Below are 71,233 nucleotides of genomic sequence, written 5' to 3' on the forward strand. Positions count from 1 at the left end.
ACATTTGCAGCATGCTCGCTGCTTATACCTGTTTACACAAACAATCCGTAGATGCTTTCACGTTCCAGGCACATCTTAAGATTCTCTTTGATGTTGCTTATTGAGCCTGTGCAGAACCCATAGGTTTTCATATGCTGGAGTGCATGTAGGTGTATTAGACATGATGGCCGGCCAAGCGTACACCCTTCCTATTACCGTCTGTACAGCCTCTTCTCTGACCCTATCATCTGGGTGTCTTGAATTAACTTCCTTTGCATGAGGCACTCAGTCAAGTCTGGCCAACATAGCGTACACCACGGTACAGTGAGACGTGAAAGTTATACCAGTGCAGTGGCTATGAGATGAAGCGTCTAGCTAGTCTACCTTTTGAAGGTCGCAGGTCCTAACCTGTCGTAGAATCATGTTCTCTACTACGAAATCTTTGGTTTCTACTAGGAAATCTTTTTAAACGCTGAATATCACGCAATTATGATGCTTGTGGCGCATGCTCACAAGACTTTTCTGCTCATAAAACGTATCGTGGGTGTAAAACAAATTTTAAGCTACAATTTCGTCAACTAGAAAATAAGAACTTCCCGATTTTCGGAAGTTTTCCTTGCTAATATTTCAGAAGAGGAGATCTACTGTAGTGGTACGTACGTGGTACACGTGTGGGGACACCAAAGATTACCTTTCCTATTCTTGACGCAATTGTCTGAAATTGTAATGCACACATGTGCCTAGTAAAAAACAGTTGTCGCCACTACCCTTCGTCTTCGGCACTGTACATTCTGATTATCTTTTGGCGCTGCTAAGTTGTCTTCATTTCGAGAACACACACCGCGATTCCAGGTCGCCCATTTAAGCATTCTGAACTTGCCGTGGTGCAAACTGTTGATAGCAGATGCCGCCGCGCCGACATGCGTCGGAAGGTTCACAGAATTACGCTCGGACGGTGTCTTTTCTTGTGTGGAACGTAGCTTGTTCGAACGGGGCCAGTCGGCTGTGCGATGTCGTCTCACGTACGCTGAAACTGTACGCAGGTACCATCGGCGTACACCAAGCATAACCAAGCGGTCACAGGTCAACATTACTCGAGAGCGGCTATTTTGTCGCGGTCTGGAAAGGCTGGCTGGGTCCCCACGCAATACATAATCACAAGCAACTTTCTCACGTTTTCAGATAGTGCTTCCAACAATATGAACTCCGGTTTATCTACGTTGTCGGCCCGAGAAAATAGGAGCTTCGTCCCGCTTACGGATAGGCGACTCTATGTACGCCAATGTACGCGATACGGCAGCTGGCAGCAGCAGCAGCATCGCCGGCTGCTCCCGCAAGAACAAAAATTATTTGTTTAGAAAAGTTTTAGCAGTTCAATGGTGCGTTATTTTGTACTGCAAATAAAAAAAAATGTGTATTTCGGACTACACTACACAAAATAATGACAATTATAATGTTATGACGTCATTATGACGTCACGCGTGGCAGCAGCCGTTGTTAGGGGGGCGTGGCTGGTGCCACACGTGTGGCAGACGCGTGGCAGCAGACGCTGCCAAATTTAAATTACTAAGATTGGCTAGACGACGCGTGCTGTTACCCTGATTCAAAGGGGAGGCTTTCATTATCATCATCATCTTGTTTTGATTATCATCATCATCATTATTTTTTTAAACGCTGGCCGTTAACTGCGCGTGATTCAATCCGTTTCAATTTCTTTGCAAAATACGGGCCGGCGGTTTTGCTTGCTGTGTCTGTCATTCAGTGAAAAGTGCCGAGCGATAGACAGGCGCGTTCTCTGAAGCGTGTGAGCACTGTACCATGACCACTCCGGCCGACCGGAGCGAAATCACGACGCACGCAGTTCGCTCTAGCTGGTCCCGAACGCGCATGGCCGTGACGATGCTCGCTCACAAGTGGACCATCGACGACTTCGCCATGCGTCCAGAGGAGACGGGTCAGAGAATCAGGAGCCCTACGTTTTCCGGAACTGAGGGGGCGAAGGGGAAGTGGTGCCTTTTTGTATATCCAAAGGGATACTCGGAAAATTGGAAAGACTACGTGTCCGCCTTCTTAGCGATTGAGGATCGCGACTTCGAGGACTTCGTGGCGAAGGTCGACTTCGCGGTCCTCAACGCTGAGGGGCGGGTGGCGAGCCGGTTTTGTGGCTCTTTCCGCTACTCCAACACCTCTGGTGGTTGGGGATACGGTAACCTAATCGGAAGAGGCGTGGTACTCGACGCCGACAAGAATGTGCTGCTTCACGGCGCATTTAGGATCGTGTGCTCAGTGAGCGCCTTTGCGGGCACCGTCAATACCTCGGGCGTGAACGAAGCTGCCGCGGAAGATCTGCCGCAGCGCCAGCTGTCAAAAGACCTCGGCCGCCTGCTGAGCGGTGGGAGGTGCAGCGACGTCGTCCTCAGCGTCGGCGGCCGCGAGATGCGCGCCCACAAGAGCGTCCTGGCGGCGCGCTCCGTCGTCTTCGCGGCCATGTTCGAGCACGACATGGAGGAAAATAAGCGGGGCAGGGTGGACATAACGGACCTGGACCACGACGTCGTGTCCCAGATGCTGCAGTTCGTCTACACTGGCTCGGTGGACGACGTCGACGCAGCGGCCCCGGGTCTTCTCGCTGCCGGGGACAAGTACGCGCTGGGAGGCCTCAAGGCCATGTGCGAGAGGTCGCTGTGCGCACAGGTGACCGTCGCAAGTGCCGCGGAACTCCTCTTGCTCGCCGACCAGCACAGCGCGGACCTGCTGAAGGCGAGCTCCATGGACATGATTCTGACGCGCGCCCACGACGTCATGGCCACTCCGGGCTGGAAGACGCTCAGCCAACAAAGGCCCCACATCCTTGCCGAGGCCTTCGGGCGACTCGCCACCAGTCCGCCGCAACAAAGCCCTGCTCGTGAGTGTCGGGGGATGTGGGAATTTGTTGGCAGTGTCTGCATTTGCCTGGCTGGCCAGTGGCTCTTCTTTCATTTTAGGGACAGTCTTTTTAGTGGGTGGTGGTGAGTCTCTGCCTTGAGCATAGCTTTACGGGAAGTCATTGGTTTGTGTGTGTGTGTGTGTGTGTGTGTTTGTTTAAAGAAGCCAAGAAGACAAAATGCAAGTTGCTGTCATTAAACGGCATATTTTCCCGATAACAACTTTATCTCAACTTTACAAGAAACAATCAAAAGATAAAAAAATGCATATTCAACATGGGCGACTGGAGCCAGTTCAGCTATTTTTGTATGACGTCAGAAAATTTTGCTTGTGCCATTGGCGGCCGCCAAGTTAAGCCACTCCCAGGAAACATGACTGGGATAGTGTTGCGGGCCCTCTGGTTACATTTGATTGCATTACTTGAATGCTAATGTGCAGCTAACCCACTGATAGAAATGTTTTTATTGCCAGTTCATAATACATCACTCCTGCCTGTATTACATCTGAGTAGATCGAAATTTGACCCGCCGCACTGGTTCAGTGGATAAGGCGTGCTGCTGAGCACGAGGATGCGGGTTCGATTCCCAGCCGCGGCGGCTGCTTTTCTGATGAAAGCGAAAATCAAAAACGCCCGTGCATGCGAGATTTCGGCACACGTTAAAGATCCCCAGTTGGTCAAAATTAATCCGGAGCCGTCCACAGCAGTGCGCCTCATGGCCTGCGTTGTGTCAGTGCGTGAAACCCTAAAATCAATCAATTAGATCGAAATTTGAAAGTTTCTCAATATTTCTTGCATTTTCTCGGTTAAGAAAAGTCTCGTGGCAGGAACAAACTTGTACTTTGTCTTCAAGGCCCCGTTAAAAGAATTGCATGGTCACACACAAACACTTGCGTGTTTTGTGTAGCACTGCGAATTCAGATGAATTTTTGAAGGAGAGAGCAGCACTTGTCTTCCCGTACAGCACAGAGACATTCTAGTTCTAGGTATGTGCTATGTATTTCCTGGTTGGGAGTTTCTGAACTTCCAGGGACGGCATCCCATCCTGGCTAAGACGTCCCAAGTGATACGAAGAAAAAAAACACATCTCTGGGATGTTTCACCTCAAAAGCAGTGATATTTTTCTTTTTTGTACCTGAAGAAACATGTGATATGTGGAGCATAGTGGCCAAGTTGTCCTAGTGGACAAGAACATTCATTGGTTTATTGAAAGTTCGTTTTACTGCCCCCGAACAAACCGATCTTGCTAGTAGTTAAGATGTATACAAGAGATTTGTGTGTGTATATGTGCGTGCGTGAGCATGCGTGCGTTCGTTGTAGGCCGCTGAAAATTGTGATAGCAAAAAACAATTTCAATGCCAAATTGGTGGGAGTGGGAAGACCCCCATTATGTGAAAAATTTCCCTTCTGAAGGGGGTTCGCTAACATACCTCTGGTGTCGCTGCCATGGTGTAACCCAAGTGTGGCTGACACCCTTGCGGGCCAGAGCACGAAATTGTATTTTGTACGTGCTCTGAATGTAGACTGATGATACAATACATTGGCGGTCACACGCTTCACTTACCGGCCCATCAACCACAGCAGTGCGTTTCCTGCTGTGTAGTGCCCTCTAAAGATCCAATGGGATGTGGACCACACAGCGTTTGCTCTCGCTGCTTCCAAGCTCAACAGTAGCGAAAATGCAGGCGTGTAGTGCTTTAATGTTAGCATTACTCAACTAAGAGACAACAAACTGCACGTAATCATACCACGTTTGGGACGATACAGAACTGAGTCACTGGATCATCAAGACCCCTTTGAAGCAGGGGCAGAGAACACTTATCCTTAACTCACATTCTAATTACATGTAAGGGCCACTTGACCGAACACTATGCAAACTTTCGAGAGCTGTACAGATGCAAGGTGCCACCACATCAGTGATTCTTTTTATTACTGATGACCCCATCGTTCCTTTTAAGAGTGCTTGTAGATATTTATCAGAGAATAGGTTCTCTCCACACACAATCTAGCCTGGCCCTGTACACCAGCTCCATTATTTGTCGTTTATTCCATTTCTCTTCAAAATCAACTGTCCCACTTCAGTTATACTCCTCGCGCCACTTTTAACCGGTACTGGTAACTTTGATGGGCACTGTTTGCCCTCAGGTGGCCTTGTTCCAGGAAACCCAACCCACCACCATCTTATTCTTGGATCTGTGAACCAGTTTCTGTTTGTTCTCTTTGCTTTTGCTTTGCCACGGTGCTCGCTCGAAAGAGACACATGGACGGGAGATTTTACATGCTGGGAAGCGAGGCTTCCTTGGTTATTCTTTCAGTGGTCCTTGCCATCGAATGTTCCTGTTTTGTCAGCCTTAGCCAAAAATGTTCTACACCCCACTCCGTCCATGGAAAAAGAACCTACAATAAATCGAAGGGCGCCGTATACGTATGTCTGTGGGAGCTGGATTACACCTGATATAGTACAATCTACCGTAATCTTTCGCTAAAGTTCACTTTTTATGCACTTGTGACTTCCGACCCGTTTGTGGCGTTTCGTGATATTTGCTGTATTGGTAGAGCGCAAGTGCTTAGTTGAACTTTTACGGATTTGTTTACTTTTCGCGATATACCGACGCACTGCTTACAACTGTTGTAATATCATGTCATTTTAACTTGATCTGATGTTCCTCGACTCGCGCTTTCTTCTCTTCTCTTTGCATTGCGTGCACTGCATTTTGTCTCTTTGTATGTTATGTATTGTATGTGTGTTTTTTCTACATTACGGTACTTTTGCTATTTCGGTTTTGTTCTTGCCTCAGTTTGCAATTGCATGCTCCTCCCCCTCACTCTGTGCCCTACCGTGGGCCTGCAAGGTATCTTGAGTAAATAATAAATACATGTTCCTCGACGTGATAAGTTTATATAAGCTCGGGAGGAATGTTGCCATGTTGACACAAAGCACTGCCATGGACGTGTCGCAGTGAAAGTGGAAAACGTATGTTTAGTGCGGTTTGTGTTTAAAGAATTGACAACTTTGTGTGTGCGGAAGTGCCTGTCAGTTCCCCCTCGAGTCCTTCCTGAAATGCCAGCACCAAGAGAGTTTGTTTCCTCATTTGCTTGACCAATGTTTTGACTGTATGGTGAATGACAGGAAGGTTAAAGTAATTAAGCCACGAAAGGGACACGTCTGTGGCCACAGTTTCCAAGCTGTTTGCTGGTACACAGCTGGTTTTTATTAAGAACTGTACAGTATTGTGCGTAGTTAGTAACTGGAAACGCTGCTTTGAATGCACAGACACCATTTTGTGTGTGTGCCAAGCCCACGGCTTGGCAGCCCATTTACACGGCCTGCACATCGCATTCCTAATGACGGAACCCTAGTTTTCCCCAGGAGTTGTGACATGGTGTGCCTCGAACCCTGGTACCAGAATTTCGTGGTGCCTTAATTTTTTTACTTGTGTTCACAAATGATCTCCTTACCTGGGTATTTTGCTGTTCCAAAGAAAATCTATCTTTCTTGCCATTAAATTGAAAGACAGAAGCTCTGTGAAATGTCTACTTCGACTGTGCCGGTCTAGGTGATGTGATAGGCAGCTGAAACACCTCACAGGACCAGCACAACAAGACTGTTGTAGAAGGTTGTTTGTCAATTCGTGGATCAATGAGGACCGCTGTAAAGACACTAGCAAAACCGCTTTCAGTTTTCCTTTTTTTAAAGATCACCGAGCAGATTTTGGTGACCGATTGGGCTGTGCAGTGCTGAATTCACTGGTACAGCATGAAGGCATGCAGTGAAGAGCTGTTGCGACAACCACAGCAGCCTCCGAGCAGGAGGTCGCTTTTGAAGAAGTGCATCAATGCAGAACAGTTGAGTTTTATCAGGAAATTTTTTTACCCGGTAGTGCACTACAACTGATGATTGAAGCTCAATTTTCCGAATTTTCCGAATTTATCAACAAATCCAGATTGCCCTCCAGTTCCCCTGAGTGTAGTACTCACTGAACTTCAGGAAGGTCCCAATTTTACGAAACAATTGGTGGGTCCAAGTAATTTAGTTAAATTCAGGTTCAACTGCAATGTACGTATTGTAGTGATTTCTTTCAAACCCATTATGCTTGAACTGTTTAAGAAAGCTTAGGTTTAAAGTGGAGCCACCCTGAATTTTAGTTTTTTTTTCTAAGCATTGTCTGCGCTTTAATGTAGGAAAGAACGGCAAGAGTAGGACGGCCCACAGTTTCCCTCAGTGAAAGCATTGGGGACACAGATAAAGCAGAAGTGTTGGGCTAAACCGGTAGTTCTCAAGCTGGAATAAGCACCCCCTTTTGGGCTTGCGAAAGTGATGGACGGTAAACTACACTGATCCGTGCCACAATGCCAAGCGATTTGCGGTTTCAGCTAAAGTCGCCAACATACTGGTTCAATGTCTGAATTTGTGTCTGAATTTTAGGCCGCTGCACGTCATATTGTCAAGCAATTTGGTCGGGCAGCTTAACACATCTCCATGCTGGCTTTGTGAATCTCGCTTTTCTGCCTAGCTGGCTGTGCGAAAAGACAGCCTTGAAGTTCGTGCTATGTGGAGAAGTTAGATGTACAAGTAATGCAGCGAAGCCACCTTTTTGCACACCGAGCAAGGCTTGGCAAAAAGGGAAAAAAATGGGGGGAAGAGTTTTTGGGAGGTTGTGGTTTGAAGGCTTCAAAGTCCAGAGTTGAGAAAGATTTTGTGCTCCTCTCTGGCACTCACTCCTCCTTACTCTCCTTGAATCCACCACAAGCACAGTGGTGCAGTCATGGACGACTGAAACGTGAACGCGTAAATTATGAAGCAGAACACACAAATAGCGGGATTTCTTTCAATGCAAGTCAAAATAACATGCTGCCTAATTACAAAAACAAAGTTGGGAAATCTCTCTTTCCCAATATGCGTACCACGCGTCGTTAATGGACTTCCACGAGGAGTATTTTTCAATTTTTCGTGTTCTGGTTTGTATCTGCGTGTCCGCATTTAATTTGTCCCTGGGTGTACATGATGAGTGCGTTGCACTGGCACTGTTATGCAGTGGCCGTCTAAGTGCAATTTCGTCAGTGTCCGTGTGAGAATGTGTCGAGCCTGCACAACGTTTCTCTCTGCTGTGACTTTCCGCTTCTGCTGAAGGCGCGTCAACGCTACAGGCCAACTGTTCTGTGGCTGCATTGGAAAAGCTGCTGTGCAAGCACTGAACCTTTGTGCTTGGGCGGCTGTCTTCTGGACAAACTCTCCAACTATACGTGCAGACAAACGCGCGAGAATGAGAGAAACAAAAAAAGGAAATACGTACTCTTTGAAAGTGGATGACCAACAAAGCCTATTTGCACGCAGTGTAGAGGTACAAACCCCTCTCTATTTCGTTTCAGCATTCGTGGTGGTCACAGCTATAAAAAACATACTAATATGCACAGGCGTTTCTTCTGATCAACAAAAAAAACAAATGTACACAAACACCTCGCGCTCTAGAACGCCTCGCAAATCGTGTTTTGAACGATGTAATAGTAGCGAGCATATAGAGCTGCGTTCAAACACGTAGGCAGAGAGGCGACGAACAAGGCCAATTAATGGCACAATTTTCAAGGAGGTAGTGTCTCTCGAGCTACTTCAACCCGAAAATTTTGTGCTGTCTGTGTGTCTGACTGACCCACAATGCAACCACCCAGCCAAAAGTACAGAGAATCCTCAAATAAGGAGTTCATATATATGTATAAGCCAAACTGTTCACAAAATCGGCAAATGTGCATCATACGTACTTCCAACACTGCTGAGCAAAAGGAACGCACTGGGCATCTTTGAGGCAAGACATCAATATGTAAGTGGTTCTAGGCAGTGTTCCTCCAGTGAAAACAGGTGTGTGCATAAAATTTGCGATGGACCCGCCGCGGTGGCTCAGTGGCTATGGCGTTGCGCTGCTGAGCACGAGGTCGCGGGTTCGTTTCCCGGCCGCGGCGGTCGCTTTTCTGATGGAGGCGAAAAGCAAAAATGCCTGTGTGTTCGAGATTTCGGCGCACGTTAAAGATCCCCAGGTGGTCAAAATTAATCCGGAGCCCTCCACTACGGCGCGCCTCATCGGCTGCGTTGCGTCGGCGCGTTAAACCCTACAATCAATCAATCAATCAATCAAAATTTGCGATGGCAAGTAAAAAATGTGTTTAAAACAACATTTTACCCACAAACACAAAAAGCGCTCGTTCCCCACTCTAGACATTGTGGCGGCATCTGAGAAGTCCAACAGTAACAAAAGGTTTTCTAAGAGCATAACCTGAAGAAAATGACAAAATATTGGAAGTGTTCTTATGGAAGTGACCTTTGACTAACTGAAAGAGAAATTTGAAGTGACAGATGCGATTACTTTCAGAGACTGGTTGGAACCCGCTTTTAAGAGCAGCCAATTGAAGTGAATGATGTCACCAGTTAAGTTGCACTTCCAGCGGCGGTTTAGCAGTGCTGTCTGCCTTTTCAAGCCTGGCTACTTTTTCCTGGCAGGTAGCGTTGAGGACGACTAAAGCACCCCTTTTTATGTGGCATTTTTTCAACCTGGCTCTATAAGTTTGATTGGTTCTATGTGTTGGTACTTGGTGCAAGCGAGCTGAGGGAAAACTTTCAGTTAAAGGGAAATCCTGTCAAGCAAACAAATTACACCATCTTCTCACGTGGGATCAGCTACTCGCCGCTGGCGTTTCAAAGCGGCTTCTCGTTCTCGAAGCGAGGAATCTGCTGCTCGACGCTGCTGTTTACGTTCGGCGTCGCGAGTGCTCCTCTGTGCAGCCTTGTCTTCGGAAGTGCTCGAGGTTCTGACAGTGTGCTGGCTGGCTCTATAGTTGAAGGTGTGCCAGCCAGTTCGCTGACGGAATCGTTGGCGTCCATTTCCAGTCATCGGACGGCACAGTACCGAAGAAGCAACTGAGCGGAGCGCGAACCGGGTTTATTTGCAGAGCAGAGGGAGTGGAGAGGAGGAGCAGCGCGCATGCGCGTGATTGGACAGCTGGTGTGGAGAGGGGAGATGAGAAGGAGCAGCGCGCGCTAGCGCACACGTGGTGTGGAGAGGAGGAGGGGAGAGAGTGGTGTTATCACAGGTGGTGTGGAGAGGAGGAGAGGTGCGGACGCTGGACAACGGAGGGTCGACTAAGAGATGCTTTGCATCTAAAAATAAAAAGCACCGGCCACGTGGCTACGAGATGTTAGCAGCACCCCGAATGTCAGAGTCAGTTTTTAGCTGGCTTCGCTGCAATGTTGAGAGCGCTTGAATGTGGCAAGAGTGCTCTAAAAGTTTTAGACGAGCATTCTGCTACACTTTTCCACTCTGAGTGTTCTCCCAATTTCAAGGGACAGGACACACAAACCTCAGCATATGTGCCTGAGTGCGAGGAAATCCTATATCCTACATGTTTTCCTAGATTCACAGTTTTCAGCAGAGAAGCATGTAGGCGACTATAAACGCCACCAAAACTGTGCTTTTTCGAGAAAGGGCCTTCTTTCTCGTGCATCATAAACGGCGCATGTTCTACGAGCTAAAGCTTGGACCACGTTTTAGATTTCACGCAGGGAAAATCAAGAAGAGGAAACAACAGCAAAATCGCAAATCTTGTGGTAAGGATAACAAAATTAAGAATTTTTAAAATTACTCTTATTCTTGTGGGATGGCTTTAGGAGGAACTGCTGCAGTGTTTTCGTTTAACTGCTTCTTTCAAGCGCACAGTACGTGCTCAGAGGGAAAATAATTATAGCTGTGCGAATGTTCGAAACTCCTGAAACCGCGCGAATAGTGCATTGTATTTGATTCGGAGTGCAGTGCTATCGATAAAGAGTGAGTTTTGTGCGTCTTTTTTTTTTTTTAGTATTCGGAAAGCAGCACTGAGCACTGCCGCACCGCGACACGCCTGTAAGTTGGCTTTTTTTGCATGACATTACTGCGATGCAAGGAAGCTTAACACATAAACGGTGCGCAAACACTTCGTTAAAACAACGGTGGAGATAAGTTTAGCGCTAATTGTCCCTAAGTATCTAAACAAAAAAAAATCTTTTGTGAGTACAGTGGAAGTAGTCAAGAGTTACTGCCTGTCGGCTACGCTTCAAAGGAGAGGCTTGAGAACCGTCGAGCGAGAACGTGCCTGGTCAAAATTGTAAAATGACAGTCGTAATAAATAATCCGCAGTGCCGTCACTTCGCGTTCACACACAGCTATCGAAAAAGCTGCCCGGCTGAGCTTTCACGCCAAAATTGCCCAGAATGGACGCCATGCTGGCCTGCATCTGTGAAGGCGAGCTACGCAGGGGAACTTCACACGCTCCACACGCAACGCCGAAGCGCCCTTGAGCTGTGCCGACTATGACCGCTATGACCATCGCAAAGATAGGAGCATGTTCCTGTACATACACACGTGCACACCGAATGAATTACCAAAAAAGAAATGAGAAAACTCTACTGCCAGCGAGATTCTATTTACACCTTTACACCACTTGCACATTTTGATTGTCTTTTGAATGTACCGCCAGTACCCAAAAAGCAAGCCAACGAGTTGTTTCATTAAAAACAACAAAAATTAAATTTTGCGGCAAATTATTGCGTTTCAAATTAGTTTTGAAAACTATTTATGAAGGTTTGAACAGTTTTGATTAAGCTGACGCTTAAAACTGTTCCAATTTTTTTCCGTCGTACTTTGGCGTAGTTGTGAGACGGCAGCCCAAACATTGTGCGCAAGCGCAACAGCAGATAGAGTTCTATGACAACGGCGCCAACCCAGGCGCGAACCGCGGCGCGTGCCCTTTTGTTTGGAAACTTTCGCCGTGAGCCGGCCAAACACGTGCCTTTGCTCGTCTTTTTCTTCTTCCAAGCCCCAAGGAGGTATGTATCGACGCTGGCCGCCTCCACCGGCGCGCTGGCCGCCCAACTTTTGACTGCCCCAAAACCGCGAAGCTGTGCTAGTACTACTACGACCCATCGGTCGAGCTTTCTCAAATTTTCCGCTTTTTCTTCCCGATTGCCGCCAACGATTGGCCGGGGGGCAGCGTTCGCGCATTTTGCGGCTGTGACCGAGCTCCTAAGCGCAGTCGCGGTCCTTTTCTCGTGCTGGGTGAACTAGCCCGCGACCGCCAGTAACCTAATCGACAGCTGCACTAGCGATGCTCGAGGAAGTTACGGATGTTATGCCGGCAGCCGGCATTTCGCGTTTGCGGCATAGTTTTCACGCCTCAGAAACTTTAATAACGGCAGCGCAGGCGAAGTAATTGAGAGGGACTGTTTGTGCCGCTGCGTTAAGCGCCGAAAAATCGCCGCTTCTGTTTTGGGAGAGCGGCTTGTGGACGCGGAAGGAATGCCCTTGTTACGTTATATTTGGGGCCTTTTTTCTCTCTCTCTCTTCGGTGGCTGCTGTTTGCATCGCTACGCTATCACCCGAAAGCACTGCGGCCGTTTTTGCGCCTTGAAAGGTCAAGTTATGTACTTGGCGGGACATTTTCTTTAAAATTGTCGCAGTACGCGAAATTTTGTTTTTCTTTTCGTTTTTTTTGTTGTGATACTGCGGTCGCTTCGCGTTCGGTGAACGAGGCCCTTATTTGGGTTTCGTTTAGGTTGTGAAAAGCACAAAGAAGTATTTGTGCAATGAAAAGCGCAAATACTTGAGCTATTGGCATCCTACATTTTTTAAAAATTAGGTTTAGATAATAAAAAAAGACGTCTTGAAAAAGATGCAACAACACAGATACAAGTGAAACACTGGCTGTGGTGGTGATATCCTTTTATAGTAACACCCCCATTGTTATGCAGTCAGTGAGTAAATGTTTTGTGTGAATAGTTAATATGTTTTAACTAATTATGGTCATAACAGCACTACTGAACAATGTGGCAACTAGTGCCTATTATCCGTTATACCTAATGGAATCATTAAAAGGTTACCAGTAGTACTTCAGTTGTGCAGTTGGGGCGGTTAAGGTAACATTCTATTGGCAGCATATCCAAGCAGAGACCAGATCCAACTTTAGTTGCAAAACAAGTTTGAGCTGTAGTACATAGAAATAGTGGGTGATGGGGCAGACTAAGCCCCACTAGATATGATAGCTGACCGTCTGAGAAATTACCGGGCCACTAAATAAATAAAGTCCTCTCTCTCTCTCTCTCTCTCTCTCTCTCTCTCTCTCTCTCTCTCTCTCTCTCTCTCTCTCGCTCGCTCTCTCTACTGATGATGGTGCCACTACCGTGCATGTGTTTGACTGCCATGCCATTATGTGATATAAGGATTGATGTATTCCATGCAAAAGACAGATTCGAGTTCTTCCGCTTTTGAAAAAAAAAAAAAGGGTGTCCTGTAGAACCACCCCTTTTATGGCTTGCCTGCAGTACAGTGGGTTCAGAACTAGGCGAACCTAAAGAGCTTTAGCTTAGCTAAAGGATCTTGATTGAAGTAAATACGTTACGTCATTCCAGACATGTCTACCTCTAGCTGCTCATAGAGTCTCACTGTTCTTAACTGTTCACTAATTAAATCCCACTGGGACAGATGGCTGAGCCTTGAAGTTCTTACCGTTGTAAGGAAAAGCATATTCAAGATTTTTCAAGATTTATTCGTCAACAGCATGCAATACATTTTCGCATTCGTACTGAACCCAGAGCCGAAGGCTAGCGCGACGTCTGTCGTAACAGGTGAATACTATTCAATTGCGGCAAGTGGAGACGAATATGTCTTGTGCCAATAACAAAAATTACAAGAGTGCTATCACCAATTAATGATCGATTCACAAACTCATCCCTGAATTTAGGAATCAAATCACCTATACACAAATACTACATGCTCTGACTCTTGGGGTGCATGTCAGAGTTCAACGCTAGGTCACATCACTTGACCTGTAATGAGACTATGTTTGTTATGAAAATTGTGAATGAATGAATGAATTTAGTGTTAACATGGAAAGGAAAGACCACCAGCAGGCGTAGTTTGTCTCACCTAGGGGTGGACACCGTTTGTAGAGCCAGAAAAACAGTTTTCATTGATTGTATAAAATTGGTTTTATTTTTGACATCATTAGGAATGTTATTCTGAATTTGAGCAGCGTTAAAATCAACCAACCTTTCGCCATAACTATTGCAACGGACAGGTTAAGTTAAAAAGGTTATCCCTTGGTGGCAGTTTTACACTGCAGTAAAAGTTTCTTCCAGGTCGTGTGAGTTCGGGGTGTAATGCTCTTGTTTTGATGGACAACGTATTCAGTGTGCTTTACTGCCCTAGTTACTGCTGTTCACTGAGCAGCGAGCATTCCAGCTGCCCGGACTGCAAAAGCAGCTTCAAAAATTGTTTAATTCAGGCGTGCGTACAATGGCCCCTGACCGAGACGTGCATGTCTGGCAAAGTTCTGGCAAGGAATGTATAGGTATGCAGGAAGAGATAGCAGGTGTGTGTTTCGGACTGTACTCTCCTCTGGGTCTTTGGAAGTGGACTATTGCTCAGGAATTTGAGTAAACAGTCAAATAAGAGATTTCCCAAGTCCTACAGCGCGGCGCACCCACAAGTAAACGTCTAGCAAATTCACTTCAGTGTTCCTTTAACCGCACTTTCTAGTCATTCCTTTTGTCTAATTAGCGGTATTTTTTGCAAACCCTTGGTGTACCAAGATTTGTTGGGATCCGTACTGTTGCTTGCACAGAATGTCACTGTGTGTGAATAAATCCTTCATTGTTGGGGTGACCAGTGAACCAGTTTACTGGTTTACCACGGTAGTCCCTACTTTTTACGTCTGCAGTGCGAGAAGAACAACAACAAACTAGAGCAGGTTTTAAACAGGCCTGTCGTTGGATTTTAAACGTGTAAAGAAAACAAAAGAACACAGAATTAGTGCAACCAGCTACTCACATGCCACTCTTGGCAAGGTGTTCAAAGCAGGTCATTAGTTTAGGGAGAACCATTGCACTGGACATTGTGATGGCCTGCGTAGCCTGTGGGGTGCATTGCAACGTCCTGTCCAGAGTTATTTTGAAGGGCGTTGTGTTTGCCTTAAAAGAGCCATGAAATCAAAATACAAGTTCGGTTCATTAGAGGCACTTTCCACTTGTACGGTCTCGTCTTGATTATGGCTGTATTGTTTATGGTTCAGCTCGCCAATCTGTTCTCACCTCACTCGATCCAGTGCACAACTTGGGCCTCAGACTTGCGTCAGGTGCATATCGTACCTCCCCTGTTGATAGTCTTTACGTTGAGTGCAATGAGTGGCCTCTGCAGTACCGTCGAGCGTACCTAAGTGGAGTATATGCAGCCAAAATAGCATGCATAAATGACCATCCTTGTGCCAGAGAATTGTTTGAAAATAAGTACAAGAAGCTCTATGAGAACAAACCAAGAGTGGTCCGCCCTCTTGCCCTCCGTTTGGAGGAGCACATGACTCTGTACTCTTTCAAGATATGCCCGACAACTCTTCTGAGTTTCTCGGACGCTTTAGCCCCTTGGGACTATAGTGCTGTCAAATGTGACCTGTCGCTGTTAAAATACGACAAGAAAGCTTTTCCACACCAGCTTTTGCGCCAAGAATTTCTTGCACTTAAGGATAAATACAGTAGCTATTGCCACTACTTTACTGATGGTTCAAAAACTGCTGGTCACACCGGTTATGCTTTTGTAAACTCGTCGGCAGTTACTGTAGCTGAGAGGATAGTTGATGAGGGCAGTGTCTTCACTGCAGAGGTTTTTGGTATAACCTCAGCTACTGAAGACGTAATAGCAAATGGACTACAAAAAGTGGCAATTTTTACAGATTCCTTTAACGCCATACGTGCTTTGACCTCCCTTGTCCCTTCAAAGAATGCGGCTGTAGGTATGCTAAAAACTCGACTGTGCTGCCTCACATCGGCAGGGGTTAGTGTCGTCTTTTGTTGGGTACCAAGCCACATCGGCATTCCAGAAAATGAAACTGTCGATAGAGCAGCATACCATACTAAGCATTGTGCAATAACGAAGTCCAAGGTTGCTTACAAGGACCTTCGGAACACCATACGAAAGTCCATTACAATGTACTGGCAAACTGAATGGGACAGACAGACTGAAAATAAGTTACACCTAGTTAAGCCATACCTATCTGAATGGGAAAGTTGCTGTCACAGAAATCGTTTTTATGAGGTTATTTTATGCCGACTGCGAATAGGTCACACTGTGCTCACACACGGCTTCCTGGTCCAGAAAGAACAGAAACCCATGTGTGACCACTGTGGAGAACCTCTTACTGTACTTCATGTTTTCATAAGCTGCCCACACCTTGAAGCAGCACGCATCAGACATTTCAAAGCATTATACACCTTTTGCATCCCTTTACACCCTGCGCTTTTACTTAGTGATGAACCGTTGGTGGATTTTAGTAACGTTTTCCAATTTTTTGAGGACGCCGGCCTTCTACACCGGTTTTAGCTATGTGCCTCTTTGAGTCCTTTTAAAATGTTTTTAATCCTCACAACACCCTGAATAACATTGTTTAATCGTCGCTTAACTATTCTACCCTGCGTCTGGCGCATTATAACCGAAAGGTTGCTGTGCCAAAAAACCACAACTTACTTACTTAGAGGCACTTTCATTAAAAGAGCCATGAAATCAGAATACAAGTTTGGTTCATTAGAGGCACTTTCATTTCATTAGAGGCACTTTCGGTTCATTCCAGATAACAGTGGTGTCATTTTATCAAAAACTTGGAACAAATAGTGGACATATTAAGCAAAACAAATTATGCAGTGGCGACCTTCCAGCAACTGAGCAATTGTAGTAGAGGGGCCCCTATCTTGTTCTGTTTGACGTCATCACTGAAAGCTCGTCTGCAGTTAAATCGGGGACAACTGTTTTTTCTTTACTACTGGTCTGTACTACATCACTGTACTGTGAAATTTGAAAGTTTTTGAATATCTCGTGATTTTTTTTTTTTTTGCTTCAGTTAAAAAAACGTCTTTCGATGCGGAGCTGTGTGAGCTTCCCAGAGGCTAGGTTTTTTTTTTTTTTTTTTTTTTTTTCCAAACTGAATAGATGATAGGTGAAACTGAGTAAACACGTTTTTTCTGTGTTGTGTGCTCCTTTGCGAGTGCGTTTGAGCATTGCAAACCCTTTAGAAGTGCAGCCCTTTACTTGGTTGGCTCATATTGTCCTCATATTGGTGATGGTTGGCTAAAAAGAAAAGAGATTGTAACTACGACCAAGCTGTGCGCTTTGGTAAACCATGCCTGGCTTATGTACGCGGCAGCCTGAAAACAGTGTTCGCTTTCAGAAAGAGTTTGCAGTAATTGGGACTCTTGGGAGACGTAAACGGGCCGTGAAGGGGAAATGCAGCCTTTGTTCACTTTGAAGGAAGTAGCCTTCAGTGCCATTCCAGCCACAAATTATGTTTTTGAACCAAGGAAAGAAAAAAACAAGAAGTATTGAAAGAACTTTCAAATTGCGCGTGACAGCCGCGTAATACCAGCAGAAAAGACGTACGTTATGGGCCGGAAGTGGAAACATTTGTGTGTTAGCTGCACTACAATCACCCAATCATGGTTCTCGGCGGTGGTTTCAGTCAAGGGCTGCCAATCGCGAAAACAAGCTTCCCTGACGTCGTAGAGAAGTCATCGGAAAAGGGACGGGGGGTCGTCACTGCTCCGTCGGTTTTGCGTAATACTTTGGTTATTTGTGTGAAGTTTGCGATAAAATTTGTATCGTAGTTGTCAGCACAGATTGGCCTCTTTAACGTGCATTTTTCTTTTTTCTTTTTGCCTTGGAAGGGTCCTGTACCGTTAGCCTAAGGGCGCTTTCAAACTGGGATCATCTGTGGGTTGCGAAAGGCAGCTGTTCCACACAGAGTTTCACACTAATATACACTAGAGGGAAATCTGGCGCCACTGTCTAGGGGAGCCACGCTTCACCGAGCGTTCCGCCACGTACCGGCAGGCACATTCCACTTGTCCTTGGCATAGCTCATGAACTGGCTGAAATGTTGCCTCTGGCTGCAAAGACGCAACAATATTACTGCAGAAGAATAATCGAATTTGTGTTGTTAGTATAAAATTGAACCTCCAAAAAGGTTAATTTGTCAGTGATTATGTAGAAGCTTCAGGCACGATGAAGAAGAAGAAAAAAATGTTACCCTTTCTTCTTGACTTTGGCTTTCAGACGAAAAAGAAGCCATAGCTAAGCCAAGGAGGCGAGGAACGTCGCTAGCGGCAATGGCGGCCCGCGACTGCAGCGACAGATTTTCCTCTAGTATATATCGGTGTGAAACTCTATGCTGTTCCAGGCACAAATGTGGTGCTACTGGCAGTAAGCAGAAGTTTCGGTGCTTCCCGGGGACCGGAAAGGTACAGCAGGATGGTTTTACGACGCAGCTAGTTGATCCACAGGCAGGCTAGCGGGAAGTGGATGACTGAAGTGTTCTTGTGAAGGTGTGTGCGCGTGTTGGAAGTGCTCACCTGCTGGTCTGCGTTAAGGGGGCAGTTGTGTCTTTGGGGCTGAAAAACGGTCAAAAAATCCATTTTCGGAAACATGGCATTTTCAGCCTCCACGGCCATTTTTCTATCAGTCTGTAAATTTCCTCATCAAAAGGAACCGTATTTTGTTGTTATTATGTTATAATAGCATTTTAAAGTGCACTCTACAGCTCAGTTAGCGCAGAATTCGATGGTGAAACGGCACTTTTCTTGCAATGCAAAGCTAGCATTTCTTTCTCGGATATCTCGGCACGCAGAGCAGGTACAACTGTAACTCTTTTTGCTTCTGATACCGAAATGTGTGGAGAATACAATGTCGGAAACAAATTTTTCAAATGGAGACTTTGGAAAATTATTATTGCGTTCAATTGGCACCACCCGCGATCCATTTCTGGCACAGCGCGGGAGAAGCGAAGTTCACTGTGTTGTAAAACGACCAAAAATAGCTGAATCAAAAAAGTTCTTCCAACGTTGTATTCTTTAGTCATTTGTCTGCCTAGCCACGTGGTCATTGCCATTCTGTATGGAGTGGTTATTTTGTAACTGCGACCCAAATTAATGGCAATTAATCATCAGTTAACTCGAAATATAGTCAACTTGCAAAAAATCTAATGGCAGATGTGAAATCAGCACAAAGAACTCTACAATTCAGTGCAGTTGCATTAAAATTGGTTGGTAAATAAAAAAAATAGCTCTAAGACCAGTCTGCCCCCTCAATCTTCCCCTCCACTGAGGCATGCTTCCTAGCCCAGGCATAGCTTCACTGTGGAGAACTCTGGTTACAGCCACAGCGTTGCACAGTGGGGCTACACTGTCCCGTGTGGGTTGTTTGGGGTTTGAGCATGTCTTGCAGTGTGTTACGAGTTACAGAGGGTGTTTTGGAAGTTGTAAACAGTCTTTTAGCATTGTGCCCTTGCCTGTGATTCTTCGGAAAGCAGTAGCACGTCGTAAACGAGTTTTCTGTTGGGGTGACGGGTTGTCCAGGCAATGGGCCTTGCAATTTACGTTGTGAACGCTCTTTTAAGCGACAAATTCCTCTGCCTCTACGGAATGCATTGTGAAGTGCTACCATGGCACAGAGTCTGTCACTGCAGGCTTGTTAAATAAATTAAAAAAAAAAATGTCGGTACAGGGAATCGAAGCCTTTGCTTTCAAAGTGGACGTCTTAAAACCGCCCACCCAAATGTCCTTGCTTTCGGATGTACGGTCGCGTGTTCTTGTGTGGAGATCTTAGGCACTGTTATGAAGCCCGGGAGGGAAAAGAGTGGTTTGTACGCTTTTGTTGAACTGGAAGGGGGCAGTAAAAACGAAGACGCGGGCATTAGGTTTTGCAGATAGGTCTGCAAGGTTGTCGTCTTGCGTTGGGAAAATTTTCCTTGCCTACTATATTCACATATACGCACACAGCGTGCAAGCCCCTAGATGGGGGATTGGCCAAAAGTGCGTAGGCAAAGGATTTGCTAGGTATAGATTTAAAAAGTCATTTGGTGCCAGATGGAAACTGCCCACCCCACCCTTCCCCCCCTTTCGATTCCCACATACCAAGTGATGGCAAGTACCCAAGAGGGGCCAAGCTTACCGTATTTTCGCGCGTATAACCCGCACCAAAAATGCGAAAATTTCAGTGGCAAAGTAGGGGTTCGGATAATACCCGGGGTTTCTTGCTTTAGTGCAACTTCACGGCAATGCGCGTTGTGCCGTGAAGCTCCTATGCAGCACAACTGACTAAGCCTTCCATAACTCTAGCGAGAGCCTAAGTGAATTGTGACTTTCGCCTTGCAGTGAGTGTATTCTACTTACTAAATACGTTTTTTCTGTCTGCATAGTATCTGATGTGTTGCTTGAGCAGCAGCTTTGGTGCAGCCTTCCCTGTATCAAATGTGCGGGCAATACGCGAGGATTTTTTTCTTTTCCAACGAGCTGAAAGCGGGGGTGCGGGTTATACGCACGAAAATATGGTAGGTACCGTTTTAAAAAGGCCACGAAACCAAAACACAACTTTGTTCAATGTGAAAGGAGAGAAGCCTTGGTTTACTCGCTCGTCTTCATTTTAGCCACGAAAGACAATTTTCAACCGAGAAAGTTAAAAGGCAGGAGGGATGTAATATGGGCAGCACTAGAAAAAATCATCTTGCCTCCCCCCTCCGTCTAACGACGAAGACGATTGAACGGGACGCTTTCTCGTGGTGGATTCTCTGGGTGGCCCCTTTCACGCTGCAAAAGTTTGGGCTGCACTGGAGGTACGCACCACTTTCGTAGAACACCCGGAGCATCTCTCACTCTCGGCTGTGCACTCCATAGGCCTAACATTTGGGATTCGGGTGTACGGCGCAAAATGGTACCTCCTGCTTTGAAGTACTGGTACGCTATGAAGTACCGCCGTCTTCACAGCGTGAGGGACCCTTGTTCGATTCCAACTACGGCAGTTCGTGAAGACATCAGTGTCATCGTTATCGGGACGAGGCGTCTTTTTAAGGAATCAGTGCTTGTGTTTTGTCTCCATGCTGCCTATAACTGCTGCCTGCGTGGCCATTCGGTCAACCCTGGTGCCCTGCCAATGTTGAGGGGAGAGTAGTTGAGGCAGTGAATCGATTTTTACGCGTGTGCGGAAATGGGGTTGTGGGGTTGATACCTGCTTCCGCACTTTTGGCAGCCTCCCTGTTGTTGCAAGTTTCTGCTGCCGAGAGTAGTATGTACACTTGTGGGATCAGCATCGTGATTCGCTCACATGTGCCAGCTTGCTTCGAGTGGAAGCTTAAAGTTCCACAAAAAATCCCTTTCCAAGGCCCAGCTCCTCCCATTAGTACAAATAAATTTGTGACCTTTCAGGCGTACCTTCACATGCAACTGCCAGTTCAATTCGACCTTTTGCCCGCTACTCAGGAATGCGGACTAAGACTCTATGGGCTGAGAAACATGAACTTCAAGGTCCCCCAAGCTTTCACTCTGTAGGGATTGCCGTTTTTTAAGTGCATATCTGATGCAGTGTAGCTAAATCTGGCTTGCATGTGGTAGCTAAGCACTGCTAGTCTGAGAAAGCTGTTAAGTGAGCGGCGTTTCAGAATGGAGTCAGCTGGGAAAGCTGTGTGGCTGTAATGCCTGATGTTTCGCACTTTTACCGGCGTACGGAAATACTCTTAACAAAAGGCACTGGGGTTGGCATACCTCGGTATATCAAACTCCTTATATCACCCCCTAGAAAAATGATGCATGAGTGTATAGTTACCAAGGCTGTGTACAGCGCTCCGTTGGGATAAATGAGGTCTCGTGGGGTATTTATGAAAGCCGCAAGGGTCTTTGTATCTCGAAAAAATAAAAATAATTACACCATCTTCCCGTAGGAGAACCGTGAGTAGTATGCAAAAGCAGCCATGGGGTCGACTGAAGTTTCCATTAGTTTTCAGTTCGTCATTTCCATTGACATTCAGCTTCGTGTGCCTTTGTTGTATCAGTAGCTTCTGGACGTAGTTTGAATGAGTGAAGGACATAAGGCGCGTTCGTAGCACATGCTCCCGTCTCGGTTTGTAGCGCAGTGGGAAGAGCGCCACGTACCTCCCGTTGCGGCCAGAGAGTCGTGGGATCGGAACCGGGCGACACCTAACTATTTCTTTTTATAGTGGACTGCGCTGACGTCAGCCCAAACGCTGACGGGGCTGAAGAGACGCGCGTGTGCAGTAGAGTTCAGACGGCGGACAACGCGGGGGGACACAGCCCCGAGCATGAGATGCTTCGCATCTAAAATAAATAAAGAATGCTTTTATTGTCCCTGGGAAAAACCAGTGTAGAGCAGTGAAGCTGACCTTATGAGGTCCCAGTGTATTTCGGTGCTGCGCTGTGCTACTGAACTTAAGGCTGCGGTCTCAACACCAGCTGCAGCAAGTTCAGTCCCAACAGGTTTTGAGATGAAACCAAAAAGTGAGAACGCCCGCGTGTTGGGATTTCGGTGCACGTTGGAAATCCCCACGTGGCCGGAGTTAATCCGGAGCCCTCCACTGCGGGGTGCCTTATAGCCCACGTGTTGCTTTGGTGTGTGAAGCCGTCTTAGTCAATGGTCCTTTTTCCGGTAGTGATCTGCGCATGCGCGGGCTGCCGGTCCGCCATTCTTGGCAGGCGCCTCGGCCAAAATAAACAAAATGGCGCCCCTTAGTTCTCTGCTTAGGGAGAGCTATACCGTCTAGCGCTGCAGAGTTTCTTTTTTCTCTCTCTCTGTCTTTAGATACCTCGTGGTGGGTTCGTACGTGCGCACAATAATGGCTTTCTAAGAAAAGGGGCAAAGACGTTTGAGGCTGACCACGCTGCCAGCACATGGCTGCCAGTGAGGGGGTAACGAAAATGGAAAAAAAAGAAAAAAAAACAGAAAAGGGGCGCTTCGAACACTGCAGATTAGTGACGAGAACGTGCGCCTCTGCTGCTTCGTGACATTTATGTGAAAGGTAGGGGTGACGGGTGAGTGCGAGAGAGACTGCAGGGCCAGGATATTTCGTGCACGAGTTCTCCGAAAGCTTGACATTGTTGGGGGCGTGCCTTACTGCCATTTTTAGTTCGCCGTGGTGGCCGCCAGAGGGTCCGGTACTGAAAAAACGTCCATTTAAAAGTCAAAATTTGAAACACGTTTGTCCGACAGTCCTTGCTTGGGAGTTTCGGACATTTTTCGTTTTCTTTTTTTTTCTTCTTCTTCGTCTCTCCCACCCATTCCTGTGCTTTTGCAGCCGTCCCTGGCCTCTCCTGTCCTGGGGACAGCAAGGAGCGGGCGGCCGGATCTTCCTCTGTGCAGCTCTGAGGGCACCGGGTTCTTCGGGAGGAGCCGGGGGAGTCGACTGCCTGTACTTTTGTCTGCCCTGTAAGCTTGTCCTCTTTTATTCCAGCTTGCTACACCACTTGACTATCGTCAAATGTAATAACTGCTCTGTAAACCATCCTGTGATTAGTTCTCCTTCTATCTTCCTTTTTTTCTAACCTATCCTGTAAGGGGAGGCACTGGTCTTGAGGACATTTTTGTTATTTTATAACCTATGTGCTTGAGACTTGCACATTGAGTGTATCTTAACATGCTGAGCATAAATATGCAGTCAGTTTTCGTCCATGAGGTGTAAGGTCACAGTTGTGCAACATGTTTATGCCATTCCATTTCGGGGAATTTTTTAATAATCTGCCTATGAAATACTCGAGTACTTTTTGTCCCTGTGTGCTCTGGAAGGACCAGGGAGTGCAACTATGCCCCATCAGTAATTTTAACATTGTTTCTGCAAACATTGTAAACCTATCAAAGGTCATGTCATGAATTACCAATGTTTTTATAAAACAGACGGCGTGAAATCTTGTGCTAGCAAAAAGAAATTCTATATTTTTGTGGTTTTGTTGCAGTGTTCAGTTCATGAGCTTTCTAATGCAGCAAGAATGGTGCAAGTCTGACCAGTACATCCCAAGATATTGTACCCGACAGCTGACCTTGAGAAGAACTTCTTGCTGGGCTAGTGTTGGTGAATAGATGCCATGATTTGAAGCACAACAAACGCACACGGACGAACAACAGAGTAGACGAGACAGGCACTAACTTAGCGCCTGTCTCGTCTACTCTGTTGTTCATCCGTGTGCTTTTGTTGCACTTCAAATCATGGCAGCTGAAAAAAGTTGGTTCCGAGAAAACAAGGCACGAAGTTTGGAAACAGATAAAAATGATCATTTGAGTCACTTCAAAGGGCAAAAGCTTTGTAAATACTTTTGGTACAGCTATGAAATTTTCCAGGCCCATTCTTCGGTATTTGCAGACTGCAAATAAAATTAACACGCGAAATTTATTTTTTGGAAAATTTTTGCTCAAGACCACGTTTCAAGAAGCGGTCCGTGAATGCCTCCCTTAAACTGGTCCCCCCCCCAGCCCAGCGTTTTCCCCTTGCCAAACCTCTGTAGAGCCAGTGGGAAAAAGTGGCTTTGTTGCACGGCTCAAACGTTTACTTTCTCTGTGTATGAAGCTGACTTTTAGAGCAACACCTGAACTGTGTTCCAAAGTGAACACTCAAGTGGCAGGTGCAGAATAGCTGTTTGGGCGACTTCAAGACCACATTGCTGGGCAAATACGACACGAATCGACACATATCATCGGGTTGTCCTCTTCCATCATCATCATTATCATCAGCCCACTGCAGGGCAAAGGCTTCTCCCATGGATCTCCAATTACCCCGGTCCTGTGCTAACTGCGACCAATTTATCCCCGCATATTCTTGATCTGATCTGGCCACCTAACTCTCTGCCGCCCCCTGCCACGCTTGCCTTCTCTAGGGATCCACTCTAGGGATCTAGGGACCGGGTTGTCCCTACGCATGGCCAAAGCAGATCCCCAGCACACTTGCGTTTGAGAGCAACTGCTCCAAGGTGTAGGACTGTGGGTAGGCGATGTGCGAACAGTGCAGGTGTCTTTGTGAGCGGAGAGTTTGGCGACTTGGTCGCCGACTAGTGAACTCGCGCTTCTAGCAAACTTTCACACAGGATGAAAGAAAAGACGAAACGTGTGCTAGGCTTCAACTGGGTTCATGCTAGAAGGGAGCAAGAAAACGCGCACTTGTGTACACGATTCAAAAAACAAGCAACGGAACAAACAAACACTTTATTCCGGGGATATGAAAACGCCGCAGTCTTTGCACTCGGTCTTATCGCTGTTTACATTGAAGCACAAACAACGCCCGGTCGCAGTACAGGACGTGATCTTTACCGACACGTGTTCACACCACCAGTCACGCGTTGTCAAGGGACACCGCTTCTCTCACCAAAAAGTATACTTCTTTTGTTAAAAGTGTTGAAGATGGTGCACTGAAGCACCAATCATGTACAGATTCGAATCACGTACATGTATGCGGGTTTTTTTGTTCCCTTTTGGTATTAACCCAGTTGAAGCCTAGCGTGTCTTCAGTCTTTTCCTTCTTTGCGAGAAGTGTGAGTCTATTGGAGAGTGAGATGCCATTAGGGTTTAGGGATGGAGTGACGTGGAGGGTTGGGAAAGGGCAGTTTTGGGGAAAAGGGATCGGGGTGCAAGCTTGTTCTTGGGAGCCGTTGCGTGCATTGATTGGCAGGTTGGGGGTGGTCTTCATTTGGAGGGGTGGGGAGAGCTTTTGATGAGGCTGCCAACAGAGCCTTGAGAGCTGGGAACAGTTATGGAGTAGGTGGCAAAAGATGCTTCAGAGTGGAAAGAAGAAAGGAGATGTTAGGCTAGCGTGGCTTCACTTTTTTGTTTGACAGTTATAAGGTTTCACACGCACCAAGAAAAACTAGTTCGTGTAAAATCTCGACTAAGCTTCCCGACGTTGGTCAGAGCCCTCTCTCCAACTTCTCCCCAACTTGAAATTTCAGTGCACAATCCCCCCCTTCTTTCTCCGAAGCTGTCATTGCTTTGACAGTTGCGGGAGTTCAAGCGAATGAAATTTGCATTGGAAGGCTTTTTATAATCAAGCTGTTCACTCGCCTCTGTTGGTGTATTTCGCGCCATGTCGGTAGCAAGTTCTCTTCAAGAGGGCACTGTGCCAGTTTTGTGAGTTCTAGCCTGTTAAGTCACGTCAGCATAATCACGTTTCAACATCTCTGGGATCAATCCCCTGCCAGGTGTTAATGAAAAATAATGCAGTGTGCACCAGCTCTCTTGAAACTGAGCTCTCCCGTTTAGGTCCAGACCATTCATGTCTCAGTTTATACAGGTGATGGAGAGGAGGGTGGTTGGGTTGGGACGTTAAGTTACTCGGAAAGCAGGTTTGAAAAATTTTGTAGGCAGTGCTCTTTCGTTGTCTTTTTTTTTTACTTTTGACCTTAATGAAAAACAAATTGGGTAAGATAGAAACTATTGGTATTGATCTTGTGGTTTGCTGCTTTTTCAACAAATTACGAACAAGCGTGTGGTGATGGCCAGTGATTCACAAACTGCTGAGAAGTCTGCATTTGGGCGTGTGTGTTTCCTTTTTTTTTTTTTTTTTTTGTAGGTAACAAAGTTTAGTAATTTCGGAAACCCTGTCGTAGAAGGTTTTAAGCAAAAGAGAGGTTTAATATCTGAGGCACGCTTTATTTCTTGAGACCGCTCGATGTGGCAATGTTTTCTGGAATTGTTGACCGATATAAAAATGGGCAGCTGGATTTACCATAAAGAAATAAACTCTGTGTTTGATGCAATTAACAAAAGTGCGGGAAAAAAAACTAATAGTGTGCCTACACAATAGATGAACACTTTTCTCATTGGCTTTAATGGCAACTGGTCAGTGCAGAAGTAGCACTCTAGAGCCCAAACTGGGGTCGTTGGGACATTTGCTATATAGACCGCATTTTTTGTTCTTCAATCAGTTGGCAAGAGATGGACGTTGATTTCGAAGCTCCCAAAGCGTTTGTGTGCAGGTTTTCTGGTATGTACAAAGCTGGTACGCCAGAGTGGAAAGGGGCTGCGCATTTTGTGTGCTGCATGCAGCAGGTTATGAAAGAGGCTTCATGCATTATTTGCAAAGAAGGCTACGTTGCCTGACAGCGTTGCCTTCATTCATGTGCAGCCGAGGAAGGCAGTGCAGAGTCGATACGATATTTCCGCAAGCAGAAAAACTAAAAGCTGTGTCTACCCCTTAGTGGCTCCTGCACACGTTGACGTCGGCCGCAGTGCAGCTCTTGCAGTTTCGGGGGAACGGTTTGACCTGCGTTTGAGGGGCCGTGAACATGAAATACACAGGGTTCGCACAGGTCCTTGAAAACATTGAAAACCCTTCAATTTAAAAGTGCCTATTTCAAGGCCTGGAAAGTCCTGGAATTTTGAAATGGTCCTTGAAAACCCTTGATTTTTCTGGAGAGAATCAATGGCCCTGTCTTTTCACGAGAATTTGAAGAGCTTGTCGTGGATTTGAGGCATTAACAAAGGTAAAGAAACATTGTAACAGTCAAATTTCAGTGTACTGCGTGAAAGTGCAACAAGTTTGGTGAATTTTCATTATTACGAGGCAGCATTGCGAGCAGGCACTTCTCAATCCAATCCATGTCATGATTCAATTCAGCGAAAGCCGGCTTCTGTTCTCTATCTTGCATCTTCCATCTAGTCTCTGGACGCTCGCTCATATCATGTTTGCTGTGCCTCATACGCTTCATCTGCGTTTGGTCTCGCGTGCGAATGGTGGACGTGTACATAGTTTGTCCTGCCTTGCAGCAACACTCGCTGATTTAATTTCAGCTGATACTCTCGCTGACAAAGCAGGAGATGCAGGCAGGCTTAACTAAGTTTTGAAATCGGACAGCCTGAGCAAAACAGCAAGAAAAAAGAAAAACACCAATCATGAAACAAAAAAAGGTGGGGGAGCATTCATGAATCCGTTAGCACGTATCTAAATGTGCACTAATGTGCTTAGGTATTGTGCAAGAAAAAAAACTTTTGCATTGTGTTGAAAAAGTTATAAATAATCTCAGATAAAACATTAGATCGGGACCTTGAAAATGTGTTTTCTGGACCCTAAAAGTCCTTGAAAACCACTGCATTTTGGCTTTTGAAGCCTGTACGAACCCTGAATACAACTTTGTTAAATTTGAACGAACGAGCCTTTGGCAACTCACTTAGCTCCATTTTAGCCATTGGAGGCGTTAAACGGGGGGAAAAAAAAGCTCTGAGAAATACTGAAAAGATTTGAAATTTCGTGCCACCGTTTTGCGTGCTTTCCTTCATACATTTGCATTTTTTGTTTGGAGTTTGCATTAAAACTGGAACTGTCGTCGCTGGGACAAGGGAGTCTTTCTAGTCAACCAAACTTGCACTTTTTCTTCGCAGTCTCTTTAAAGCAGGGGTCGAGGTGCCACTCTTTTCATGAAAAGCCAAACAAGCGTGTCGCTTGTCTTTTGCGATGGAGTCACGTTCAGGGCACTCCGTGCGCACTGACAACTGGTCCAAGGCTGCATAAAACTTGGAAAAAGAAAAAGAAAAGAAAGGGAAAATGGTGGCAATTTTACCAGTGCCCGTAACGAGGTACCAAGGACTAGGCATTTCACGGTTATAGCGCGAAATGCAGCTGGGAGCAATGATCTATGTGCACTACGTTGCCGGCAGAGCTAGCTGGAAAGCACACATTATGCGGCGAAGTTGCCTGCAAATTGGGAGTTAAGGCACCGCTCATTCAGCAGAGCGTATTTTTGAAGCTGACAAAGCGATGTGGCGATTTATGTGCACTGCATGGGATGTGTCGTTTGTGTGGGGAGTTGGGCAGTCGTACCGTAGTTCTGTGCCACACTTTTCGCATATTCGCAGAACTTGGGCTTGCAGTGTTGCATTTCCAGTTGCATGTTTTGTGAGACAAGAAGAACTGAGGAAAGGAGGGGACGCTGGATGGCTGACTTCTAGCCAGCCCTAGAAAAGGCAGTGGCTGACTCGTACACTTTCGTACAGTGGTAACCGGACAGGAATGTGGCGCTAGTAGTGTCAGCGTCGACTCCAAGGCATCGCTTGCACTTTGATGGATAGTCGTGGGCCCAAATGGCGTATATGATCAAAACGTGGCTACGGCTGTGCATATTGGGTGTTCTTACCAGAAAATATTGACTGCGCAGTTCACTATTTCTAAATTGCTCCGTGCACAAAAAAATTCACTTCCCAAAAACTGGCATTGAAGAAACTAACTTAACAGCGCGTTTAGATAAAAAGCAGATGCAGAGTCGAGGAGGTTTGCAGAGTATGTTTGGCATTTGCAACTGAGTACAACAGGATGTGTACTTCTTTAAAAGAAACACTATTTGTGAAAGCTTCCGCGATTGTAGTTTTCGTTATTAAAAAAAAGTTTTGTGCTCCTTAGAAAGGAAGGAACCGATTACCTCTGGAGAAGTCATTCTAGCCGGAATTAGTGAAATTCATGAAGCTGTGTTCCTATCGACCACTGGTACTACTGTCTCGAGTTTGCACAAAAAGTGTGGCTGTTTCAAGCCGTTCGCAACCTTCATCGCAACGTATTTTTGAATGTTTCTTCCGAAACCCCGTGTAGGCAAAAGGGTTCACACAAGACCGGGACGAAAACATGGTACTTTTTGGGAAGCCATGGAGTGCCAATCCGAATCCACCATTATCCATCACGTCCATCACGGCAGGCTATCACAGCGCCAGATTCCTTTCTAGTTATTGTATGAAACTCTATGGGTTGGCATATATGGAGAGCCTTGCAAGACTGATTGTCGAATAGTGTTAGAAATTGTGTACAGTGACTCATTTATTTATTCATTTCTTTAGATACACAGTACTGCATGAAATGGAGGGGTTGCGTTGGAGGGAAAATACCGTATTTTCGCGTGTATAACCTGCACGAAAAATGCGAAAATTTTAGTGGTAAATTAGGGGCGCGGATTTATGCAGGGGCGGGTTATACGCGTGAAAACACGGTACTTGGTGCAGACGTGCAATCTCAACAAATAAAATAGTTGCAGCACGGACTTCTGTTTAAAAAAAAAGACGGAAAAAGGATGGCTAGCAATGCGGCATGCCAATTACGGCAGGAGAGGAATTTCCAGAAAAGGCGAAACAATTCCTTTCAGAGGCATATAAATGGCAATACAATTAAAAGAAAAAAGTGATGTCAACATGGATGCGAGTAGAATCCGTTGGCTGCAGGGTAGCAAGATCTAGCAGCCAGTATTTGTTCATGGAAAAAGGAAGAAAAAGTTTGAAAGCTTATCGTTGGTGAAATAACAGTGTTCAAGCTAATGCATGGGAAATGACAAGTTGAAACACGTTGGAGTGCGGCATGAATAGCGCATAGGACACCTGTAGGCAGTTTGGGGCGCATTACGCGAAGGGAGTGAAAAAGTGAATGCTAGCGGGCGGGGTGAGAACCACAAGATGTAACGTCTGGTCTTCCTGTCCAGAGTGGGAAAGCAGAACACTGAGCGCATTGCGGCAGGGTAGAACAAAGTACTAATTGGAGCTAACTGTGAACGCGGAGGCTGATGGTCTTGTAGCACAACTTGCCAGAACGAAGCTGTAGTGTGTCTTCTAGAAAAAGGCACACATTAGCTGTCCAACCATTAGGCCTGGAAACGTTTCCTCCCTTGCCACATGTTTTTGGGGCTTTCTTCTTGCAGTTCTAGTGGGGTGCATTCATGCATGAGGGGTGGAAATTTTTGGCTACGGAGGCCCGTGTTTTACTGTGCGTTCAAATTTTAGAGGTTTAGTGCACCAAAGCTGCATTTGGGCAGTGAGGCGCGCCGTCGTGGAGGGCTCCGGATTAATTTCGACCACCTGCTGGGTATTGGTATCTTTAATGTGTGCCAAAAATCTCGAACACGCAAAGGGCATTTCTGCTTTTCGCCTCCATCAGAAAAACGGCTGCAGCGGCCGGGAATCGAACCCGCAACGTACTTGGACTTGGCAGCGCAACGCCTAAGCCACTGAGCCACTGCCGTGTGTGGCCTTGTTCTCTAGGTAGACTGCGGCTGAGCTCCTTGTCTCTGTCAGTTCTTGTCAGGTTTCATGTCACAAGTAGTGTGCCAAGAACGTTCGACATGACAAAGCTTCGCTACACGCGCCCATTTGGGTTTCTCTTATCACGTGGGTGCAGCTGCATTGCTACCGTATTTATTCGAATATAAGGCGGGGTGTTTTTTTTCCCAAAACCTGTGGTCTCAAAGTCATACCCAGCCTTATATTCGAAACTTAGTATATATCTCTGACGTCTCCCTGTCTGTCTGTGTGTGTGTGTGTTGTGTGTCTGTGGGGGGCGTGTGTGTGTATATATAATTTTGCGATTTTATTTACTCTCCAAACTGCACCCTCGCCTCATAATCGTGACCGCCTTATAATCGAGTAAATGCGATACTTAGACGATTAGTCAGGGAACTGTGTTCTGATGCGGTTTTTCGTTCACATTTCGGAAGCAGCTTGTTCAGCAGTAGTAGCTTGCTGAGCTCCGATCACTGACGTAGGTTCATCGACAGGATCTTGGTGGCTAGCTGGTGTTTTCACATAATAGGAGGAATGTGTGAAAAGCAAGGGAGAGACGGAAAGGAGACACCACACGGCTGTGTATGGTGGCCTCTTTCCGTCTCTCCCTCGCTTTTTCGCACGTCTAAAGGCCTCAGCCTTAATTAAGGGGGCACATGGGTGTTTGGGACCGAAAAATTGCCCCCCAAAAAAAAGCATTTTTCAGGTACCACTTTTCTCTTGATTTGTGCAGTTTTTCCTCCGAAAATCCCATACGTGGAACAGTACCAGGTACTTCTAAATGCCGTAGAGGCCCCATTTCAACAAAAAAATAACAATTTCCCCATAATTCCCCACTTTTTCGCCACGAGTGGTACTTTGGTGATACGAAATTCTCGAGGGGTACATCCCAGCATGTGGGGCAGCTATGAAGATCATTTCTCTTGCACTGTGAAGCTGAATGCTTAACCCATGCAATATGGGAAGCAGGTTTTCCATTTTGTGTTTCAGTAGTTGTTTAATTAGCGTTATTTTTAATTGCTTACCAGGAGTAGTTCAAACCTAGAAGTCAGAATTGGTGTAAACTCGCATGTGATTACAAAACAAAAAAAAATACTGATTCCCATATTTCCTTCTACACAACTTCTACATAGCTTCCCACATTTCATTCTCCGCAACTATTCATGCCTTGCTGGTAATCTTTTGTTGAATAGTCTTTTTTTTTTTTCCTATTCTGAAGAGCAATCAAGTAAAACTTTTAATTAACTCAGAAACTAAATGCCTTTCATCAAAACTGATTAGATATTTGAAATCAGCTAAACAAACTCAACAACCTTGTAAAGTTTCATCAAGATTAGTTGAAAAACGTTTTTTTCAAAAGTTTTTCTTTTTTTTTTTTTAATACCAGTGTTCCCTCTCAGGCGCCCTAATCTGCGAAAAAGTGCTGTGGTTGCTGTCTTTGTCTGGTGAACAAAAAGGCTACTGCTACAAAGAGTAAACGAAAGAGATGTGATCCAACGGGATTCGAACCTAGGTCTCTCCACAGAAGCAGCCCAGAGCTCTAGCAACTGGGCTATCGCTGCACGTTGCCAGTGCAGGATAGATGGTGTTGTCGTCGTTGCTGTTCCCTTCTTGGTGGCGCATAGTGCACACTTTAGGGGATTGGCCAGCAGGGTTCGCACAGGTCCTTGAAAACCTTGAAAACCGCTGGATTTAGAAGTGTAAATTTCAAGGCCTGGAAAGTCCTAGAATTTTGAAAGGTTCCTTGAAAACCCTTGATTTTTTCAGGGAGAATCAATGGCCCGGTCTTTTCACAAGAATTTAAAGTGTTTGTCATGGATTTTAGGTGTTAACAAATGTAAAGAAACATTGTAACAATCAAGTTTCAGTGTATTGGGTGAAATTACAAGTTTGGTGGATTTTCATTATTACGAGGCAACATTGGGAGCAGGCACTTGTCAATCCAATCCATGTCAGGATACAATCCAGTAAAAGCCAGCTTCTGTTCTCTATCTTGCATCTAATCTAGTCTGTGGACGCTTGCTCATTGCATGGTTTCTGTGCCCCACACGCTCCATCTACGTTTGCTTTTACGTGCAAATGGTGGACAGGTACATAGTTCATCCTGCCTTGAAGCAACACTTGTTCGATTTAATTTCAGCTGATGCTCTTGCTGACAAAGCAGGAGATACAGGCAACATTAACTAAGTCTTGAAATCAAACAGCCTCAGCAAAACACCAAGAAAAAAGAAAAACCTCTATATACAAGCTATGCAATAAAAAATAAAGCTGGAGGAGCATTCATGAACCCGTAGCGCCTATCTAAATGTGCATTAATGTTCTTAGCTATTGTGCAATAAAAAACTTTTGCATTGTGTTGGAAAAGTTATAAATAATCCCAGATAAAACATTAGATGGGGACCTTGAAAATGTGTTTTCTGGTCCTTGAAAGTTCTTGAAAACCCGTGAATTTCTGCTTTTGAAGCCTGTACGAACCCTGTGAGTGTATTTTAACATTCTGAGCGAAATATGCAGTCAGTTTTCGTCTACGCGGTCAGAGGTGTGTAACATGTTATGGCTTTCCATTTCGGGCAATTTTCTCATTATCTACCTGTGAAACACTCAAGTACTTTTTGTCCCTGTGTGCTCTGCTCTAGGGGGACCAGGGAGTGCAACTACTATACCACTGCAGTGATTGTTTTTGCAATTGCTGTAAACTCATTAAATGCCAGGTCATCAACTACCAAAGTTTTCATAAAATGAACAGCATAGAAAATTGTGCCAGCAAAAAGAAATTCTATATTGTTGTGGTTTTATTGCACTGTTCTGTTCATGAGCTTTCTAATGCAGCAAAAAAAATGATGCAAATTGAACCAGTACATCCCGAGATATTGTACCCGACAGTTGACCTTGCGGGAAAAAAGTTGGTCCTGAGAAAACAAGGCACAAAGTTTGGAAGCATATGTGAAAATGGTCATTTAGGGGACTTCAAAGAGTGACAGCTGTGTAGAAGGTTAGTACACGGCTATAATATTTTGCAGGCACATTCTTTGAAGGCTCTACACTGCAAATAAAATTAATACTGAAAATGGATTTTTGGCAAATTTTTGATCCTGAATTTTCTTTTCGATCCTTCGACCCAACTGCCAGTTGTGTCTTTGGGGCTGAAAAACGGTCAAAAAATGCATTTTCGGAAACATGGCATTTTCAGCCTCCACGGCCATTTTTCTATCAGTCTGTAAATTTCCTCATCAAAAGGAACCGTATTTTGTTGTTATTATGTTATAATAGCATTTTAAAGTGCACTCTACAGCTCAGTTAGCGCAGAATTCGATGGTGAAACGGCACTTTTCTTGCAATGCAAAGCTAGCATTTCTTTCTCGGATATCTCGGCACGCAGAGCAGGTACAACTGTAACTCTTTTTGCTTCTGATACCGAAATGTGTGGAGAATACAATGTCGGAAACAAATTTTTCAAATGGAGACTTTGGAAAATTATTATTGCGTTCAATTGGCACCACCCGCGATCCATTTCTGGCACAGCGCGGGAGAAGCGAAGTTCACTGTGTTGTAAAACGACCAAAAATAGCTGAATCAAAAAAGTTCTTCCAACGTTGTATTCTTTAGTCATTTGACTGCCTAGCCACGTGGTGATTGCCATTCTGTATGGAGCGGTTATTTTGTAACTGTGACCCAAAATAATGGCAATTAATCATCAATTAGCTCAAATTGTAATCAACTTACAGAAAATCTCATGGCAGATTTGAAATCAGCACAAAAAGCTCTTTAATTCAGTGCAGTTTCGTTAAAATTGGTTGGTAAATAAAAAAAATAGCTCTAAGACCAGTGTCCCCCCTTAAGACGAAGAAAAGAAAGCAAGGGCGTTAGTGCGATGTGGCTGTATAGAAGGGGTGACCGAGTTTTACCAGGCTTTGGCCCTCAAAGCATGTAAGCAGACGTACGTGCCCTAAAGAGTTGTTATTCCATTGCTGGTGTGGTGGTCGCGTATCCTTGGCGCGTATGCGATTCCACTGATATCAACCCCTGCCCTGTTTCCTTGAGGTTGTAGCACTCAGCAGGAAGAGTGGGTTTGCGCGACGCTGACCTCACTTTGCCCCTCCAGGCCTGGGCAGGGACCCCTGTGGAGAGCAGAGCGAGTGCGCTGGACACGGGCCCTGCCGAAATGGAGTCCAGTGCTCCACCTTGCACGGACGTCGAGATGGCGCCATGGTCAGTGGACCAACCTTGTTCGCTTGCTTCTGGGGCTCACTGTCGTGGCTGGTTGTTCGTCGCGACTGCTTGGGTACCAGTTAGGTTTTCTTTAACTCTTAATGGTTAGGTCTCGAGCCTGCTTCTTGCCTACTTTAGCATTGAAGTGTCCCGTAACTATGGTATACTACGTCTTTCACATTATTCCACATCTTTATAGAAGCGTTCATCTAGCTAGTTGTGATAGTTGAATGTGGGCGCGTAGCCCTGTACCATTTTCAGTTTGTACCTCTTATTAGGCCTAATTACAAGACCGGCTACCCTTTCCTTAATGTTATAGTATTCGTCTACATTAATCGAGAATACCTCAGTAACCTGAGATTTGCTGATGACGTTGCCTTGCTAAGTAACTCGGGGGACGAATTGCAGAGCATGCTTACCGCACTGGACGAACAGAGTAGAACCGTGGGCCTGAAAATAATATGCAGAAAACCAAAGTAATGATCAATAATCTCGGGACAGCACAGCAGTTTGGGTTAGGTGGCGAGGCCGTTGAAGTGGTAAGTGAATATGTCTACTTAGGCCAAGTTGTGACCCCGGATCCCAACCATGACGCAGATATAATTAGAAGGATAAGAATGGGGTGGAGTGCATTCGGCAGGCATTCTCAGATAATGAATAGCAGCCTACCATTGTCCCCGAAAAATAAAGTGTGCAACAGCTGTATCTTATAACCGATACTCACCTATGGGGCAGAAACTTGGAGGCTGGCTAAGAGGGTTCAACTTAAATTGAGGATGACTCGGCGAGCAGCGGAACAGAAGACGATAGGTGTAACATTAAGGGACAAGAAGAGAGCAGAGTGGGTCAGGGAACAAACGCGTATTAAGGACATATTAGTAGAAAGTGAGAAGAAGAAATGGACGTGGGCAGGGCATGTAATGCGAAGGCAAGATAACCGCTGGTCATTAAGGGTAACAGAGTGGATCCCTAGAGAAGGCAAGCGTTGTAGGGGGCGGCAGAAAGTTAGATGGGCAGATGAGATCAAGAAGTTTGCTGGGATAAATTGGTCGCAGTTGGCACAGGACCGGGGTAATTGGAAATTAATGGGAGAGGACTTTGCCCTGCAGTGGGCGTAGACAGGCTGGCGATGATGATGAAGAATAGTGCAACAAGGGTCTGAGTGATTGATTGATTCGTCCATCTGTGCAGTGATTGATTGATTCGTCCATTGACCATCTGTGGCTTCTGTTCAAAAAAGAGGGAACGGCATGATAGGTGCCTGGCTGTGGGATGACCGACCGCATCTGCTTGGGTGCATTCTAGGGTTTACCTGCTGCTGTAGGCGTCAGCTGATGGGCCAATGTTGTGGGTGGTTGTTAGATGTTGCCGCGTCTGGGAAGAGTTGAAGCGACGGAGTGGGACGGTGGCTTTGGGGCTCCACTGTGTCTGAGGCGGCCTTGTCTGTTGAAATGTTGACGTTCAGAGTTTCGAGTTGTTTGTGTTGCTTGGTGCAGTGGTCCTTGATTGGGCGGGGGCGCAGCAGAGAGGTGTTGAAGCAACACGTCTTGGATATTCTGTCTGTCTTTCTTTTTTTCTTCCTGCCAAAGCCGAAATCGTGCGCTCCTTAAAGTCAGCTTGTTTGCACAACTCTGGGGCTGCGCTGGAAAGCCACGCGCGTGAAACGCATGCACGCAGCTGGTACGGGGTTGAGTTTGCCAGCGGGAACAGATTGCTGGGAGATCGCAGCATGCCCCGATGTCCTCTCTGGCCTTTCAATGCATTCTCGCCCCCTCAGTCTCGGCAGTGGAGAAAGGGGTCCCTGGCCTATCTGCAGCAGTGAGGCGGTGTTTCACTGAGAGTTCTTCAGCGTACACCATTTATGGACGAGCGTGGAACCTATGGGACAAAGACTGCACTTAGCCTAACATTTACCTAATAGCACAGAATTTTTTTTTTTCCAACCAATCTTGATGAAACTTATGGGCTTGTTCAGTTTTTCCAGCTGAATTCAAATATTCAGTTAGTTTTGGGGTAAGGCATTTAGTGCCCGAGATAATTAGAAATCTTTCTTGATTGTTCTTGAGAACAATGAAAAAAAACTAATCAATAAAAAATTACAAGCAAGGCCAGTATAGATACCAGAAGTTGTGTAGAAGGAAATGCGGGGAGCAGTTCTTTTGTTTTGTAATCACATACAAGTTTACATGAATTCGTACTTCTAGGTTTGAAGTAAGTTTGAAGTACTCCTTACCAATTAAAAAATAACACTAATTAACAACTACTGAAACACAGAATACAAAATCTGCTTCCCATATCGCAAGGTTTAATTAAACGTTCAGCTTCCTGCTGAAAGAAAAATTCTTTCTAGCTACACTACGCGCCTCTTGAGAAGTCCCTGAATGTCAAAAATATGCATTCCGAGAAAATGGCAAAAGACACAGCGGTGCTCCCGCTACTGTGGTCTGCCAGCCGTTCATACACGGGAAGCAAGGCCTCCTCACACATAGGGGGGGGGGGGGGGGGGCTGGTTGTGGTGGTGCTTGGGGGCTGGCACCCCCGTGGCCTTGGCAGCGTTCTGGCGGCACCACGAGTAAGGACCAGTGGGGCTGCTGTGGCTGGACACGGCATCGTTGGATGTCACGTGGCAGTACGTGGCCATCACAGCCCTGTACATGGCTGGCACGTCCCGTTTGTGGGACTTGATAGTCGAGCCGTAGTACGGGGGCAGTTCGTTGATCAGGTCACCGGTCAGCCGCCCCTACCCCTGAGCCTCGCAGAGCCAGCTGGCCTCCACTTTGGGAGGTTGCGCAGTTGCGGGCCCATCCTTTTTCGCACGTGGTTGGTGCGCTCCTCTTTGAGGAACTTAATGGGGGGACATGGCTCTTAAGACTATTTCTTTTAATTTTTCAATAAACGCTGTGAAACTTCTCAGTCTTGCTGCCTTTTTTTCTACTGCTTTCGAATGTGCCATTATTTTTTGAGTAAGTCAATCAGTTCCCGAGATAATTAGAGGTAATTAACCATCTTTGGAGGAACAATAGACACAACAGTGTTGGCCATAGGACTGTAATCTTTACATTTTCCAACACTATGAACCCTGGTGAGTGCAACAAGAGAATCGGTTGTTTGATGCACCGCTTGGAACTAGTTTTACAGCTCATTAGACTTCGGTGTTTGAAAAGGGCATTGCAGATGGTGCCTTGCCACTGCTGCCACCAAAGTTTAATAAGCTGTAAAAACTAGTTCCAAGCGGTGCATCAAACAACCGATTCTCTTGTTGCACTCACCAGGGTTCGTAGTGTTGGAAAATGTAAAGATTACAGTCCTATGGCCAACACTGTTGTGTCTATTGTTCCTCCAAAGATGGTTAATTACCTCTAATTATCTCGGGAACTGGTTGACTTACTCAAAAAATAATGGCACATTCGAAAGCAGTAGAAAAAAAGGCAGCAAGACTGACAAGTCTCACAGCGTTTATTGAAAAATTAAAAGAAATAGTCTTAAGAGCCATGTCCCCCCCCCCCCTTAATGAAACTATCTGAGAACACTGTGGTGTGCCTGGGCTTATAGGGCAGCCTCCACTCCCATCTCCCCAGCTTTTATGGGCACTGTTTCTGTGGCAGGGGGGCCTCGCTTTCCACTCTTCGTAGGAAGGGCCGCTCTCTTTGGGCGCCTGCTCGCAGCCGGCGCGAAATTAGGAGAGCACGACGTAATGGAGCACGAGCCCCACGAACAACTCGACCACTGGGCCGACTCCGATGTTTCCCGGGTTAATGTTGCCAAGGTCCAGCTCTGCGTACAGTTGCTAAACTGATCGTGTGCGTTCCGCGGTCACCTTCTGCGGTGCACGAACAGCTGCGGCCGTCAGCTTAGTCTTCGCGCAGCTCTGCCACGTTTGGTTGTGCCGGCCGTGCGAAGAAATTTTCATCGACGAAAACACGTCGTTGAATGCCGTTTGCTGCTTTCCAGTCGACTGCATGGCGCGCGCCCGACACATTGATGGGAAACTGCTTTGCTTCGCTCTCGCCGTCAACGCGCGGCGAGCTCTACCTTCCACATCGCACACGTCGTAGTCAGAGCCAGAGCAATATGGCGCCTGACTGCTCCAACAGCGGCGTGGAGCAGACAACAGACACTGCTTTCTTTTGGCCAATCGCATCGCGCTGTCTAGTCACATTGCGCTCGCTGGCAAATAGGAACGTGTAGTTTTGCTTTTTTTTTAGGAGGGGTAGGAGGGGGGGGGGGGGTGTTTTCTACTCTGCCACGGAGCGGGCAGGAACCGCAGTGGTGGGAAATTGAAGACCGAAATGTGCTCTTTCAAGTGAGATTGAGATCACTGCGATACCGCGCGTTGCGCAGCAGTGAGGAATTATAGAAAAATTGTTATTTTGGCGTCGGAATCTGGAAGAATCGGCCCTGTACGGTTTTTATAAGTAGCTGTTACTGCTCGAGTACCGACTTTTCGGAGGAAAAACTCGGCAAAGCAATGGAAAAAGACCTGTACACTTCAAAAATGATGCGTACGAAAACTGCATTTTTTGGCACTTTTTCGATCCCAAAGACCTGTGTGCCCCCTTAATGAAATATTGCTTGCTTTTTCAAATTAGGAACTGTTAAATTACCTAATGTGTACTCCTGTTTTCATGGTTGTCTTTTTGATGCCTTCCTTGGCCTTGTTTGCCTCCAGCATGGAGAGTGCCTGTGGGGAGTTTCGCAACTGGCGGGCATCGAGTAACTCTGATTCCACTCTGACGGCCTTGTGACAATGTGATGCCTTTTGTTTTCGCGCGCTGAGCCCCTTGTTACTTTACGTCGCTTAGCCCTTGACTGTGGATCCGAAGGAGTTGGTTGACTTGTGGAGGTTGCTTGGATCTTTGCACTTGGTTCATTGTGAGTGTGAGGCCAGTGTCCTCACACTAGGCAGTGTAGGCAGATGTGCTTCCCACAAGCATGCGCCCCATCAGCTGCGAACAACCCACCACACCGCGTGCAGGCAGATGAGCCCAAGGCTCTACTTCCCTCAGTGTTCATGCATAACCAGCGGGGCCCTGTGTGGGTACAAGCACACACGGCATCCACCCTTGTTTACGGAGGAACACCACTGAATGCGGAACACTTCACTGGACCACACAATCACAGGTCTGGTCTTCGAGGCCTCCGGATCAGTCTTCCAAAACCCAGGGACACTAACGGGCAAACTTAAGGCTGTGACTGGGGTGAAGCCAAGGCAGTCTGCGTGGGAGAAAGTAGCTCTCCCCGTCCTGCATTAGTGTCGCTACCGGATGGCTCGTCTTGAGATTCTGTGGCGGCAGAATCGACAGGACCCTCAGACATTGGGACGAGGTGTAGCCGATTACGTTGGATCAACTCCCTTCGGGCTCTCCACAATGTAAGACCAGGGACAGAGCTGGGGGTCGGAGCCGTCACTGGGGTGGGAGCAGTCGAAGGGCTATTTATGTCGCCCACCTAGGTGCTCGCCAAATTTGAGAGAGGGTGTTGTGGCAGAACCACATGTCTCCTGGAGTTTGAAGGCCAGGGCCTGCTTCCTTCCATTGACTTGGTCACCCAGGTTGAAGGACCGAGATGAGGGCCACTTTGGCTCGAGCTGCTGGCCTGTCTTGGGCACTCTGGTTTGAGAAGTGTGTGCAGGGCTCGCGCCGTTGACGCCGGGAGTGTACCTGTAGGCGAGCAGTGCCGAGCAAGGATCATCCGCCTTATGCGGCAGGTCCCTGACGGTCCGCACCATCCTCTCCAGTTTGCCGTTGGAATGTGGGAACCAGGGGCTGCTGGGGGCATGCTCGAATCCCTAAGCCTGTGCGAATGTAGAAAAAAAAGTCTTTGGGTGACACCTGTGGACTGTTCTTGCTGCGAGCCACCCTCGGGATGTCACGGCGTGCAAAGATGGTCTTAACAGCTGCAGTGACAGCCAGTGCTGTGGTGAAGCGCAGACGGACGACTTCAGCGAAACGTGACTGCTAGTTGACCAGCAAAACGTAGTGCTGACCCTTCGGGTGGAAACGGTCCAGTCCGACCTCCCGCCAGGGAAGACTTGGAGTCTGAGAACTCGTGTTTCAGCACGCTTGGCACAGTTAGAGACCAGAGTCTCGGATGTGGCTGTTGACCCCCGGCCACCACCGTACCGACTCTCGAGCAGTGGCTTTGAATCGGTCAATACCTTGGTGCCCATCGGGAATGAGATCAAGCATTGAACGCTGCCGAGTTGGCGGCACTGCAATACGGACTCCTTTCAGGAATAGCCCCTCGCAGACTCCCCGACACTGCCAGTGCTTCTTGACATGAAGCGGCAGCTTTTACTGCCTAGGCAGTCCTTGGTGCAGTAAGTAACTTGTTCACTTCGTCGTGCATCAGCGGTGGGTCACGGTCTGTGCTCCTTCTACGCGGCAGTGAAGTTACAAGCATGCATTTGCTTGCGGATGCGATGAGTTCCTCACACTTGAATGCAGAGAGACATTTCTTGTTGCATGGGGTTATAAGTGGCCAGAAGAATACTTCTCCGGTGTTAAACGCAACGACCCACCCGTGACCGTTGACAAACTCGATGAAAATGTCTTCCTGCTGCGTGCAGTGTGACCCACTGGTGACCCACGCTCGAGAACGCTCTGTGATATGCTGCCGTCTGAGGTTTGAAAAGGCAATCAATATGTATGCGTATGCATATTTATTGCACCGGACCATGATGAAATTTCGGGAAGAATTGGCGAGTGCATTGTTCGCCCCTCATTGCGAGAAAGTTGAGCTGAGAAAGTTGAAAGGGAATTTGTGGAAGTCCACATGATCGAAAACACTGAAAGTTTGGTATGCAGCAGTCCAAGCGACGCTGGGTGAAAGCGAAAAAAAGGGACCAGTTTTTGGGCACAATGCCCTCTGGAGCCGTTGATGTGTTTGTCGGGCTTTAATGCACAGATTAAGTAAGCTATGAAGCAAGCAAGCTTCAGGTGCTATATGCGTACACGTTTTAAACTACAGAGCATAGTTAATTTTCCCACTAAAGGTCGGATTTCTTCAAAACAATAGATATTTCTGTCACGGAAACTGAATTCCTGTGCTTTCTGGTGCCAGGCACTTTGGAATTCGGCTTAGGTATTTGCGAAAAACTCCCAAAATAGCTTTGCATCTTTGAAATAGCTTTGCATCTTTGCATCTTTGACCCACTTGGGAGATGGGCCGAATGGCTCGCGGGTGGGTCACTCCGCTCGTGAAACGAGACGTCAAGAAAGCATGCCGCAGCTAACGTGTTAAGTAGGCACACTGGTCTTAAAACAACTTCTTTTAATTTTCAAGTAAACTTTGTGAAACTTGTCAGTCTTGCTGCATTTTCCCTCACTGATTTCAAATAGGCCATTATTTTTTCAGCTGGCCTGTTAGTTCCCAAGATAATTAGTTTGCCTCTAATTCGCCTCTAATTCGCCTCTTAGTTCACCTCTAATTCGCCATTTTTGGAGGTACATTCGACAGAAGAGTGTTGGCCATAAAACTATAATCTTTATACTGTCCAATACTGTGAACCCTGGTGAATGCAATAATTGAAGCAGGTTTTTCGATGCATAGCTTAGAACTAATTTTACAGCTCATTGAACTTTGGTGTTTGAAATGGGCATTCGAAATGGTTCCTTGCCCTTGGTGCCACCAAAGTTTAATGAGCAGTAAAATTAGTTCCAAGTGATGCATCGAAAAACTGATTCTTTTATTGCTACTACCACGGTTCACAGTTTTGGAAAGTATAAAGATTACAGTTCTATGACGAACACTTTTTTGTCTATTGTACCTCCAAAAATAGCTAATTATCTCTACTAATTATGAAGGGAACTAATTGGCCAGCTGAAAAAAGAAGGCCATATTCGAAATCAGTGCGAAAAAAGCACCAAGACTGACAAGTTTCACAGAGTTTACTTGAAAATTAAAAGAAGTTTTTTTAGGACCAGTGGCCCCACTTAAGCAGACGGTTCCACTCACGACCAGTGGCCTGGGCATGGCAGAGCTTGTATTATTTCCATGTGGAGAACCTGGTACTGAAAACGTACGGGCTGTAGTTGAAAGCGCTGAATCCGCGAAGGCAGCAAGTCGACATCCATGGCCTCCATGAGCGCTAGCAGTGGCTGGTGATGTGTTTCAACGAAGACGCTTAGACAGAGGACCTTCTCTTCAAAACGGAGCACAGCCCGGCATGCGTCCACAGCCTGGCTGTCAGTCTCGCCGTATCGACTTTCCGTTGGTGCGGGTGACCGCGACGCAAAGGCAACTGGTCGACACTAACCAGACGGCCGCTGCTGTTGTAGCAGGACGGCCCCAAGGCCGGAGGAGCTGGCACCTGATGGTGTCATTTTATGCGTGGGCCACGCAAAGGTCAGAGCAGAGCTTCTCTCTGAGCTTGGCAAAGGCAGACGGGTGAACATGGCCCCAAGTTTGCTCAGACCCCTTTGTCAGCAAAGCTCGTATCAGCGCTGCAGTTTCTGGTGTCTGAGGCAGAAAGCATCTGACGTGGTTGAACCCGCCGCGTTCAACCACGTGGCTAAGGCTAAGGCGTTGCGCTGCTGAGCGCGATGTGACGAGTTCGTTTCCCGGCCGCCGCGGCTGCTTTTCTGATGGAGGCGAAAAGCAAAAACGGCCGTGTGCTCGAGATTTGGACGCACGTTAAGGATCCCCCCCCCCAGGTGGTCAAAATTAATCCGGAGCCTTCCACTACGGCGTGCCTCATCGCCTGCGTTGCGTCGGCACGTTAAACCCTACGATCAATCAGTCAAATCAATCTGACGTGGTTGACAGGGCCCACGAGGTGACGGACACCTGAGGGGTCTTGCGGCAGTAGCGTATCTTGTATGGCCACTCCTTTGGCTGGATAAGAAGGGGTAGCCTAAAGTCACACCGGGAAACTTGACACTGCTAGCTCCAAAGGTGCACCTGTTGCGGTTGGCCACGATCCCTGCGGTTCTTAGCCGAGTAATTACTTCGTGCAGGCAGCAGCTGTGGTCCCTGCGCACATTTTGCCGAAGACGAGAATATCGTCGATCACGTTCACCACACTTGGCCTTCCAGGACGTGGGTCGTCTGTCATTGGAAATACTCCAGGGCCGTCGCGATACCAAACGGAAGCCACTGGAAACAGTCACGACCAAACGGCGTTATGAACGTAGCCTGCGATTCGGGAAACAGCTTGGCCTGGTGGAGTTTCAACACGGTGCCTAACTTGGAGAAAACCGTGGCCTGTCCAAGAAGTCAAAGGCGTTGTTCGACTGTGGTCAACATTTGGCGTTTCCGCAGAATCGCTTTGTTGAGGCGGGTTAGATGCACGCAAAGCCTGTAGCCACCCGAAGCTTTTAGGACCACGGCCATCCCAGCCCAGCAGGGTGTCGGTGTCTCAACGTGCAGAACCGCACCGTCCCGTTCCAGCTTGTCCAGCAGCAGGTGTCTGGGTGTAACCTAATCAAAATGGTGTAGCGTCTGGTTTCAGGCGGGGAATGCGGGCATTGGGAAGAGCCCCAAGTCCTTGGAAAAGAGCCGGGTCAAGGCACAGCTGACCACGGAGTTCTGGAGCCTCTGAGACGGGGTCTGAAAACTTGCACACACCCTGTGCTCGAGTGGCCGGGCATCTGCTGCCAGGACATAAGGCTGTTGCTTGACAGACTTGCCATGCCCTGTCAGAGTAGCATTGTAGGTTCTCAGGGGTGGTAGGTCCCCTGGTAGGCCTGGTCTCCTCAGCTCACCCGCAAGACTTCGTGTTTGGGCAATGCCCCCCCCTACTTTGACAGTGTACAGCGTACAACTGGTTGAAGGTTTCCGTTTCTGCCTCCCACCAACTCTTAAACCCCGGGAGGATGATTGGTGAGGGTGCGTGGGTATTTTGAAGGGGCCCCACTGGTAAGCCGTAAACTGAAACTGAAGAAATGATGCCACATTTGAAATCAGTGGGAGAAAAAGCAGCGAGTCTGACAAGTTTCACAGCGTTTATTGAAAAATTAAAAGAAATAGTCTTAAGAGCCATGTCCCCCCATTAAGTTCCTCAAAGAGGAGCGCACCGACCCTGTGCGAAAAAGGATGGGCCCGCAACTGCGCAACCTCCCAAAAGTGGAGGCCAACTGGCTCTGCGAGGCTCAGGGGTAGGGGGCGGCTGACCGGCGACGTGATCAACGAACTGCCCTCGTACTACGGCTCGGCTATCGAGTCCCACAAAGGGGACGTGCCAGCCATGTACAGGGCTGTGATGGCGACGTACTGCCATGTGACATCCAACGATGCCGTGTCCAGCCACAGCCCCACTGGTCCTGACTCGTGGTGCCGCCAGAACGCTGCCAAGGCCACGGGGGAGCCAGCCACCAAGCACCACCACAACCAGTCCCCCCCCCCCCCCCCCCATGCATGTGACGAGGCCTTGCTTCCCACAGCGGGAGCACCGCTGTGTCTTTTGCCATTTTCTCGGAATGCATATTTTTGACATTCAGGGACTTCTCGAGAGGCATACACCTCGGCACGTAGTGTAGCTAGAAAGGTAATTTTTATTTCAGCAGGAAGCTGAACGTTTAATTAAACCATGCAATGCTCGTGTACACATGCTGCCACCAGCACTCGGTTGTGGTGAGATCTGCATGCATTCCTGCCACTGCGTCCAAGCCTGGCTGGCCCCAACTCCATTGTGTGTGTGTTGAAACAGGCACTCTTTGTAAGAACAACTTCGCTCTTGCCACTCCGCCGTGGCAGCAACACAGACTGTGATTCCACGCTTCCGTGACGGAGGGAGGCCCCCAAACGTTGACAGTACAGACGGCGAAAGAGCTTTGTTGCGTACGCAAAAGCCGAGCTCACGCGACTGGCGTCTGGCGAAAGCTGCGAGCGAGATGAGAGAGCTGGGTGGAAGTGGTGTCTACTTCACGCCAGGCTCTGCAAAGGCCGTCTGCCGTCGCTAAGATTTTGGCAGCTGCTGCTGATTTTTCTAATCTCAGCAGCAGTGACGACACTAGCAACGATGTGGGATCGTCAGATTTTGGCTCCGATGAAGCAGGTATTTGGGTACGACGACACGCTCCGTTTATGCCTTTGGATCCTGTACAACACCAGCAGAAGAGGATCGAGGAGAAAAGGAATTGCGTGATCTGCTGTGAAAAACAAAAGCGCAAAGCTGAACGAACGTCTTCCGCTCCACTTGCAACGTTCACCTTCAGTTTCTGCCGGATCGTGACTGCTTCGTTGAGTGGCACGGCTGTCAAGGCTGCTAAATTGGCGGGCCTTCGAAAATCCAAAACATAGTGTACAGGATTGATGTATATACTGAATGGTTGAATGGTAGCTAAGGAACATAGGAAGAACTTGTGTATTTCAGATTTCCTCAAATAATTTTCTGGCTTAGTACAATCTCCTATTTCTATTGTGTTTATACTGTTTGTGCAGCTATGGGCTACAATTTCGTGTATAACAATGCTAAATGTGCCACGTTGCTCAAAAGAAAAAAAAATGTTGCGGAAGCACACAAAATGGGTCATTTTTCTGTCGTAACGAAAGAGTTAAGAGAGGGCCATGAAGAGAACGTACCAGGGGTGATCCAGCTGCGCCATTTGCGCCATTTTGCTACAATTGTACTCTCCTGCACCCTGCTGTGCCCAGTGGTGTTTTACTTGCGCCAAATGCTCCGAACCGCTTGAACCCGCTCTTTCGGCCGATAGTTGTCCCCTCAAACCAGCTGAAGCAAGAGACGATCATTCTGCCGCTAACCAGCACGATGGTTCCTAGGTTGGAAACTTGGAAGAAGCGGTGCGCTCGATTATTCGGTTGCCCCAGCCGAGATCTGCTCATGGTGCAGCCATAGTGCAGCAATAGTGCAGCCACGGTGCCGCTTCGGAGCAGCATCGTGATTCGGCAAGTGATTCGGTGGTGATTCGGCGATTCGGCAAGTCGCCATGCATACACTCCGGTGGCGTGGACCGCAACTGAGTGGTTTCCCGCACTGCTGCAAACAATCATAATGGCATTACTTCATGTGTATCGCTTGTAGAAAACTAGCGATTGATGTTCGGCCACTCGTGACAAGATGCACAAACGAGAGTCTATACTTGCGCTTGCGGCGAATCGTTTTATTACTGTGCGGCCTTATATTTAGGGCTACTGCAGTGGAGTAGCGCTAGCCAAAACTGCATCAGCGTAAGTTTAAACAACTTGCCGTTTGGGATTTTCGCAGCGGGTTTCTCTTTGTTTTTGTCTTGTGCTCTTTTTTTTCGTTCCGTGTGACGGTATTGAAAATAAAGCCCCTTCATATTGCTTTTATCCACCGCTTGAGTGGCCGGGAATGTGGTGCTGATGTCGGCAATGAAAAGCGGCTCAGGTGGAATTTGGAAGAAAAGGGGATCTCATGGCGTGCGTAGCTGAAAAGGGCTGAAAACAATTTTTCATCAGGGCAGGCTTTATTAGCAGAAGGCAGCTCTGCCTTTAGCCACACCCTCTCCGAGCTGAATGAACTTAATAAAAAGGCAAGCAAGAAGCAATAGTATGGTGTGATGTGTGTAAAGTGCAATATTTTCTGTCTAAATATTGTCGAGCCGGACCCTCCGAGCTGGATGAACTGAACGAAACGGCAAGAAGCAACAAATCAGTGCAATATGTTTTAGATAGTGAAATAATTTTATTGTAAGTAAAATGGGCCCCCTTTTGGTATCAGTAAGTTTTTGTAATGATTGCTTGGTGTTTTTTTTTTTTAAGTTAAAGAAACGCTTGTCATCTGCTTCACTTGCAGCGGTGTCTAAAGGCTGTGGGGGCACACATTTTTGGTGCTTTAGTTACCAGCTTCAGAGTCTACAACTGTGGGGACATAATTAGCGTTGCCTGAATGGTTGCCAGCCTTCTTTATCTCCAGATAAATGAAGCTGCAACTTAAGTTTTGTGCTGCTCCCAAGCTGCTCCAAAATCAAGCTCTGATACAATAGGCCCTTTTCAGAAAAGTTGGCAACGTAGTAAATACGCGAGCTTTCATGATGACAACACTGACAACACTGAGGTCATTCGCAAACGTGGGCCATGATAAAGAAAACGCAGCTCCATCATAGCGCGGCTGCGCGGCGCTCTCTTAGAGCCATTCGTAGCACGTAGTCACCTCGGCGTTCAGTCTGATCGGGTAGGTTTCTGAGCGTTTGCTTGCTGTTTTGATTTTATGATTTTATCACCACATGCGGTTACGAGTTCTGCAGGAGTCATACCGACTCACTGCTGCGTCCCACTCTGCAAACGGCACGGATGCGGTCGTCGCTCAAACGCGGTATACCAGAGAGGTTGGTGTCCCACCCGGTGATAGGAAATACCAATCCCCGCAACGAAGACGCCATATCAGTACCCCAGTACTGCGAGTCCGTGAAGTCCGAGTTTAGGCGATGCGTGAGCGCGCTGATCCAAGCAGCCGGCACAATCGCTCCGTTTCCTTCATCATGGCCGCGCGCAATGTTGCTGGACTGGCCTTCCGCTTGTCCGCTATGTCTGATAGTATTTTGCAAAGGGTCTATAGTGCTCCAAAATAACATTTTTTCAGCTCCAAAAATTGCTCCAATAGTTCGAATGGCTGGATCACCCTGACGTACGAGTTTGGTTCACTGAAGGATTTTTTTGGTCCGAATATTACTTGGGGCAACTTTATTGCAACCTTGAAATAAATAACAAAGATATCAAAGGAAACATATGGAGGAGTTGCAACGACCTAGCCATTCCCCCTTCCCCGCCCCCCACTCCCATTTCTCTTCAACACCACAGAATTGTTTGGGCGATTGACGGCTGCCGACCTATCCCATCTCCAGGAAACATAACCAAGCAGTTGTAGTGCAGCCTCTCAAAATGCCTGGGCCACAGCTTCATGCTCCAGCTATAACTCGACCACCACCACCTAATGGACCAGGCGTCCATGATTGGGGGGGGCATCAGTCGTGTGAAAAATCATGTGCCCCTCTGCCTAACGACTGCCGGCAATGGTTGGACGCGAAGCTTTCTCATCAGGGATTCCTTGGTGGTCGGTCGTCTGAGTTTGGACTTTGTGCTGCTGAGCACGAGGTCGCAGGTTCGATTCCCGGCCGTGGCGGCCGCTTTTCTGATGGAGGCGAAAAGCAAAACGCCCGTGTGTGCGAGATTCCTGCACGTGTTAAAGATCCCCAAGTGGTCAAAATTAATCCGGAGCCCTCCACTATGGCGCTCCTCATCGCCTGCGTTCTCTCGGCGCGTTAAACCCTACCATCAATCAATCAGTTTGGACTTTGACTTGTGGACGGTTTGGACTTTGATTCGTTGAGCCTTGACTTTGGCTCACACGCTTTTGGCTTTGACCTTGACCCCTCGGGGTTTGGTTTTGCACGGAGGAAAGCTCGCTTTGAACTAGCGTCGTCATTAGACGGAGGGGTGCACGATTTTTTTTGCCTAATTTTGCACGTCCATGTACCCTTCTCCAAATCCAGACTGCTTCAACCGGGACAGAACGGCGCAATGGGATAGGTGTCTGCTTCATAACGCGAGGAACCCGGGTTCGATTCCGACCATGGAAAGTTTTTTTTTTTTTTTTTTTTTTGTTTCTTCACTTCACCCACAATTATCATCGTCGTCAGAGGAAGTTGGCTTTCCTGCTGGGCGTTTTGGGTGGACTACAGACATTTAATGGAGTTCTCTCTCTCTCTCTCTCTCTCTCTCATTCTGTTTGCATCACTTGAATGCTAGCATGGAGTTAAGAACTGATAAAAATGTTCTTGTACTTGCCCGTATAATGTCACGCTAGCCTGAAATTTACCTCCTCTGGTGGGCGCATTTCTGCTTCATTGCGTGATGGCCAAGTGCAGTTCGTGTCAAAAGAGCCCTGCCAGCTGCCGTCTTCGGAACTGGTGGTGTACCAGGGTGATCAATAGTTGCTTTTCATTTTGTTTAACTTTTACACAGTTCAGTAGCTGCGAATTTCTCATCATTTGCAGTTTTGGCTGATTCTGAAAGGGCATTCTTTGAGCCACTTCTGATTGATAGACGGGTTTGGTCGTCCTAAAAGTGGCTGGGATGCAGTGCCATCGGGGGTAATTGTTCACTGGTGATGATTCCAATAGCTGTGGTTGGGAAACAACTGTCTCGTTCGGCGGGGCGTACCATTGTATGCTCGAGGCTACCGCCTACCCTCTCCCATCGGCGCCTACATTTTCCTGCCACCTTTCCATTATTCCTCATGTTGGTGGCCTTCGGTGCAAACAATGTACGGCTCAAATGTAGATGTCTTTTAAACAGTCAGCAGGCTCTTAGTGAATGGCTACAAGTGTGTACTGCATTACGTAGTGTAGCCGTGATAATGCGAGTCTTTTTTTTTTTTTTTTTTTTTTTTTCGTACAGTGCAACGGAAAGCACAAAGCTGAAATGTTCAAACGTAGCAGGTTATTCAGTTGCAAGCATGGGGTGCTTTGATTTTATTTCAGGGTATCTTACTTCTCGTCACTTTGCAGATGGCCTTCTGAAATAGTGCGACAAAGCACTGCAACAAACATTTAGAGATAGAAAACGCAGAATGGTTCTGTGCATTGAAGGTGTGATTGCGCGTCTTCTACTCTTGCCCCATACGTAGTGGCTCGCACGGCCGGTATGAGAAGTAGGTTTGGATGTTCTTTGCGGCTGCTGTGACTTCACCTGAAAAAAAGCGAGGCCGTGTCTAGAGTGCCGTCCGACAGCATCATAAGCACTCCACTGTATCGACGTCCACCTGCGTTTTTGTGGCAAAATTGCCGCGTCTGGCACTACGTCGCTCTAGGTAACGTAAAGCTAGGCAACCTAACCTAAACATAACGTAAGATAACCTAACGCACACGAAGAAACAATTTGAAGCATCAAAAGTACTAACCTAAGGCATAAAAGTTATAGTTCAATTTAAGCTTAAAAAAAAAAAACAACTGATGCAAGAGCCGGTCTCGAACCACTGACCTTGGGATCAAGAAGCTAAGACGGATCCTCTACACTACAGCGACAGGCGCTTTGGCCGGTGCTAGCCTAGTGTTATATATTCGAATGTTGTCGGACGGCACTCTGGCCATTCTTGTGCTTTCAGAAAGTGTTGGAATTCCTGGATATTAGTGTGCCTCTACTTCCAGGAGGTCATGCCACTGCTAAGCATTTCTAGGAGCTTGTGAAAATATTATCTTATTTCTCAATACCCAATAAGCATTTTCTAGTCCAATTCAATTTCGTAATGCCACATCTGTGTCTCTTTCATCATGGTGGAACAGTTCGGTAAGCTGCCATGGGTAACCTGTTGGTGTGTATCTTTAGTAATCTTGTCCGGAAAAGAGTCAAGGGTGAGTTTTGTAGATTAACATCGCAGCTTCATCCCTTCAGTTCAGGGAAACTGTAGGGAAACAATAGTGTTGATGTGTCTTGCCACGTGGTGTTATTCCGGGCCCCGGTGCTCCTTGAATGCCAGCATTGTTCTCAAGAGCAGGCGAGTGAGGTTTATGGAACCGCTGTGTTCTATTGCAGTAGCGCTGAGAAGATGAAAGCAGCGCCATCAGCGGATACCAAGGAGGAGGAAGGCGGAATCGCTGCATCCCATCCAGATGGCAACGGCGAGCCCACTCCGCCTAGTCCGACGCCTGCTTGCAACGGAGTCCCCGAAGATGACTCCGTGCCCTCCGAAAAGTCCAGCAACTCTTTGCCCGATGTCGAAACTCCCAAGGACGGCGCTGCCTCAGCCAAGGGACCAGTGAAGATGGAAGAAGGTGAGGATGACGGAGCCAAGGAACCAGAAAATGAGGAAGAGGAAGATGAGAGTGGAGAAGACGGGGAGGATGGGGAGCCGAAGCCTGGCCTGCCCAAGTTCCTGCGGCAGCACATTAAGCTGGGCCAGTACCTGCCGGTGACCGCGCAGCAGGCGAGCGACTTCCGCATGCGAGAGTCCGAGGCCGTACTGGAGGCCCCGTCCTTGACCGTGCCCCTGCTCATGAAGGAGCCCAACCAGATCTTGGTCGAGGGCGGCCCGGCGCAGGAGAAGAAGGAGAAGAAGGCGTCGCTGCCGGTGCGCATGGGCGAGAGTTTTTCCGCGGGCTACTTTGAGAGCGCGGCCGGGCAGTTCCTGATCGGCCTGGGCCTGAGCCACGCCCTGGAGGTGGTCAACCGGGACCGGGTGCGGCTCAAGGACCGCGAGCGGAGGAAGGCCGGCGCCGCGCGCTCGGCCGAGATGACGGAGGAGCACCGCAAGGTGTCGGCCGCCTACAAGCAGGTGAAGAACGCCAACGCCCCGTTCACCTTCCGCCTCAAGTCCTGCAAGGTGTGCGACTTCAAGACCGAGTCGAGCCTCGTCCTGGAGGGCCACCTGCTGACGCCGCACTTCACCTCGCGGCGCGAGGTCCGCTGCGGCCTGTGCGCCTTTGTGACGCGCGACGCCAAGGCGTTCGTGTCGCACGTGACCACCGCCCACGGCCGGCAGCCCACTATCGAGCCCCCGCCGCAGTTCCACGAGTGCCCCTTCTGCACGTTCGAGACCAAGGTCAAGTCCAAGGCCGCCAACCACGTGAGCCGCTGCGAGAAGTACTTCAACAGCCGCATGAACCAGCTGCCCTCGCCCAGCTTCGACGCTCCGGGACACACCTCCAAGCCCATCACGCTCGAGGACATCCGGGACTACGAGAAGTTCTGCCAGGCGCTGGGCGCCGCGGCCCGGGCCAAGGACGTGCAGCAGAGCCGACCCGCCGCCACGTACCGGAACGGACCCGCCACGATGTTCGGGCCTCGGGGCATGCTACCGGCACAGCCGCGGTACCAGAAGCTGGCGCCATCGCTGAACCAGAACCATGACGTGTCGTCCAGCCCACAGCGGCCAGCGATCCAGGCGACCCTGGCATCCAGCAAGCTGCTGCAAGCCGTCAAGACCGGCTCAAAGCTGTTGCCGTCGCGCAACGGTGGCCCCCAGCTGACCATCACCGTGTCTCCGCGCCCTCCGGTCAGCAGTGCCCCCCCACGACAGCCGACGACGACGGCCCCCGCCATGCCCACTCTGCAACAAGGAGCGCGGCCGAGGGGGGCCCCCACGATCCTGGAGTCTGGCGGCGGGGGCGTCCCTTCCGCCGGGGGCGTCCCTTCTGCCGGGGGTGCGGGTGCGGGGGGGGGTGCCTTCGTAATCTGCGAGATCTGCGACGGCTACATCAAGGACCTGGAGCAGCTGCGCACGCACATGCAGTGGATCCACCAGGTGAAGATCCACCCCAAGATGCTGGCCTCGCGGCCCCCGCTCAACTGCCAGAAGTGCCAGTGGCGCTTCTTCACCGACCAGGGCCTCGAGCGGCACCTGCTCGGCTCCCACGGCCTGGTCACCTCCAACATGCAGGAGCTGGCCAACGCAGGACGCGACACTGGTCGGTGCACCGTTTGCGGCCGCATCTACGCCTCCAAGCTGGTTGCCCACATGAGCCAGGTGAGCAGTGGCTGCCATTGCCCTTGCATCCTGACGGGACTGCCCATGGTCACTCCTGGCAGAAAGTTGCACATGCTACTTGTGGACAGCGTGAGATGGAACGTCTTTCCTCCATCTCGTAAGAAGTGCTATGGGGGGTGTAAGGGGGAAGTGAAGCGTGGTCCAGCTCACCGTGAGTGGCATTGGCAGATGAGCAGATTAGAAGTAGATTATAACAAGTGCACTAGGACTGTTCCTAGCATTGTAAGGAGCACAGAGTTGCGATTCTGCCCCTAGATTCACACGAAAGATCAGGGAGTTCCTCAAGGTGCGCCACTGTGCCCCCACCTCTTCTTGCAGGTTCACCGGGTGGTGCTGAAGCCCGCGCACCTGTCCTACAAGTGCACCGTGTGCACCATGACCTTCAACCTGTACCGGCTCTTTGAGAGCCACGTGTACACGGTGCACGGTGGTGCCTCCAAGCGGCCCGCCCCGACCGACAACCAGGCCGCCAAGCGTCCCGCCGTGGCAGCCCCGCCCCCTGCGGCCAAGCCCAACGTCCTCTCCAAGACGATTACCCGGAAGCCCGAGGCCACCAGCGTGCCGGCCCCCAATCCAACGCCGAAGCCGGTGGCCAGTCCGGTGCCCGAGGAGAAAGCGAGCTCCGTGAAGAAGCCGGAGCTGGAGGTGCGCCGCTTGGGCGATTGGTGTGCGGCCTGCAAGGACTACGTCCCGGACCTGGCCGACCACGTCAAGGAGAAGCACATGCGGCGGTGCCGCGTGCGTGTGTGCCACATCGAGAAGTGCGATCGGTGCCTTAGCTCCTTCGACGGCATGATCGTGGTGGACGCGTCGGACTCCTCCTCCGATGAGGATGACGACGAGGAGGAGGGGGAGGACAGCTCTGAGGAGGAGGTTCGGAGGGAGGCCACGGGCGAGGCCAAGAAGGATGCGGCCGAGCCGGACTTGAGGAAGCCGGACGATTGACCCGATGGTGGTGGTACGCGTATGAACGGGTGAACTTGGTCGCACTCACTGCCCGTCTAGCTGAGGGTCGTTCACAGTGCTGGTAGCGCCAGGTGCAGCAGCAGCATCTCAGAAGAGACATGCGGGGTGTCGCTACATTACTGTGGACACTTGAGCTTCTTTTTTTTTTTCCTTTCGGAAATATCATGATGACTCTTTCAGTGAACTGCTTTCTCGCAACGAAATCGTGCACGAAGGGGGTGTTTTGTGGTGTGTTTTTATTTAAACACCAAGCTCGGCGAACCTGGCGTTTTTGAAATTAATGTAAGTTTTCGCCTATGGGTGCAGCTTGCAACGATGGGGCTGTTTGTCATCTTCGAAGAACATCCAGTGCCCCTTGTCCACACACAACGGAAGTGCTTTACGCCAAGTGGCCTGATGTGGAACGCATGATTTTTCACACCACTATTCCACGTCGCCCCACCAAGGCTGTTCTTATACATGAAAGCACGGTTTTATTAGGTCGCCAAATGGCGAGGTAAACGTTGTCACTGATCGTAGTGTGTTAAACAAAGCGAACCAGAAACATGCCCTTTGTGCACGTTTTCAGCACTAGCGAGTGAATGGCTGGTGTAAAATTGTTTGGTGAAATATCCACACTAGTTTATCAACACCCTGTAGTTGTGTTCCTTTTCAGTGTTTGCACCTGTCTACCGTTTTTTTAAATTGCATCAGCCTGTGTGTGTGGAAGCCCTCTCTCTCTCCTTCCAGCTCTCGTTTTCAGGTAAAAAGGGAAGTGTTTCAGGCCTTCTCACACCCATCTCCCCTCTTGGTTCACTGATGCACGAGGAACTTCATTTTAGTACTGGTTACTGATTTATAGGCTTTATATTTATTCTCGGGGCAGTAAGGAAAGAAATAAACTGCACAACCTCTCCCATGTGCATTTGCGATGACTTGTATATTTATTCTAATGAGTTTTGTATCTGTGCAGGCCCTTCTTTCTGTGTACCCATATACATTGTTTCTTTGTTTTGGAAGCGCACGGGATTTCCCAGCACAAAGACGGTTGGGGAAGGCTTGCATGGGTACTCCCAAAGGCTTCCAATTGGTGCCTTTATTGATCGGCCATGACGAGAGTATGTATAGTTCTGGCCGTAGCGCTAGCGATAAGCATGTACTAACTTATAGGTAATTAGTTGTAAGTTGTTTTGCGGTTAATAATTCTTTGCGTTCAATTCTGTTGTCGTGCCACTTCGCTAACATTGATGCTGTAGTCTGGAAGAGGCGGCCGTGTCAAAATTTGCGCTTTTGTTTGCTTGGTTGTCATTGCAGCTGATGGAGTTTCGACGTGAATAAACCTCAACTTGCTCCGTATTTAAGCGCAAACGTGCAACTTATTGAGAGTATTAGAGGAGTACTTACACCAAAGTTGGATTGCTAAAAACTGATATGGTTCGCTTCATAAAGTTGCCAACTTGCCTTACTACGATTATGGGTGTCAGACGTCGCTTGGAACCAGTTTTAAATGGATATTATTGCCGCAGTTTTGAGAAATCTGAAAACGCCTGGCTCAGCCACGCTGCGACTTGTACCGCTGATGGAGGGGTGTGACGTAGAAGCTTCCTGCCAGTTTAAGCGAGCGACATGTGTATTAGTCGGAACGAAACCAACAACAACACAAAGTAAACATTTTGGTGGGGTTGCAGCATCTTTTGTCCTGTTTCAACCCCGCCAACCGCAACTCTGGGCAGTTTCATACCAGCTGAACGCAGCGGAACTAATCTTTAATTGAGGTAGGGAAGAAGCGGCGTCGTGAAAGGTTGCCTTCTGCAGTGATGTGATAGCTGCGCCAATTGCGCCGAACTGCGCCGAGAGGCAAATGCTGCTACATCCTGCTACAAGGACTCTAATTTCAAGCAATCTGCGCCAATCTTGTGCCGAAGCTTTATTTCGCCGGGCTTCCTCGATGTGGCGTGCTAATCTTTACGCCACGAGCGTTGAAGGGGAGGGAATCTTGGGACTGTTTTCTGCTTTCGAAAACGCGCCGTGCATGCCACAGGGACGCTGACGCTGCCGCGGTAAAGCCCACCCGCACGCTGCGCGCGGCGCCACCGCCGGCGGCAACATGGCACGGGCTTTGTCTGTGAAGTGGTGTGGGGATCTCGAACGGCTGCCTCTAACAGCTCTCTAAAGTGCTGCTCAAGGCACGTATGAAGTTGCTTGTGCGGTAAAGGAGCTTCTAATGGAAGCAAAAACGATACTATAAACCATCATCCACGCCGCTAGTGACAGCGCCCATGCAATATCTACTGGGGTTGTAAGCCTAAACATCTGTCTGAGCCAGCTGGCTCTCTCTAGCGCTTCGATGAGGCGCGCGACTCCCCATTGGGGCAAGTCGGCAAGCTCCTCCCACTGTTGCGCGCATCGCGCGTCGTCGTCGATGCAGTTTGTCGTCGATGGGGGCGTGAAAATATCGTGCTCGCAACGCCGACGCGCACGAATCGCGTGTAAAAACGTGCCACGCGGTTTACGCTTTGGTATCTGCTTTGTAATAAAGCTTGGCGAGTTAGCACAGTACTGGGATAATTGGAGATTAATGGGAGAGGCCTTTGTCCTGCAGTGGGCTTAGATAGGCTGGTGATGATGATGATGATGAAAGCTTGGCAGGAGTTCACGCGACTAACTCCGAGGGGTCAAGATGGAGAGGGCATTGCAAGGGTAGCTAGCGGGAAAGGGAAAGGGGGCGAAAGTTTAAGATGACTTAATTTGGGACCGGCTGTAAGGCGGTTCATTGAACAGATTTTAGCTTCAAAGAAAGTGATCCTGCCTAACTCAACATGTCGTTCAGGAGGAACGCTACAGGAGCGCTTCAGAAAAGCATTTTATGATAGAACTTTCTTTGCAAAGCTACTCCTCGTGACGAATGTTGTCGACGTTTTCACTGATTTTTTTCGTCTTGGTTTCAAATAAGTTAGCCGTTGGTCCACCTACTCAATGATCATTATAGGTGACCCTCTTTCATAAGCTGGGTAGGCGCTTCATAAAGACAGAGTCTTAACGCTCAAAAAAGCGAAAGAGTTGCCGTTGTTGCAAGCCTAGTCCCCCGCAAATTAGAAAGCAAATGTAGAAGTCGGAGAGGACATGTAGCATGCGATTTCGTCTTGGGAACCTGGGGAGAGAGAATAAACGTTTATTTAAGTCAACAGGGGGGGGGGATTGTGCTGAAGCTTGAAGGAGGCGTCCTCAGACCAGGATGCCTTGAGTGCGGGCAGCATCGGCAGCCCTTTGAGCCAGCCGAGGCTGCTCGTCCAGGCTGGTGCTTGCCAAGGCGCTCTCCCAAAGCTCGACAGTGGAAAGTTGCAAACAGACCTTTAGGCTGGGCGCTAGAAGTTTTTACATAAAGTTCACTCAGTACATTCTGTCACGTGTCACTGTGTTCCGTTCATTATGGTTTTACGAAATGTTCTCTAGCCTACAGATTGGAATGCTACTGCGATAGTCATTTTTTAAACAAAACTAAAATTCTTTCATGATCTGTTGGCTCATGCAGTGAATGCATGTACACACTCGCACGAACTGTTTCGGTGCTTGTCTTGAGGCATTTCATGGTCACTGCTAAAAGACATCTATAAAAAATAATATCTATAATACAACATCTATAAAATAATAAAACATCTATAAAAAAATAATATAAATTAGTATTTGTGTTGCGCACCATCAATATAGCGGACAGCCTTGTGTTCATTTTCTTTCTATTTTATCATGGTTTTCGTGTGGGCGTCCAACGGAGTCGTAGGTAAAGAAATATTTGAAGCTGATGACCTAAATATTTTGCTTTGGTAGGTTTATCTTTCAAGATGGTGGATGAGTAAAAAAAAGGAATCGGCAACAGAATTAACTGCATAACAAAGAAAAACACCCGCTAAGTCACCCACTTTCTATCATGAGGCATTCGATCCGTTGAGTGCTCCCATCCCGGAAGATGGTCGGGGGACCGCACGATAATTGTGGTGGGCGAGAGGGGCTGCTTCTGTGCTAGCGAAAGAGTTGTGCTGAGTGCTTTGTGAACACTACTAAAAAAAAAATGTCAAAGACTGTGCGACAGAGGACAGGACGCCCGGTGTCGTATACAAGACTTTTGAGCTGAGTGCCCCTCCCCGTGCATTGGGCATAGGAAAAATCTAGTGGAATGAGTCGGGCAGCGCGACGACGACATCCAGCTGCAAAACCGTCACCCAGTACTGCGAAACATCAGACCGCAAAAGAAACTTCGGTGAAACATTCCGGAAACGTGACCAACTGGAGAAAAAGATGCAAAGAACATAAATCCTTCCCTCTGAACTCTCCCACTTGTGTACACGCGGGCACCGCACTTCACAACGAGGCGCTACAACGTGACCCCAGTCACCCCTGAAGCGGGAATGGAGCTGGTTGCCAAACGTCTTGTTCTTGGTTAATACTTTTGGTTGAAGAAGGTGATATTATTTCCTGAGCTACTGGGAAAAGGTTGATTCATCTAGGAGTCGTCTTGAGCTAGTCGACTCCACAACGACGTCAATAAAATCGTTGTCACCAACATATCGGGATGGCCGCGACTGAACGGTTGTGAACCAGCGTGTGGCGCAGATACACTCAAGCCCGTACGAATCTGTTATTTAACTCGTACTTGTTTATCGCTTCGTAACCTCCTTCGATTCGGATTTCATCCATTGGCTGGTGGCTGCTTCACTGGTAAGCCCGAACCTAACATTTTATACTGTTCATTTTCCCATGACGTCAATATCGGGTACCTTATTTTCAAATGTGTGATGTAGCAGTTTTTTACAACGTACGAAAGGAAACGGTGACATCATCGCGGACAAACATCCACACGACCAGCCGTGCACTGGCCGCGTAGACGACTCGTGTACGGCCAGTCGTCTCTTTCCCCGCTAAATGTCCACTTTCTATCTGGTTCCATTCTCAGTAACCAGATAACCATTGAAATAAAGAGACCCGACAATGTATTTATTTCAAACGTACTGATATGCTCTCCTAGAGAAATTTCCAGCATGCAGTTGCTGCCACAGAGGCTGCCTTTAGAGACAAACCGGAAGGCGCAGGCGGTTTTTCCGAATTTCTGGGGCGCTCAGTTTCTTTCACATTTTATACCACTTTTCCTGCACAATATTTGGAAATAGCTTTTTCTAAAGCCAGTCCGACTTTTGTTTATTTGCTGCGACAACATCGCTTTCTCCGCCAGCCTTCTTTCACCAGGCTCCGCCTGTGGTCTTTCAAGCTTCATTTGTGTGTCCCTAAACACACGAAAACTGATCTGTCTTGCATGTGTTGCCTTTCAGGAGCCCTACCATTGCTGGCAACCCTCCTCCAGGCCCGCGTGACGTCTGCACGATTTAGTCGGCACAGCGGGCTGCAAAGCTTTTCGAACGCCTCTGGCAACCGCCTTCGTGTCGTTACCTGACCAGGCCAGAGACCCTCTCACACCTCCAGTGCTCTTGCATGCATCCATTCACTTGGTATCGACTGCAAGATGTGGTACTCTCACGCTGCAGTGTACCAGCCTTCACTTTTCCCCTATCTCGCTCTGGTTTGGCGCATTACACCCCCTGTACTGCCGCAAGTAGCTCGTGGCCACTTCTTTCTCGGCTGCTAACGGTGTTTTTGTGCTCACGAGTGACACACTCCTTACTGTTAGGATTTTTATCGACGCCTAATTCACTGAAAAGGTCGGTGTTGTGTATCAAGATCTGCACCAGAGTCGTTGTCTGGGGTTCTCAAAACCAAGCTCGTGTAGCTATTATTGCCTAAATAACACACGGCTTCTTATCTTGCTGCTTACTTTTCTAATACTATATTGCCAGTTCTTTATAAATAACTACACATCAATTATCCTGTGGCTTCATTTCGCATCGCATGTTGCATATTATGCATGCTTGCATTGACATTGCGAAGCCCACGCATTCAGTATCTCTGGAAAGTTTTTTTTTTGCATTGGTATCTAAATGAAAGATACAAAATTTGTCGAGACCAATCGCCCTTGTCGCGCGACGAGAGCGACAGAAATCGCTTTTGGTAGCTCCAGTCGCAAGGGTGAATTAGCCTTAATGTGGTAACAATGGAAGGCATTAATATTATTAATAATAACAATAACACTAGTCTTGTTATTAACAATTGTTTTGTATATGTGAGGGGGTGACAAATATTCTGGTCCCCGGGTGCAAGTTAACCCAGCAACGCCACTGCTTCGTTCAGGTTGAATAATGGCGCACTACGGGCATATCTGGAAAGCCACATTTCCCTACCTTGTTCCAGTAACTAAGCCACGCAAGACTTTGACTTACATGGAAAGAAATCGTGCTATTTGTGTGTTCCGCTTCATAATTTATGCGTTCCCGTTTCACTTGTGCATGACTGCACCACTCGTATAACTTTGTCTCTGCGCGTGTGGTGGATTCAAGGAGAGTAAGGCGGAGTAAGTGGCGGAAAGGAGTGCAAAATCTTTCTCAACTCTGTGCTTCGAAGCCTGCAAGCCACAACCTCCCCAAGACTCTTCCCCCCATTTTTTCCCCCCCTTTTTGCCAAGCGTTGCTCGGTGTGCAAAAAGGTGGCTTCGCTGCATTACTTGTACATCTAACTTCTCCACATAGCACAAATTCTAAGGCTGGCTTTCTGCACATCTAAAGCGCCAGCTAGGCGGAAAAGCGAGGCCCACAAAAGCCAGCAGGGAGATGTGTGGGTACGTTTTAGCTGCCCAACCAAACTGCTTGACAATATGACGTGCAGTGGCCTAAAATTCAGACACAAAAGGTGGACCATGAACGAGCACGAGGCCGACTTAATAAGCTGAATGTGAAAATGGCTTGACATTGTGGCACGGATCAATGTAGTTTACCGTCCATCAAAAGGGGATTGCTTACTCCAGCTTGAGAACTATCGGTGTAGCCCAACACTTCCGCTTTATCCGCGTCCACAATGCTTTCACTGAGGGAAGCTGTGGGCCGTCCTACTCTTGCCGTTCTTTCCTACATTAAAGCGCAGACAATGCTTAGAAAAAAAAAACTAAAATTCAAGGCGGCTGCACTTTAAACCTAAGCTTTCTTAACCAGTTCAAGCATAACGGGTTTGAAAGAAATCACTACAATACGTACATTGCAGTTGAACCTAGTCAGCCAAATCTCTGGGACACAAATTGTTTCGTGAAATTGGGACCTTCCTGAAGTTCAGTGAGTACTACACTCAGGACCACTGGGGGGCAATCTGGATTTGTTGATAAATTCGGAAAATTCAGAAAATTGAGCTTCAATCATCAGTTGTAGTGCACTACCGGGTAAAAACATTTCCTGATAAAACTCAACTGTTCTGCATTGATGCACTTCTTCAAAAGCGACCTCCTGCTCGGAGGCTGCTGTGGTTGTCGCAACAGCTCTTCACTGCATGCCTTCATGCTGTACCAGTGAATTCAGCACTGCACAGCCCAACCGGTCACTAAAACCTGCTCGGTGATCTTTAAAAAAAGGAAAACTGAAAGCAGTTTTGCTAGTGTCTTTAAAGCGGTCCTCATTGATCCACGAATTGACAAACAACCTTCTACAACAGTCTTGTTGTGCTGGTCCTGTGAGGTGTTTCAGCTGCGTATCGCATCACCTAGACCGGCACAGTCGAAGTAGACATTTCACACAGCTTCTGCCTTTCAATTTAATGGCAAGAAAGATAGATTTTCTTTGGAACAGCAAAATACCCAGGTAAGGAGATCATTTGTGAACACAAGTAAAAAACTCAAGGCACCACGAAATTCAGGTACTAGGGTTCGAGGCACACCATGTCACAACTCCTGGGGAAAACTAAGGTTCCGTCATTAGGAATGCGATGTGCAGGCCATGGAAATGGGCTGCCAAGCCGCGGGCTTGGCACACACACAAAATGGTGTTTGTGCATTCAAAGCAGCGTTTCCAGTTACTAACTACGCACAATACTGTACAGTTCTTGATAAAAACCAGCTGTGTACCAGCAAACAGTTTGGAAACTGTGGCCACAGACGTGTCCCTTTCGTGGCTTAATTACTTTAACCTTCCTGTCATTCACCATACAGTCAAAACATTGGTCGAGCAAATGAGGAAACAAACTCTCTTGGTGCTGGCATTTCAGGAAGGACTTGGGGGAGAACTGACAGGCACCTCCGCACACACAAAGTTGTCAATTCTTCTAACACAAACCGCACTAAACATACGTTTTCCACTTTCACTGCGATACGTCCGTGGCAGTGCTCTGTGTCAACATGGCAACATTCCTCCTGAGCTTATATAAACTGATCACGTCGAGGAATATGTATTTATTATTTACTCCAGATACCTTTCAGGCCCCCGGTAGGGCACAGAGTGAGGGGGAGGAGCATGCTATTGCAAACTGAGGTAAGAACAAAACCGAAATAACAAAAGTACCGTAATGTAGAAAAAACACTTATACAATACATAACATACAAAGAGACAAAATGCAGTGCACACAATGCAAAGAGAAGAAGAGAAGAACGCACGAGTCGAGGAACATCAGATCAAGTTAACATAACATGATATTACAACAGTTGTAAGCCGTGCGTGGGTATATAACGAAAAGTAAACAAATCCGTAAAAGGTCAACTAAGCACTTGCGCTCTACAAATACAGGAAATATAACTAAACGCCACAAACAGGTGGGAAGTCACAAGTGCACAAAAAGTGAACTTCAGCGAAAGATTACGGTAGATTGTACTATACCAGGTGAAATCCAGCTGTCAGTCACAGACATACGTATACGGCGCCCTTTGATTTTTTGCAGGTTCTTTTTCCATGGACGGAGTGGGGTGTAGAACATTTTTGGCTAAGGCTGACAAAACAGGAACATTCGATGGCAAGGACCACTGAAAGAATAACCAAGGAAGCCTCGCTTCCCAGCATGTAAAATCTCCCGTCCATTTGTCTCTTTCGAGCGAGCACCGTGGCAAAGCAAAAGCAAAGAGAACAAACAGAAACTGGTTCACAGACCCAAGAATAAGATGGTGGTGGGTTGGGTTTCCTGGAACAAGGCCACCTGAGGGCAAACAGTGCCCATCAAAGTTACCAGTACCGGTTAAAAGTGGCGCGAGGAGTATAACTAAAGTGCGACAGTTGATTTTGAAGAGAAATGGAATAAAAGACAAATAATGGAGCTGGTGTACAGGGCCAGGCTAGATTGAGTGTGGAGAGAACCTATTCTCTGATAAATATCTACAAGCACTCTTAAAAGGAACGATGGGGTCATCAGTAATAAATAGAATCACTGATGTGGTGGCACCTTGCGTCTGTACAGCTCTCTGTACAGCTTGCGTAAGTGTTCTGTCAAGTGGTCCTTATGCGAGTTAAGGATAAGTGTTCTCTGCACCTGCTTCAAAGGGGTCTTGATGATCCAATGACTCAGTTCTGTATCGTCCCAAACGTGGTATGATTACGTGCAGTTTGTTGTCTCTTAGTTGAGTAATGCTAACATTAAAGCACTACACGCCTGCATTTTCGCTACTGTTGAGCTTGGAAGCAGCGAGAGCAAACGCTGTGTGGTCCACATCCCATTGGATCTTTAGAGGACACTACACAGCAGGAAACGCACTGCTGCGGTTGATGGGCCGATAAGTGAAGCGTGTGACTGCCAATGTATTGTACCATCAGTCTACATTCAGAGCATGTACAAAATACAATTTCGTGCTCTGGCCCGCAGGGGTGTCAGCCACACTTGAATTACACCATGGCAGCGACACCAGAGGTATGTTAGCAAACCCTCTTCAGAAGGGAAATTTTTCACATAATGGGGGTCTTCCCTCTTCCACCAATTTGGCATCGAAATTGTTTTTTGCTATCAGAATTTTCAGTGGCCTACAACGAACGCACGCACTCTCACGCACATACACACACACAAATCTCTAGCAAGATCTGTTTGTTCGGGGGCAGTAAACCGAACTTGCAGTAAACCAATGAATGTTCTTGTCCACTAGGACAACTTGGCCACTATGCTCCACATATCACATGTTTCTTCAGGTACAAAAAAGAAAAATATCACTGCTTTTGAGGTGAAACATCCCAGAAATGTGTTTTTTTTCTTCGTATCACTTGGGACGTCTTAGCCAGGATGGGATGCCGTCCCTGGAAGTTCAGAAACTCCCAACCAGGAAATACATAGCACACACCTAGAACTAGAATGTCTCTGTGCTGTACGGGAAGACAAGTGCTGCTCTCTCCTTCAAAAATCCATCTGAATTCGCAGTGCTACACAAAACAAGCAAGTGTTTGTGTGTGACCATGTACTTTGTTTAAAGGGGCCTTGCAGACAAAGTACAAGTTTGTTCCTGCCACGAGACTTTTTTAACCAAGAAAATGCAAGAAATATTGAGAAACTTTCAAATTTCGATCAAATCGATTTATTTTAAGGTTTAACGTGCCAACGCAATGCAGGCGATAAGGCGCACCATAGTGGAGGGCTCCAGATTAATTTTGACCTCCTGGGGATCTTTAAAGGGACCCTGCAACACTTACCATCGACTACTCGGAATGTATTTTGGGGTAAAGTGTATTGTCCCAGCAATCTCCTCCCGCAAGAATTATGAAAATCCGTTCACGATCACCGAAACTACGCGCAATGAAAAATCGCGCATAACTGTTCCCTCTCAACTCAACCGTGGACAACGCGACGAAGGCTGCGCGCTCTCTCCCGGAGAGGGGGGCGGCGCGCGGCGTTCTGTTCGGCGGCCTTCGACGTGTCACACACGGGGGAGTTTCGTCCTTTTCCCCACAACGTGGACGGGTCTATTTCCGGTCTGTTGCCACAAAAAAGCAGGCATGGGTGCCTGCTCGCAAGCAAGCGCTCAGGCTGGTAGGGCGTTTTTGGAGCAATAAATGTTTGTTGTCGAGTGGGCTCGTTGAAAGTGGAATATTTAGTTCGTCACTCAAACTCCGTGCGCACTCGAAACAAAAGAAACACCAAAAACATGCGGACAGGTTCAGACATAGAAGAGGTTCATACACAGCTCTGACGACGGCTGATCGTCACAGGAAATGCCAGAATTTAGCCGCGAAGTTGAGTAGTGACAGCCAATAGGACAGCCAGGACAGCCATGGCCCGATTGACGTTGCAGAGGCCATGCCAGGGGTGCATAATGGGGAGAACTGAAGAGAGAGCGGTTGGTTTTTCCGCGTCTTTCACGGCGATTTGCGCGCTTACCGCTTCACGTGCACGTGTAATATTTGCTTCGGGTGTTTCTGGAGGTCTAATCTAAACGTCGCGCAGGTTTACTTGCACTGCACTCAGAGTGTTGCAGGGTCCCTTTAACGTATGCCGAAATCTCGTACACACGGGCGTTTTTGCTTTTCGCCTGTCAGAAAAGCGGCCACCGCGGCCGGGAATCAAACCCGCGACCTCGTGCTCAGCAGCACAACGCCTTAGCCACTGGGCCAGCGCGGCGGGTCAAATTTCGATCTACTCAGATGTAATACACGCAGGAGTGATGTATTATGAACTGGCAATAAAAACATTTCTATCAGCGGGTTAGCTGTACATTAGCATTCAAGTAATGCAATCAAATGTAACCAGAGGGCCCGCAACACTATCCCAGTCATGTTGCCTGGGAGTGGCTTAACATGGCGGCCGCCAATGGCACAAGCAAAATTTTGTGACATCATACAAAAATGGCTGAAGTGGCTCCAGCCGCCGCTGTTGAATATGCATTTTTTTTCTTTTGATTGTTTCTATGAAAGTTGAGGTAAAGTTGTTATCGGGAAAATATGCCCTGTTTAATGACCGCAACTTGCATTTTGTCTTCTTGGCTTCTTTAAACAAACACACACACACACACACACACACACACACACACACACACACACACAAACCAATGACTTCCCGTGAAGCTATGCTCAAGGCAGAGACTTACCACCACCCACTAAAAATACTGTCCCTAAAATGAAAGAAGAGCCATTGGCCAGCCAGGCAAATGCAGACACTGCCAACAAATTCCCACGTCCCCTGACGCTCACGAGCAGGGCTTTGTTGCGGCGGACTGGTGGCGAGTCGCCCGAAGGCCTCGGCAAGGATGTGGGGCCTTTGTTCGCTGAGCGTCTTCCAGCCCGGAGTGGCCATGACGTCGTGGGCGCGCGTCAGAATCATGTCCATGGCGCTCGCCTTCAGCAGGTCCGCGCTGTGCTGGTCGGCGAGCAAGAGGAGTTCCGCGGCACTTGCGACGGTCACCTGTGCGCACAGCGACCTCTCGCACATGGCCTTGAGGCCTCCCAGCGCGTACTTGTCCCCGGCAGCGAGAAGACCCGGGGCCGCTGCGTCGACGTCGTCCACCGAGCCAGTGTAGACGAACTGCAGCATCTGGGACACGACGTCGTGGTCCAGGTCCGTTATGTCCACCCTGCCCCGCTTATTTTCCTCCATGTCGTGCTCGAACATGGCCGCGAAGACGACGGAGCGCGCCGCCAGGACGCTCTTGTGGGCACGCATCTCGCGGCCGCCGACGCTGAGGACGACGTCGCTGCACCTCCCACCGCTGAGCAGGCGACCGAGGTCTTTTGACAGCTGGCGCTGCGGCAGATCTTCCGGGGCAGCTTCGTTCGCGCCCGACGTATTGACGGTGCCCGCGAAGGCGCTCACTGAGCACACGATCCTGAATGCGCCTTGGAGCAGCACATTCTTGTCGGCGTCGAGTACCACGCCTCTTCCGATGAGTCTATAGTATCCCCAACTGCGAGAGGTGTTGGAGTAGCGGAAAGAGCCACACAACCGGCTCGCCACCCGCCCCTCAGCGTTGAGGACCGAGAACTCGACCTTCGCCACGAAGTCCTCGAAGTCGCGACATTCAATCGATAAGAAGGCGGACACGCAGTCTTTGCAATCTTCCGTATATCCCTTTGGATATACTACCAGGTACCACCTCCTCTTCGCCCCCTCAGTTTCGTAAAACGTAGAGCTCCTGATCATGTGGCCCGTCTCCTCTGGACGCATGGCGAAGTCGTCGATGGTCCACTTGTGAGCGAGCATCGTCACGGCCATGCGCGTTCGGGACCAGCTCGAGCGAACTGCGGGTGTCGTGATTTCGCTCGGGTCGGCCGGAGTGGTCATGGTACAGTGCTCACACGCTTCAGGGAACGCGCCTGTCTATCGCTCGGCACAACAGCGACAGACACAGCAAGAGAAACAGCCGGTCCGTATTTTGCAATGAATTTGAATCGGATTGAATTACGCGCAGTCAACGATCAGCGTTTAAAAAAGTGGTGATGACGATGACCATTGCGTAATGATGATGATGATGATCAAAGGTATCTTCTTTGAATCGGGGTAATGGCGTGCGCCATCTAGCCTATCTTAGTAGAAATTTAGTCCCTCAACTCCTTCCATGCTCAACTCGGATTTCTTTTTAATTCTGCCCCGCCGCTATCTCTGGCTGGGATGTTATTTTATCGACTTCCCTGCTTTTTTTCCACCAGCCTTCAATGCTTTACTGGTCACGAAACTGCTCCGTAACTCATCCGTAACTCAATGGGAGAGCTTCATATGCTGCGTTTGGCCGCCGCGCGGTGGCGCCCCCCTTTCACTGAGGTCACTCCTCGGGCGGCGTTGCGCTGGCTTGAACGGCGGAGCCGCGGCGAGTTGTGTTTGTTTTGTGCGGGGAAAAAAATGTAACGTGCATCTCGCGCTCTTGTGATGCGACTTAAGTAGTGCAACGACGATGCCTAACATGTGTTGCGTCCCGGGATGTCGTTCCTTGTACAACGATACCACAGAAAATGTTTCCTTGTTCTGTTGTAAAGAGAATTTGTTATAACCCACATATCAGGGCGCAGCGACTAGTGATAACAGCGCTGCCCTAAGAACAAAAAATTATCCAATCAGTCTGCATGTAACATGGTCATTATACACACACTGCACAGAATTTTTGGCGTGGTCAACAAGTCACTACAAATCAAATCACACAAACTTCACCAGTGTTCAGAAAAACAGCTCATAAACTAACTCAGCTCAGTACGGCACTAGAGAAAAGCCCAGGACGTTACTCCTGACCACTATAAAGCGCGTAGACCAACGCAAAAGGAAGGCTTCTTCCCCTAGAGCTTCCAACTCATGCTCCAAATGACTCATCAGAATCGACCGGACACGCCACAGCAGTGGGAACATTGCCCGCTGCGGCCGGGCTCGAAGACATGCAGCACCACGATTTTTCCACAGAACAAAAGCACCAGCGCACATCAGAAAGTTGACCAACACATCATTTGAACGAGTGTTCATTCGAAGTGTGAGTCCGAACATCCTGCTTAATACAGTCCAGAACGTTGCCGCTACACGACAGTGAAACAAGGCATGTTCTGATGTTTCAGTGTGGCCGCAGTGCGGACACCGTGCGGAACGCACAACGCCGAATCTCGCCAGACGGTCACACGTCGGGAGAACTTCCCAGCCACGTAACCATCCAAAATCCCGAACATCAGCCGGAAGTGCCGCCGAAGTCAGCTGATGCCACCGGACACCGCGTGACCTTCCTATCTGTTGGTTGTCTAATTGGGTTATTGCCAATTTTTCGCATACTTCACTTGCCGTACTTTCCCTAAAACTTAGGCTTGGCAAGGATGACTGGAGATTTCGCAATGTTTTTATAACGTACGAGTAAAATGGCGGCGGCTGCTCAGCTGAAGGACCGGCGATGTGTGTGTCATAAAATAATGACCGGGAAGTTCCCAGAAAGTACTGGAGCAGCGCCTTTCCTGGGTACTCGTCTGAGTCAACAAGGTCGATCACTGCCCGTACCGCCAGCACGCTGCTCATGGTTTGCAAACAAGGCAGACTAAAACCACCCATTGACTTGGGCAGCCTCAGCAGCGCTCGTGACACTGCTTCTGTTTTTCCCGCCCAGAAGAACGATCCAAACTTCGTTGCGAACTGTCGGGTGAAATGGCGCGGCGGTTTTGCTACGCGTGCTACATAAAAAAGCGCCGCCGAGACGGACGACTTAATTATGTAGCTTCGCTCTGCAAGGGAAAGCCTGAACTTTCCTGCAACTGCAAGACGTTGCTCCGCAGTCGCAAGGAGGCGCTTCCACGTACTACGCGCCACTTCACCCGAGGCATGAAAAACCACACCTAGTACTCGAACACCCGTCACCCATTCTACGTCGCCCGCCAAGCCAGACGCAAATGTGCCGAAGCGCACCGCCATACTTTTTCCCCTGTTCAGTCGAGCTCCAGACAGCTCACCGTACTCCTGAAATAGCCGCATAAACGCTCGGTAGCTGTCCTCGTCCCGAATGAACAGGGACACGTCGTCCGCATACGCGGACACTTTAACTTGGCCTATGCCTGGCAATGGAAAGCCGCGGATGGCAGTGCTTGCATCAACACGGCGCAGCAGTGGGTCGAGACAAATGACAAAAAGCAAAGGTGACAAAGGGCAGCCCTGCCTTATCCCACGGGTGACAGAGAACGGACTACTTAAAAGCCCGTTGACAAGCATTGGAACTCTGACGTCCGAGTACAACAGCTCGAGCATAGCGACAAAGTCCGGCGGAAAGCCGTATTGGCGCAAAACTCCCAGCAAGTATCGGTGCTCCACTCTGTCAAAAGCTTTCGCTTGATCGAGAGAGATGAAGCACCCAGAAGCGCTAATCTTTGTCGCGTAACTGAACAAATCGCGCGTCAATGCCAGGGACGAGAAAATTGTGCGACCTGGTACGCTGCACGTTTGCGCTTGGCTTATGATATCGGGCAAAACGGTACTGGTGCGCCTGGCCAAAATGGATGCTACAATCTTGTAGTCAGTGTTCAGTAGAGTAATTGGTCGATACGCCTGGGGCTGCGTTGGATCCCCGCCTGGTTTTGCGATCAAGATGACACGGCCTTCACACTCCGCGCTGAAGAAAGCCGTTCACCATGTCGAGGAGTGCACCCCGAATGGCCGGAAAAAACTTCTTGTAAAATCCAGCAGGGATACCGTCAGGCCCAGGCGCCGACGCACCGTTCAATCTTTTAACACACTGACTCAACTCGTCGGCATCCACAGGAGCACACAGCAACTCAACCAGGTGATCTGGCACGCATGGCAGCACCCCACAAAATGCGCTAAGCTTGTCCTCGAATTCCTCTGCATCCCAAGACACGCTCTCGGACGAGAAAAGGGTGTCAAAATGTCCCACGAATACCTCGGCTATGTCTTCAACCCTCGTGCTAACCGAACCATCGGCGAGTGTAACTTGTGGAACAGCGGCTAACCCAACCTCGTCAAGCGAGCCAGCTCGAATATGCCGGAGTACGGAGGGGTCCGATACAGGCCTGCCCAAGGTCTGCGCACGGCTCGCCGCTTGTGATGACTGCCGTAAGAGGGACTCGTAGCGTATTTTCAGCAGGTTGACATAGTCCCGCATCGCGAAGGTTAAGGTGCCCCCTCTCTGCACGATGCGAAGTCTCCTCAACGTGTCGTTAAGCGCGGCCGTGATACGCACCTTACGCGCACGACCCTCCTTAACTAAAAGCACGCGCCAGTGGTCCTTTAACTCATCCCAAGGGAGAGAACTGTACTCGCACAGAGCAGTCAACGAAGCCGTTAGCGCTGCAGAACTGTCCCTGTCGGTTAGCAGACGCTCGTCCATCCGCCACATCTGGTGGCAGGGCGTGCAGTTGCCAAGGTTAAGCGTTGCTAACACAGGCCGGTGATCGGAAACGCGACGAACTCCAGCCGGGAAGGAGAGGACGTCACAGCATTCCACGTAGCAGCTCAGCTCGGGTGGAAAATAGAACTTATCTAGCCGACTACCAGATTGTCCTCTTTCCCAAGTAGCGACAAACCTGTCGCCGTGAAGCTGCACCCACGCGTCGGAAAGATGGAATTGACCGATCAGGTCCTTCAACGCCCGGGCACCACTATAAGGCCGACCTTGCCCACGTCCCCGCACATCACGCCGAG

General features: G+C 48.2%; 1 protein-coding gene and 2 pseudogenes across 2 annotated transcripts; 2 read left to right on the forward strand and 1 right to left on the reverse strand.

The window, feature by feature from the left end:
- Positions 1 to 1,797: 1,797 nt before the first annotated feature.
- LOC144163941 (speckle-type POZ protein B pseudogene) lies at positions 1,798 to 23,106 on the forward strand (annotated as a pseudogene).
- Positions 11,580 to 55,663, forward strand: LOC144164382 (uncharacterized). Of its 2 annotated transcripts, none has more exons than XM_077694904.1 (5): positions 11,580 to 11,750; positions 23,036 to 23,166; positions 34,850 to 34,956; positions 51,412 to 53,341; positions 53,681 to 55,663. In XM_077694904.1, the coding sequence occupies exons 3-5, from the start codon at positions 34,910 to 34,912 to the stop codon at positions 54,305 to 54,307; spliced, it is 2,604 nt and encodes an 867-aa protein (XP_077551030.1). In that variant the 5' UTR covers positions 11,580 to 11,750; positions 23,036 to 23,166; positions 34,850 to 34,909; the 3' UTR covers positions 54,308 to 55,663. The 2 variants fall into 2 exon arrangements, with proteins under 2 accessions (XP_077551030.1, XP_077551031.1); XM_077694905.1 differs by having other exon boundaries at positions 51,415 to 53,341.
- Positions 55,664 to 65,559: 9,896 nt separating this feature from the next.
- Positions 65,560 to 67,405, reverse strand: LOC144163942 (speckle-type POZ protein B pseudogene; annotated as a pseudogene).
- Positions 67,406 to 71,233: the final 3,828 nt, after the last annotated feature.

This window comes from Haemaphysalis longicornis, unplaced genomic scaffold, assembly GCF_048455015.1.
Source record: "Haemaphysalis longicornis isolate Haplotype H1 unplaced genomic scaffold, Haemaphysalis longicornis Haplotype H1 scaffold_13, whole genome shotgun sequence".
Classification (NCBI taxonomy): domain Eukaryota; kingdom Metazoa; phylum Arthropoda; class Arachnida; order Ixodida; family Ixodidae; genus Haemaphysalis; species Haemaphysalis longicornis.

Bases quoted from the DNA above. Each gene is read 5' to 3' on its own strand.
- LOC144164382 (XM_077694904.1), top strand. From the start codon at position 34,910: ATGGAGTCCAGTGCTCCACCTTGCACGGACGTCGAGATGGCGCCATG. The intron at 34,957-51,411 runs GTCAGTGGACCA...GTTCTATTGCAG, and splicing joins GACGTCGAGATGGCGCCATG to TAGCGCTGAGAAGATGAAAG. The intron at 53,342-53,680 runs GTGAGCAGTGGC...CTCTTCTTGCAG, and splicing joins TGGTTGCCCACATGAGCCAG to GTTCACCGGGTGGTGCTGAA.